At 36.7% G+C, this 70,346-nt stretch overlaps 6 protein-coding genes and 1 pseudogene across 12 annotated transcripts; 3 read left to right on the top strand and 4 right to left on the bottom strand.

Moving 5' to 3' along the window:
- Positions 1-20,196: 20,196 nt before the first annotated feature.
- On the top strand, positions 20,197-27,695 carry LOC113289671 (MORC family CW-type zinc finger protein 3-like). 3 transcript variants are annotated; one of them, XM_026538998.1, is made up of 17 exons: positions 20,197-20,333; positions 20,831-20,903; positions 22,247-22,294; positions 22,516-22,597; positions 22,752-22,902; positions 23,183-23,318; positions 23,544-23,919; positions 24,053-24,236; positions 24,330-24,431; positions 24,550-24,879; positions 24,993-25,076; positions 25,174-25,332; positions 25,764-25,844; positions 25,975-26,109; positions 26,233-26,348; positions 26,638-26,825; positions 27,112-27,695. In XM_026538998.1, exons 3-17 carry the CDS (start codon positions 22,255-22,257, stop codon positions 27,210-27,212), a joined length of 2,265 nt encoding a protein of 754 aa, XP_026394783.1. In that variant the 5' UTR covers positions 20,197-20,333; positions 20,831-20,903; positions 22,247-22,254; the 3' UTR covers positions 27,213-27,695. The 3 variants fall into 3 exon arrangements, with proteins under 3 accessions (XP_026394783.1, XP_026394782.1, XP_026394784.1); XM_026538997.1 differs by having other exon boundaries at positions 22,743-22,902; XM_026538999.1 differs by lacking the exons at positions 26,233-26,348; positions 27,112-27,695 and adding an exon at positions 26,404-26,453 and having other exon boundaries at positions 22,743-22,902; positions 26,638-26,777.
- Positions 27,696-31,245: 3,550 nt separating this feature from the next.
- On the top strand, positions 31,246-35,362 carry LOC113289670 (AT-hook motif nuclear-localized protein 10-like). The gene is made up of 6 exons (XM_026538996.1): positions 31,246-31,413; positions 31,869-32,486; positions 33,370-33,422; positions 33,692-33,823; positions 34,320-34,481; positions 34,782-35,362. Exons 2-6 carry the CDS (start codon positions 31,937-31,939, stop codon positions 35,088-35,090), a joined length of 1,206 nt encoding a protein of 401 aa, XP_026394781.1. The 5' UTR covers positions 31,246-31,413; positions 31,869-31,936; the 3' UTR covers positions 35,091-35,362.
- Positions 35,363-35,609: 247 nt separating this feature from the next.
- Positions 35,610-38,297, top strand: LOC113289669 (protein THYLAKOID ASSEMBLY 8-like, chloroplastic). Of its 4 annotated transcripts, XM_026538995.1 has the most exons (5): positions 35,610-36,487; positions 36,616-36,695; positions 36,791-36,833; positions 36,930-36,984; positions 38,165-38,297. In XM_026538995.1, the coding sequence occupies exon 1, from the start codon at positions 35,635-35,637 to the stop codon at positions 36,436-36,438; it is 804 nt and encodes a 267-aa protein (XP_026394780.1). In that variant the 5' UTR covers positions 35,610-35,634; the 3' UTR covers positions 36,439-36,487; positions 36,616-36,695; positions 36,791-36,833; positions 36,930-36,984; positions 38,165-38,297. The 4 variants fall into 4 exon arrangements, with proteins under 4 accessions (XP_026394780.1, XP_026394778.1, XP_026394779.1 ...); XM_026538993.1 differs by lacking the exon at positions 36,791-36,833 and having other exon boundaries at positions 36,891-36,984; XM_026538994.1 differs by lacking the exons at positions 36,616-36,695; positions 36,791-36,833.
- On the bottom strand, positions 36,962-39,302 carry LOC113289668 (expansin-A16-like). Its single transcript, XM_026538990.1, has 3 exons — positions 38,657-39,302; positions 38,220-38,538; positions 36,962-37,811 (listed from the first exon to the last, which is right to left on the bottom strand). Exons 1-3 carry the CDS (start codon positions 39,162-39,164, stop codon positions 37,508-37,510), a joined length of 1,131 nt encoding a protein of 376 aa, XP_026394775.1. The 5' UTR covers positions 39,165-39,302; the 3' UTR covers positions 36,962-37,507.
- A 532-nt stretch (positions 39,303-39,834) lies between these two features.
- LOC113289664 (short-chain dehydrogenase/reductase family 42E member 1-like) lies at positions 39,835-42,170 on the bottom strand. The gene is made up of 4 exons (XM_026538987.1): positions 41,682-42,170; positions 40,881-41,546; positions 40,474-40,673; positions 39,835-40,379 (listed from the first exon to the last, which is right to left on the bottom strand). Exons 1-4 carry the CDS (start codon positions 41,878-41,880, stop codon positions 39,930-39,932), a joined length of 1,515 nt encoding a protein of 504 aa, XP_026394772.1. The 5' UTR covers positions 41,881-42,170; the 3' UTR covers positions 39,835-39,929.
- Positions 42,171-42,318: 148 nt separating this feature from the next.
- On the bottom strand, positions 42,319-57,833 carry LOC113289665 (short-chain dehydrogenase/reductase family 42E member 1-like). 2 transcript variants are annotated; one of them, XM_026538989.1, is made up of 6 exons: positions 45,199-45,289; positions 44,850-45,083; positions 44,091-44,433; positions 43,609-43,877; positions 43,168-43,364; positions 42,319-43,039 (listed from the first exon to the last, which is right to left on the bottom strand). In XM_026538989.1, the coding sequence occupies exons 2-6, from the start codon at positions 45,037-45,039 to the stop codon at positions 42,620-42,622; spliced, it is 1,419 nt and encodes a 472-aa protein (XP_026394774.1). In that variant the 5' UTR covers positions 45,040-45,083; positions 45,199-45,289; the 3' UTR covers positions 42,319-42,619. The 2 variants fall into 2 exon arrangements, with proteins under 2 accessions (XP_026394774.1, XP_026394773.1); XM_026538988.1 differs by lacking the exon at positions 45,199-45,289 and adding an exon at positions 57,773-57,833 and having other exon boundaries at positions 42,333-43,039; positions 44,850-45,198.
- LOC113289667 lies at positions 55,289-57,867 on the bottom strand (annotated as a pseudogene).
- Positions 57,868-70,346: the final 12,479 nt, after the last annotated feature.

Genomic DNA, 70,346 nt, shown 5'->3' with positions numbered 1-70,346 from the left:
AAACAACACGAATGAAGTTTTTCTGGCTCTTAGGATAGTTTGCAAGAAATGAAAAATCAACTCCAACGTTGTTTGGACAACAAGAAAATTCCAAAACCGAAAATATTCAATAAGTACATAATTTTGCTCCTATTTCCAACTAAAATACAATCTGTAATTATGAAATCTCTCATTAGAAAATATTTAATATTAGTTTATCACTTGACTTATATAACTTTCCAAGAGATATGTTTTGATTTGCTGGAAAATCAAAAGCATACAATCAAAAAAATTTAATTCAAAGATTCTCAATATTTCGGATTTGGATCACCTTGAGTATCAAGGAATATCTTTGGACAATAAAAGATAAGAATTCATGTACAAATTATGTCGACATCCAAAACTTTCTTATTTAGCAAATCCTAATCCAAACTCAAACAAAATATTAAAGTAATATGTGAATATGAAGGATCGGTTTTTCTCTTGGGACTGGTTCTACCATGACTTCTAACATAGGCTAGTATCGGTTATACCAAGTCTTAAAATATAGGTAGGGATCGGTTATACCATGACTCCCAACAAAATCTAGGGTCGGTTCTACCAAGTATCCCAATCTAGGTAAGGATCGGTTATACCAAGACTCTTAACGTAAGTCAAGATTGGTTCTACTGCACATCCCAAACTAGGTAAAGATCGGTTCTACCATAATTCTCAACATAAGTCAAGATTGGATTTACTAAAGATATTACCTAGGTTCGAATTGGTCATCATATTGATCTTCAATGTAAACCGGACCAAAATGCCTATTGATTTCCTTTCGATTACGAAACAAATTTCGTATATATACTTCCTATAAACATATGTGAAAATACCGGGGGTACCAAAATACACCACCAACTTTTTCGCAGGCAATTTATATGGACAAACTCAACACAACTCCGAGTGTAGAAACTCAATCAAGAAAAGTGTTTAGAGTTATATCTCTCTCTCTCTCTCTTGTTGTTAGAATGTTTACAGAACTGAATCCATGAACATAACTACAAAAAGAGTTCTTGGACGGTACCAAAGACCAATATCCAAGGATCAATCAAGTCTTATCCAACAAACAAGGTTGGACCTAGATACTGTGGTTGATCAACGTACAACCTATGATATTTCAATTATAAATATACACAATATAATGCGGAAAAATAAATAACACAGAAACTAGAAATTTTGTTAACGAGGAAACCATAATTGCAGAAAAACCCCGGGACCTAGTCCAGATTGAACACAAAATTGTATTAAGCCGCTACAAATACTAGTATACTACCAATTAACTTCGGTCTGGAATCTAGTTAAGCTCGAACTCAGTCTCCCATTGATTCAGGTACAATCGCGCTCCTTACGTCTTTTGAATCCCAGCAGGACTCCACACAATCGATTCCCTTAGACGGTGTCACACCAACTAAGAGTTGCTTCAACTCAATAGAATACTTTGAACCACAACTGCCTCCCACGGATTAAGCCTGTAATTGATTTCCATATTTATGATCTAAACGGATGATCAGATCAAACGAAAGATCCATGTGATGGAAATCGATAACAACTTGACAAAATTCTGGTTATCCTCAAAATTCAGACTTATGCAACCCGAAGTGCAGCCTAGATTATTATTCACCTCACAAGTATAAAACTTGCGGAATCAACAAAGTCTGAGACGAAGAGAACTTTGATGATTACTATCTATCTTGTTCAAGTGATAAATCAACAATCGAACAAGATGAGGATACTCAATTTATCAAGATAAAAGATAACTGGACCTGGCTTCACGAATCCCAATGAAGTCTTTGTAGTCGCTAAATCCTAAAAGAGTTTATGGAGAGGAAGACTCTAGATACAACTAGGCACACCAAAAAGTAGTGTTCAGGATTAAAAGATCCCAGTTTCTAAGAGTTCCCCTTATATAGACTTCAAAGCCTAGGTTGCTTTAGGTTTAAGCTAAGATAGCTTTGGAACCAAGCAAACAGTATCCACCTTTAGATGAAAGCTTTGAATCTTAATCATATATACAAGATATACACTCTGGTTAGGTAAATCGTAACCAAACCGAGTATAAAGACTATGTGCAACATGGTTAGCCGAAACTAGCCGATTTGAACTTTAAAAGCTTAACACTCATTTTCATGTTCACTAAGACATTAATCTTGAGTCACAATCATATGATCAAATGAATCTAGTGTTAGTTAGAGAATTCATGAAATGCAAATTATTTCATAGAAACAATTTAAATTGCAATTGAATCATAATCGACATAGTTGGTAAATGTACAAGGTACAATTACTTGATTCGTTCGTGACTCGGCCGAGTCACAGTACGCGAACCGGTTTGCAAAATTATATGCAATGCTAGAGTTCCGGAGTTGACAAAACTTTTGCAGCTCAGGTATCCGTTCGCAAACTTATGTGCAACTCAAAGTTATGGAGTTGACAGAACTTTTTCAATTCACTTACCGGTTTGCAAACTTAAGACTTTTTAACCGGTTCCGGGGTTCACAAAACTTTTTCAGTTCATGTACCGGTTAGGGTACTAAACTGGTTCTAAAACATATAACTATTTTGGCTCGCATACTGGTTTGATTATTTTAACCCGGTTCCCTTACCACAGTTCCAAAATGGATTGCATACGAATATGCATACCGATTTATATCACGAAACAAACAGACTCTCCCATGATGTACATACAAATATTATATCACACAAATCTGAAAGTCGATATATAGCTAATCTGCTACACGTACGAATACATGTAATACGGTTTCAGACATATAACAGTTTTCTCAGTTTGTAAGACTGATAACACTGTCTTGTATTCCGAATATAGTAGTTATATATTTCTCTAAATCGATTTGAGACATTCCTGAATAACATCAATGACACATATCACTTTTCCAGGCTATTTTCAAATGATAAACTTGAATCATGATTTGGTTCCGAACAGTAAATTGTTCTCCACCAAAATTTGATCAAGTATGAACAAATGTTCATTAATCTTAGTCATTATATTTTGAGAAATTCATAAACTAAATCATTAGTTCTCGACTCGAAATTCTTGTCTATGCAAGCTAGTATAATTAGTTATGCGACAATCGTCTCAAGGATATAAAAGTGAATATAACTTGAGAAATAGGTGGTTCAGTCTTCACTTACCTTTTGTTGATGAAGTTCTCCAAAAGCTTCGGTTGATCTTCGCCTTCAAACAGTAGAAAGAAAATGATGACTGGTTCGTTTCTCAACTACCTTTATCCTAGATCGGGACTTAACTAATTTTAGACTAGAAATCAAGATATAATTATGACAACTAAATTTGAAAACAAGCTTGATATGGAAACACTTGTGAGTTCGACCGCGCAATGCTCTAACAATATGTAATCAAACATAGTTTCCTATGATGAAATCACACTTATATCTGATACACGATCAAGTAATAAGTCACATAGATTATGCCAATGTCACTGTTACTAAGTTCAAAAGATAAACGCTATACTTCGTAATCAAATATTCTTTCTTACACTTTGATCATCATAAAATGACCAAGTATAATGCTAGAGTACTAAATATAACCCCGCATGCTAATTATGATTTCAATCTTAAACGACTTGAAAACAACGACAAGAATGAAAACAAGTCAAGTTAATATCAGTATACCTCAAGTGGAAGGATGATGTCTTCTTCTTCAAACACCCTGTAAAACTTCACATTGAAAAAAATATATTGAACAAGTGGACCTTATCACTATACAACAAATTCAATACTCATCCAAAGTTTTTTTTTCCTTGCCTTGAGAACCCTTGACCATCATCTCACAACCCATGTTTTCCCTTTTAAAATCGAGCTCGAGATCATATACAATAAAATTATATCAACGGATCTATTCAACTTTCAATACAAACCATATCCCATATATTAGATCTAACACGGTCGACTGACTGTTTTTTTTTATTTTCTGGGTTTACTTTATCGGGGAAGATGAGGATGTTTTGGGTACTTTACAACAAAAAAAACCATGTGTATGATGTTGCCAAGTCAGCTAACTGAGAATGGACGAAACATTAGACGAAAGGAGATTTTGCTAATTTTATATTTGTAGAGGAGGTAATGCAAATTACCAATCTTTACAGAAGAGAAAATACAAAATATCCAAGACTAGAAGCATGAATATAATATTGTTGTTTATGAGATTTGCTTTCTTCTTATGTGAATTAAATTCATAAGAATCATTTTTCATGAGAGAAGGTATGAATTTTCTTAGCTCAAAATAATCCCAGCTCACCCATATTTGAGTGAGAAGCTCAAGATTTGGTTTGACGTTGGTTAATGTCAAGTGCCTGGTATGGGCCCAGGACAACTTTTATTCTTAATTCGGTGCGATAAAAAATCAACATACAGTAAAGCACTAACTTGTTAACCTAGTATATATATATATATATATATATATATATTGTTATGAAATTGAAACCAGAAAAGCATTCGGCTAATTTAGTTAAAGAATGGACGAGTATTTGTTAAAATTCAAAAAATTCTTGAAAAAATTTGGCTGGTGTAGATGGTGATTTCCTTCCAAATAAAAATTAAGCAAAAAAAGTCTCCTTTCGAGTTCAGCTGGTCCAACCAAATTTTCATTCACCCTATTAGAGCCCAACTAAATGCTACACTGATTATATTATCACTCTCATATATGGACGTCCACGATTGACTCTAGGAGTATAACCCTCACGGGTGTTACTAATCAGTCTCAACCTCATAAGAACGACCAGAATCTCAACTTCGTGAGCGAAACTTGACTCTAAACCTCACGAGTGTGACTCGGGTCTGAGCGTCATGGACATGATTCGAATCTAAGCTTCATGAATGAGACTCGACTCTAATCCCCATAAGAACGACTCAAGAACTATATACTATGATATATAAAGTAAAAACTAGGGTTTCAAGCCTCAACCATGCATAAGACTCTACGAGCCTCGCAAATATGAGCTTCATGATTAGCTACTAGGTTTTCAATTACTCATCAATAGTCACGTGGATCATCTCCAAACACAAGCATCATATCCTCAATCTTATAAGTATTTTCAACATCATGAACCTGAGTTACACGTAACAAAACTATATACAAGTCCCTCAGAGCTCTGTAGGCTCATTAAAGGGGCTCACAAAGGAGAATACGGCCTTCATAAGCCATGCATGGCCAAATACAGAAGTTTGATTCTCAACCTCATCTCCTCTTGTATCTCACACACGATCTTCATGTTGTAGCATGCTATCTTGTTATCCTCACATGCTTCAAGCTAGTTATAATGCACAAATTAGAAAGTGTTTCTCCACCTCAGTTAGCGTTGGATATGAAAAGTATTGTTACGAGTGCGAATTTGTGCACACTCCTTAACGAGTGTATATTTCACATTTTAATCTCTCTTCTTGATTTAATTTAGGGAGTTATGTAACGAGAGTCGCAATTCTAAACATGGAGGGTAGTGGGGTCATCAGTTAAATAATCAACAAATCAGGAGAATATGTGAAATATACACTCGTTAGAGGAATGTGAACAGATTTGGACTCCTATTGTTACCCTGCCAACACATCATACATGAAAGTTGACTAAGTCACACAAGTATAACGATATCTTTGGCGATTTGGTCCGGCGTATACTACTACATTTATGAGTGTCTAGCTGTACTCACATAAAAAAAGTCGGTTGTGGAGGTTACAAGAATCAAGGGATAACGATGCATCACTCCGTTATTCCTGGAGGATAGACTCAAATCAAACATTTATCCTTAGTCATTCATGTGACCACGAATGAGGTGCTTATTCTATCCCTCATGATCCTTACCCTACCGACTTGATATCAAGGGTTTCGCAGTATTATATAGGTCATTAATCGACCATTATAAACACAATAATATTAGATATACCTTCACTCTCGGATATTTTTTCTTGCAACTAAGATCTCTTGTCTCTCTCTTTCCCCTTCCCTCTCTAAAGCCAACAGTGCTTCCCATTGTGACTAAAACAGTCTTCGGATGATAATTGTCTTATTTTAGGCGAAGATTATTCGTCAACAACCTTTCGTAACTCATACTAAAACCTAAACCTCACTTTAGATTACCTTACCCGTTTTTAGGTACATATACAATCAGATAATTCTCCAAATTAGAGCCCTTCCCATGTCTTTTTGTTGGTGACTTAACGACTCTCATGCTGATGGTATTTTCCCCTGACTAAGCTTGTCCATATTGCTAGATATCTTGCAAAATCCCTTTTAACATGGTGAATCTAATATTTTATAGTGTTTTGCTGCTTATTTTTTCGTAATTTCAACGAGATAACAACTACGACTACGAGTTATCTCGTTTTCACAACATTTAAATTTTGTTACGACAAGATCCGCATGTTTTAACACTAAATCTAATATATGATGTTTCTTTTCAGTTAGGAGTTGTTCTAAGATTTCTACTGTTTTAGTTTGGACTGAGTATGCCTCAAAGAGAGAGTTTCAACTCGGTTTCGGGTCTCAGACGGAGAATATATCACGAACTGGTTTTGTAACGGATATCTCGTGAACCAAATCCGTCCCAGTGGCTGTCCCATATGTCGACGCCAAATATATAATTGTTATAGTCTAGAAAACATACCCAAATATAACACAATATGCATTAATTAGAGAGAATAATATCAAAATATAAACTAAACCTATGTCAGGGTTCGACCCTTAACTGGAAGGGTCTTATTAGGGATCATGGAAATAAACCTTCCATTATCCAGTGATCTTCGAATAGTACACTACTAAGTTATGAAAATTCTAGACTATTCTAAATAGTAAACTTAAAATTTTCACTCTTATATTTCCCATTTGAACCTTTCTACACCTGTGTATATCGTCGTAACCACACATTTCATCGAATTTTGCGGATAAATAATAGTTAAAAATCAACCTTCATAGAATAACCTTTAAAATTGAAAGTACTATTTATGCTGACAAATAATATTTAAAAATCAGCCTTGATAAAATAACCTTTAAAATCGAATTGTGACCCAAATTATCGCCCAAACAGCCGTAATATTTGTGTATTAATCAATTGTTATCGTGTAGGATTCAGCATTTATTTTTTTGATAAGAAAAATAATTTCATTGAGCTGAAAAGAATTATATCCTAGTGGAGAGAAAGTTTGGGTAAGAACCCAACCACTCACCATTTATCCTAGAAGATCTAAAATGTTTGGCTGCAATATCAGCCATACTTTTGAAACTTCTGTTGAGAAATTCGAATATAAAGAAGCTAAAAGAACTTATGACATATTTGTTTCTTATTATATAATTTAAACAATCTAAGACTAGTTTTGCGTCACTGATGAAGCATACTTTATCTTTTCCTTTTGCCCATAAGATAGCCTCAAGTACTGCTAAACTTTCAGCTTCTTTTGCATTTGTAATTCTCTTTTCCTTTTCCCTGCAGAGTCATTCATGATCAGGTCAATTCCTGAGAAATTAGTATTAGAATCATAAAATGCATCAGAGAACACATAGTACAGTCCTGAGGAAGGTTACTAGTGACAGTATTAAGATCTAAGCTCACTAATGGAATAGAAGGTAACTGGTTGATTATCCTCTTTGCACAAATACTGTTCCGTATCTAGTACCAGTTTCATGGCAATCCTAAATGTGGAGTTATAATTAAGAGATTTATCATGAAAAATAAAAGAACATCTATCCCTCCATATGCACCAGGCTATTGTGAATACATAAGCATATTTATCTTTTAGAGAGACATCGTTTAACCACTTAGACACCCACTATGTCATACTAATATCCATTGATGAATCCTGAAAATTTTGACATATGTAAGGAGTGAGTTCCCAGACTTCTTGGGAGGAAGGACGGTGAAGAATAATATGTTTTGCATACTTTAAAATATTTAGGTTACACATGCCACAGTGTTTACCCTGATCATAACAGGATTTTAAAAAAGTAGTTTTTGAAGGTAGAATACCCTCATTGCATTTCCATATAAAAAGGTGCACTTTTATGAAGGATTTGAAACTTCCATAAAGATCTGTATGTTCAATTTACCATACTAGGGTTCTGCATATGAATGTATTAACCTAAAATAACTTTATCAGCCGGCTTCACTGAAAACTGGACATTCTTGGTGAAAGGCCATATACGCCTATCTTTGCTAATGAGAGGTATCCTAGTTCTAAGAATAGAGTGAGCGCTACAAGGACTAAAAAAATCATTAACTAGATCATGTTTCTAGCTCTTAATGTCATGATCAATAAAATAAGATACTTTGTAATCTGGATTAAGTTCGGACACATGTAGAGGGATAACAAGATTTGAAATCCAGTTATACCTAAAAGCACGAACATATTTACCATCTCTAACACCCCATTGAGATTGTTTCGAAATAAACTCGAGTCCATAACAAATAATCTTCTAGACCCAAGTTAGGATTCTTATAGATACTTGTAGTCAAAATATGTATATATGTTACTATCTCATACTAGTCTCAACCCCAACCACAAGAATTTCATGGATTCTTATGGAATTTTTGTTTTATTGTTTATTTAAATCATAACATGCTATGTTTTTCCACCACCACCACCACCACCACCACCAACACCAACCACCAGTACTGTCCACCAACAATGACACCACCATACCAACAACAACCACCACCATCATCCACCAGCACCTACCACCACCCACCAGCACCGCCATCACCACCATGTTTAAAATATTTGCATCAAGAATTTTGGCAAGCAACTCATTTATAAAGTGAACCGATTTCCATGCAGTTTTACTTAGTAAAGAATGATTAACATTTTTAAGGTTTTTAAAACCTCGACCTCCTTGAAGTTTACAAGAACTAAATTCGTTCCAATTTGTAGGGTAGAAACCACAAGGTCTAGTTTTACCCTACCAGAAGTCCTTTTGAGAACTTTCCATTTTTTGGAGAATATTATCTGGAATTTTAAAAGTATTCATGTGATAAATGGGTGAAGATTTTAACACATGTTGAACTAATACAGATCTTCCTGCTTGGTTCATATGTTTAGCTTGCCATTTAACAACTCTATTCTCAATATGTTTCATTCAAGTGGTTAAAAGAATCAGAATGAGACTTAGTAATGAAAAGAGGAATACCTGAATGTTTCTCATGGATACCAATCTTGTTGACCTTGAGTGATCTAACGAGAGAAACAACCAATTTAGGATGCACATTCTTACTAAAACAACAACTCGACTTTTGCATATTTATTACTTGACCAGAACAAATACTAAAGTCATGAATAAGATTCATGAGAGTATTCGCTTCTTTGTGAGAAGCTTTAACAAAAATAAGACAGTCATCTGCAAATAACATACGACTTATACTAGGGGCTTCTCTAGTTACTTTAATACCATGTATAGGTTGAGTGTTTTCAGCATGCGTTAAGTATCTTGAAAAAGCTTTTATATGTAATATGAAAAGATAAGGAGACAATGGGTCTCCTTGTCTTAATCCCCTGGTAGGTTTATATGACTTATATGGAGAACCATTTAGTAATATAAAGATGCTAGTGGTACTCACACATGAAAAGATTCACTCACACCAATGGTCAGAGAAACCAAAGGATTTAAGAATGTCTAAAAGGAATGACCATTCCACCCTGTCAAAGTCCTTAAACATGTCAAGTTTAAGGCCCATCACTCCCCCACATGTTTTTTTCCTCTTCATGCTATGCAATATCTCATGAGAAATAATAATATTGTCATATATATTCCTCCGGGGAACATGAGCTGACTGTAATTACTTATTATCTCACTCAAGAGCGCCTTCATTCTAGCCTTCATTCTATTTACAATGATCTTAAAGATAATTTTGTAACTAAAATTCTTGGCTAGTTTGGGGCCTAGGTCATTCATTTTGGGTCTATGGATTTCTTCGTCCACCCAATAGAGAAGGATAAGGGGTATATGAAGTTTATTAAAATATAAAATTAACCTTATACATTCTTAATAATTCCAACTATCTAAACAAATACTAAAATCTAAATCATTTCTATTACAATCTTTAATCAAAAAACTAAAACCCAATTCATCAAAATCAAAAACTAAAAACTAATCACAAGCAACAATTCGATTCTCAGTTTTTTGGTTTTTGAAAAATATTTTGGGGACAAACAAAGTCGAGTGATTGAGTTAAATCCCTTAAATCTGTTCATTTTAAGAGGGATTCATCAACGATTTAACTACAAATCTCTGAAATTTCTCATTAAAATTTTTCTGAAACCGAACCAGCATCTGTTGATATAAGCATTAACATAAACCGATTGTTGATGATGTTCCCCATAATCGTTAGATATGGTACATCTACATAAATCGATTTTGGATTGATGTGATGAACATCAACCAGAATCATTTTATGGTAATGCACATTGTTGATACATGAAAATAATTGCCCCTTAGCAGGGCTAGGGAGCCCCTAAAGGGGAGGCAAACCCAACATGAAACATGGGGAACTTGGGGACTAAGGCCCAAGTCCACTAGAAGGTATCCATAAGATAAAAATGATAAGGAGGGAATTAATGGAGCATGAGAAGGTTGTATTAGAGAAGGAGTGTCATTAGTGGTAATTAAGGAGGTTTAGGACATGTGGCATGATGTCATAAAAGGGAGGGCTTTTGGGAAAGTCTATAAAAGGAGGTACATAGTACAAGGTAAGGGGGACTCTCTCTCTCTCTCCTCCTAGGAATTGGGTGTGTTGTGGCTAGGACGGGTAGAACCAAAATCATATTCACCCCTCAACACTTGGCGACCACAGTGGGAGGCTCGTCTATAGCCCAACCGTCCAATTCCCATAACATCCCTCACTTAATTTTCTTACAAAGTCTTTTTTTTTTCCAGTCAGTACGCCCCACTCACGCGCTCATACTTTTCGTGTACACCTTCCCCCGCGTTTTGTCTTGCCACCTAAACTCAACCCCTTCGGTCTCTTCTCATCAACCGATTCATTGACCATGTTTGAATTTTTGCACAAATCTTGAAATTTTTATATTTAGAGCATGAAATTACGAATTGAACGCAAAAAGAATGAGGTCATTCCGACGTCGGATGAATAAGTTATGAGCAAAACAGTCGAAGAAATTAAATGCCCAGATTTACAATCGATTTACGTGGGCATTTACGTAAACTGTAACTAACGAAAAAAAATCACAGAAAAACTCTTGAATTTTACAATTGGTTTACAAGTGTATGAACGTAAACCGATTCTGGGTTGAGTTTTTTCAAATATATATATATATATATATATATATATATATATATATATATATATTCATGTTTTGATGATGAATTAAGATTAATTGATTTCTTAGTTAACATGTGTTGATGGTGGTTTTTAGTTCAGAGATAAAACCATTAAACCCTATATTTGTGTGTCTTCATTCTGCAAGGAAGAAAAGCCACTGAGAAGTTGATGAGTGTCTGTACCTCTCTGCTTGGTGCATGTTGCAATAATCCCAAATATTCTATAAATTTTTATTATAACAAAATTAAGCTCATAGTTGCATTATTCACTAATGCAGAGCCTGTTGTGTCTATCTCATGTTGTGTTCCCAGCTGAACTCTTAGTAATGACATGACATGACGTTTAATGTTCATTCTTAGCTGAGTAGCACTAATCTCCGGAAGCGCCTGAACTAAGGAAAGCATGAAAGTACCTGATCAAAAGCGCTCTGTCAATAAGATCAGACTAGAATTGTGCCCGTGCTACGCATCGGGATTTTTTTATCTTTTAATTTGGGGAGTCAAGGAGCTTCGCCCCACCCCGTGGCGGTGTAATTTCGATTTGGTGCTCGTGGGGTTTTTGCTCTTCCCAGTGGCGATGTATTTTTGATTTGGATAAAAGATAAGTAATATGTGCGAATTTTATTAAATTTATCTTTTTTATTTTCGCATACATTTATTTTATTTTTTTATTTTGGGATAAAATATGTGTGAAATATGTAAGTTTTTTTCTTATATGTATTAATTTGGGAAAAAAGGGTCATAATATGGTAGGTAATTCGACTTCCAAATCAAATTTGGATTTCCATGAAATTCCAAACACGTTCATTTAAGAAGATTGTAAAAAGATATATACGTTACCAAGTGTCAATACCAAAACGTTCGTTTCACAAAATTCAAAAAAGATCTATTTCGACTAATAGGAAGCGAGGGTTTCCTCGCCGTTTAACGTGGGAGCTATTTTTGTCTAGGCATTTAAGTCTTTATATATGCATTGCTCATAAGAGTAAAAAAATAATAATTTTGTGTTAATATACAAAATTCGTCTAAATTGATTAATTTTGCGTCAATTTGCAAAATTTCAATTTTTAACCTAATTTTGTGTGAATTCACAAAAAATAGGGTTTTGCTCAAAACTGGAACCTGCACGATATATCGATCCCCATTGGTCGAGACTAAACCTAGGAAAGCTAGGAAATCGGCCCATCATGGAGCTAGTAAGAGTAAAATCCTACTAAAAGTTAGAAAATAGGAAGAAAAAAAGGAAACCGTGAGTAATTTAGACAGTAGCAAAAGGGGCGTGGCCGTGCCACTTGTCCGGTCGGTCTTTCCCTAGTTGGCGCCTTCTATCACCGAACGGCCTTGCTCCATATTGTTGTCCGTCAGACCCTCTTTTCCATCGGCCAATCAAATTGCTTTAAAGCTGCAGGCTCCGCTTTTAATTAAAGATGGAAGTAGGTTGGTTTATGTGTTTAATTTCTTAAAAAAACATATCTTGGTCGCCCAAATCGGTCGCAAATTGATCACGACCACACGACTTGTCCTGCTCCATTAGCTAACGCTAGCTCTTGCAAACTCGACAAACAAGGTGCTATTATGACAACTGGCCGCCCACCTATTACCTCGACCAATCATATCGCTTCTTGCCTACATGCTTTTACTCCAAATTTTTAGCCAAAGTAGGCTAGTCGAGCTCTTTATTATATATAAGAAAATTAATCTAGACTGTCAAAGTCAATCGCGGAACGATCACGACTACACGATTTGGCTGGTCTATTTAAGAGCTTGGTCCTCTCCTAATATGACTGAGCAAGCTCCATGACTGTTAGAGCACTGCTCGGTCGAAATCGCATGCGTTTCTATCTCAAGCATGTTTGTCAATGTTAGTGATCAAAACTATAAGTCTTGATTTCTAGCCTATTTATACATGTCTCGGACTAGGACATAGATAGTGTAGTTGAGCTTAGATTTCACAGAGTTCATCATTTGAAGACGAAGAACTACTAAGGGGAGCTTGTGGAACTACTAAGGGGAGCTTGTGTAACTTCTTCGACAAAAGGTATGTGGAGACTTGAAATCATCTATCACTTGGAAAGTCTATTTCTACTATCTCATATACTGAGACATAAGTCATGTTACGATATAGTTTTCTCTATACACATTTGAGATTTCGAGCCGAGTATATCTCGCTTATATATTTCTCAAAATATGTGTTGCCATCTTTCGCTTCGACCAATTTCATGTTTTATCATAAGAAAATTTACGAGTAACATCTTACATGGTTTGTGTGATACAATCATTTGATGTAGGCTTGGAATGTTTCGATAATGATTATTCCAATATCTTGAAAATTGCTTTGATGCTAATAGTGTGTGAAAACGACTATTGTCATTATAGAAGAATGTTTCAATGATTGAAATAAAGAGTTGAGAATGTAACCATGTTTGGATATAAGCATATATAGTGTGTTCGCACATTAGTGTATAAATCCATAAACCGGGAGACAAGTGTATGCATATGTGTGTATACGAAATTGGTGAAGGAGACAAGATAAGTATGCGTACCCGTACGCATACTGACGGAAATTTTCAAACCGAAAATATCTGCTGAGTTTGGGAATTACAAACTCCTAAACTAGTCACCTTAAGTATGCGTACCCGTACGCATACTGGCGGAAGTTTTCAAATCGAAAATTTCTGTTGAGTTTGGAAACTTAACAATCTCAAATCCGGTTTCTTAAGTACGCATACTTAAGCTGGTTACTTTGTCAAGTCGGTCAGTTCATGAACTCAAACATTTAAATCATAAGGAATGCAATCTTTGCAAACCGTGGCTATAATGTTCTTGATTGATTCAAGTGAATCAACACGATTTGATTTTAATTGTGTTTTCTATAACAATTGAACAACTCTTTAACTAGTTTCATTTGAGTCATTTGAACTAGTTATGGTTGAGATGAATAAGGTTTATATGAGAGTAATCGTATGGCTAACCTCGGTTAACTATTTGTGAACCAACATGGTGTACACGTTTAGGTACGGTTACATAAACCTAAATGAGGATACATTTCATTTGTGTGTAACAAGCTAAGTTCGATCTAACGGTTGAAAGATGTTAGCTTGGTTGAATCAGTTTTTTCATATAACGATGATTATTGAATGTTTTGTTACCAAGGTAACTTGGATTGCAAACCCCGATTTGAAAACTACATAAAGGAGAACTCTAACAACTGGGAAACCTCATCCCCACACCTCCTGTATGTTACTAGTTGCATAACTAAAGTCGATTCTCCTTTAAACTTAGGTTTCTTCTCGAGACCCTATAGGTTAACGACTTGAAGACTTCATTGGGATTGTGAAGCCAGAACCAACTATTATCTTTGTAGTTGCGCGATCTGATCTTGTTGTTTCTATCGTGTTGAGTACAATTGAAATAATTGGCTCGAGATTTTATATCTCCAATAGGCAAGATATAAAAGTAATCACAAACACCTTCATCTCATCGTTTGTGATTCTACAATAACTTGTTTTGCTAGTCGATTAAGTTTATTGTGAGGTGATTGATAATTCTAGGCTGTTCTTCGGAGAATATAAGTCCGGGTTATCAATTGGTTCCTGGTCACCTTGATTTATCAAAATACGAAACAAAAACTCTTGGGTATTTCTGTGGGAGACATATTTATTCAATCCTATAGACTTTTCTGTGTGAGACAGATTTGTCTATCAAGTTTTCGACTTTGGGTCGTAGAAACTCTTGGTTGTGGGTGAGATCAACTAAAGGAATCAAATGCGTAGTATCCTGCTGGGATCAGAGATGTAAGGAGCACAATTGTACCTTGAATCAGTGTGAGATTGATTAGGGTTCAACTACAGTCCAGTCCGAAGTTAATTGGTAGTAGGCTAGTGTCTGTAGCGGCTTAATACAGTGTGGTGTTCAGTCTGGACTAGGTCCCGGAGTTTTTCTACATTTGCGGTTTCCTCGTTAACAAAATTCTGGTGTCTGTGTTATTTTTTTCCGCATTATATTTTGTTATATAATTGAAATATCACAGGTTTTTCTTTAAAATCAATCAATTAGAATATCCAACCTTGGGTTGCTGATTTACATTGATTGACACTTGAATATTGGTATTTGGTACCGTTCAAGCACTTCCTCTTATATTCAATCGGGCTCGCAGATTTCTATTTGTTGATTGCGGACTGAATTAAGAGTTAGATATTTTAAACTCTTTGATACACGTTATTCTAGATTGAGTCTAACTGACTAGTTGATTATCTAGAAAGTGTATTGGAGTAAGTCCTCTCAGATTGCCAAACGAATTTTTGGGTGTGGTTGTTAGACCCCCGCATTTTCAATGACATTCACCTATGGAATTTCTACTATTTCATCCAATCAGGTCGCTCCTAGCCTACCTGCTTCGCTCTGAATCCTTGCCCGAAGCAGGTTAGTCACGCGGCTTAAGAGGGTCGTAAATAGGTCAACGACAGTCCATAGCAGTCGAAAATCGATCTTAGCCGTCCGACTTAGCTGGCCAAATTGACTGGCTTAGATCCAATTTTGGGCGACCAATGAGATGTCGTGATGATTACTGGTCACCCCACTCATATGAGGACCGATCACCCAGTCACCTACCTACTCAAACAGCTCCTGGAAGCTGTTCAAAGACAGACACTCACATCTTTTTTAAAATTGTGAAGTCCACGACTAACTAAAACAGGCTTTATAAAACGATGCTTCGTATGCATCGAATATTTTGAGATGCTTGCTTAAAAGAGATGCTTTATGTGCATCGATTACAAACGATATTTCATGAATATCGATTTCATAAATAATTTAATTATCTATTTAACCTAAAATCATCATATGCTATTTATGAGTACTAATTCACGGCAAGTCTCATTCATACGACTTGACTTGCCACTTATAGCTACCCGCTTCTTAGCTTATGTGTGATTGGTCGAAATATCTATTCACATGTAGGCTTTACACATAAGACCCACGATACATGTTTTTTACTAGAATGATCATATATTTCTTCTTTCACTTTTTTAACCATTTTGCTCGTATCATGATGGTGGGTCCACTCAACGAGACTTGCTGCACTCTTTAACAGAGTGATTCGAATTGTTCCATATCATATGGACTTTACTATATAGGTAGGTCTACAAGCATGTTTTAGTCTTATAAATCGCGACTAAGAGCTACTTTCTACCAGAAAATACTCGAGACATCAAACATGTCAGGAAACTGGGGTATGTTCATCAGGGTATTGGTCTGGCGGTTTACAACGTGCGGCATGCAACATGCCCATTATGAGAAAGTGTCAGGAAAGGCGGACAATTGACAACAATAGAGAAGTAGTGGATGTAAAACAAACCAGTCTTCCCTTCATAATACAAAATGGCTCTCACCATTTTTACACGATCTCCACTTTTCCACCACTCAACCACTTCCAGTTCCTGCAAGATCAGGGTGTTTATTATGACTTACTATAAAATGGATTTTTTTTATCTGTTGAATAAGGATAATTAACACAAGTATCTATAAAATACAGAGAATTGGCAGCTTACCATCTTTTGCAACAAGTTCAATTTTCTTAGATAAGTCATAAACAACCACACCTTACATAATATGTCTCTGTGATCTCAACAACTTCTCTGCTTCCCTCCCTAAGATCAACCTTTCTCCTTTACTTTGTGACCGAAGCAAGACTGGAACGGCCATTTCTTGATTTAGGCCAGAATTGTACAGATTGATCTCTCAAATCTACAATATTCCCGTGCAGTACATTTGTTTAGAGTCTAAACTTGTTTCTCATCGACACACCCAATTTATCATTTTCAGCAGAATCAGTTTTTACCCTACTACAACATGATTAAACATTAATTAATCATCTGAATTAACACTAATTAATCAGGGGTAATTTAGCCATTTAGTTTACTTCGAAATATATTTTTTTGTCTTATAGTCGTAGGGATAGTTTTATGATTACATAAAGACATTACAATGATCATAGGGATGGTTTTGTGATTACAATTACATAAGGAGATAGGTCTAAAGTCATGTGGAGTGGATGGGTTATTAATCCAGGGATAGGAAAATTAGATATTACTACTCCCACCCCTAGGTTTAGATATTACTACAGTAAAAACTCCATATATTGATACTCCATATATTAATAAATTCTATATATTAATAAAAAATCATAGTCCCAACTTGGGCCAGTTATAAATAGTAATAACATCCACATTTTAATATTAATAGATTTTTCTAGTCCCTCCATGAGGAATTTATCTCCATATATTAATATAATCATCATTATTGGAAACTTATAGATCTTGTTACATCGAAATTTGAGATAGAATAAAATACTTATCTATAGTTTTTTCAGAAAATGATGTAACTTTTTGATGCGTAAAACCTTATATTACTATGACCACCTTATTGTTGAAGCAAAAAATTTCCAACTTGTCGAGCATGTTTAAAGCTTCTTGAAATAATACTTTTGGTATTTTCGTATTATCATCATCAGGATTATCTCCCTTTACTTTTTGTCTAATTCCATCGATGATTTCTTATTTGGTTAAAGCATATACGACTTGTTGCTCATTTGGATGATTAAGGAAATTATTCGTATCCATTATCATTTAATACTTTGAATTAGCAAAAAAATAATTTATTTTGGTATACCTCCCTATATTAATAATTTTGTGAAGTCCCAAAGCTATTAATATACGGAGTTTTTACTGTACTCCCATCTTTTTTTCGTAAAAAGAAACTCTATTTACTACTCTTACTTGTGTGAGGTATCAATTAAAGAGAATGTAAATCGAGTCTTGAAAATTTATAATGATCATCTACTCTTACTTATTTTGCAAGACTGCTAATGGGGTGCCAATTTGTTTGGGGTGTACTAACCCAAACGCAATGGCTATTTTGTCATATACGTATTTTAACAGAACCCCAAGCAATAGGGTTCCCCTTATTAGCAATCTTGCTTATTTTGTTACAAAGTTCCCGATAAAGATCATCTAAAATGAGCCATGGGAGCATTATTTATGATCTCCCAACTACATTCACCCATTGATAACCAAAATCCCCTGTACTGTATAAAACAAGGGAGAAATATCGATTGGTCCTTTTTTAGGCGGTCCTATGTCTATTTAGTCCTTTCAGAAATCACCTTTTCTATTTGGTCCATAATTATTTAAAAATATTAAATGGACCAAAGTACCCTTATGTGTTAATTCTTACTTATTTTTGTAGCAGTTCATTCTGTCCGATGAACTCCGAAGTTCATTCCTTCAAATGAACACCTAATGAAAACCTAAAAATTTTTGTTTACTTGTTTTTTGTAGCAGTTCCTTATGTCTGACGAACTCCGGAGTTTATTCTTTCAAATGAACACCTAATTAAATCAAACTAAATCACATATGAAAACAGAGTTCATTCTGTAAAATGAACACAATACAACACTTCATTATTATGACAAAAAAACAGAGTTCATTCTTTCAAATGAACACCTGATAAAACCTATATGGAATCAGAGTTCATTATTCAAATGAACACCTGATAGAACCTATAAGAAAACAGAGTTCATTCGACAAAATGAACACCTATCAAAAACTAACTAGAATTGAGTACATTCTTTAGATGAACACCTAACAGTTCAAGATCTAAAAAACAGAGTTCATTCTTTAAGCGAACCCACAAAAAAGATCCACAAAAATCAGAGTTCATTATTTAAATGAACCAATCTTCGTCATCTTCATCATTCTTCAACAGAAAGAGATCAAATCTTCCACACGAGTTCATCTTCAACAACAACATCAGATTTCTAGGGTTTTGACGAGTTCATCTTCAACAACAACAGATTTATTGGGTTCATCTTCAACAGCAACAACACGAGTTCATCGTGGTCTTCATCAGCAGCAGCGGTTCAGATCTGTAATCAAAACAGTAGCAGCGGTTCATTTCTTCTTCGTCGTCTTCATCGCAACAGCAACAACAGGATGAACTCTGTCATCAACAACAACAACAGTTCATTAAGCAGTAACAGTTCATCGCAGCGGTTCATGTAATCAAGGTGATTTCTTCTTCGACGTTTTCAGATCTATAATCAAGCAGCAGCAGCATGATGAACTTCAACAACAGAGATAAAGAATAAAACCTAATTAAATCTTCCACAGGAGCAGATGAATCTTCAACAGCAGCAACAGATTTTGTCATAATCTCTTCAACAACCTCAACAGATTTCGTCATAATCTCTTTGTAAATCTTCGAATTTATCTTCATAACCTCTGTAAATTAATCTTCAACATCATTGTAAATCAATCTCTGCAAACCCTAGAAAAATTGCAGCGGCGGAGAAGAAAGGGAGAATCGGGAGGAGAGAGAAAGTAGATCTGAAAAATGATTTCCTCTCTCTTAAAAGGTGATTGTATATACCATATGGTCTCAAAAGTGTATTTTTGCCACTCCCTGAAAAAAAATTACATCATCCATGATGTTATCCTAGGACCAAACCATTATTCTTAGGACAAACTATAATTTATATTTTTAAAAAGGACCAAAAACTGGACCTATTGGTATTTCAACAATGTGATAACACGCATGTACATAAAATCAAATTTATACACATACGACAATCGCTAAAATAACAAAAACAAACCGATCCTAAATATTCCCAAGAGAATACAATCATCACGTTTATAGAGACACTAAAAAGGCCACCTGCATAGTTTAAACCCACTAACCGTTGTTCTATCACTCCTAAAAACGGCGCTAATCACAGGATTAACGTGTACTTATACACTACCGATTCATCAAATCGATAAATAAAAAATTACTAGGAAGTTGGAAGTAAGTATAAATGATACGGTAAAAACGTAGCATCAGTATCTAAATGGTCCACCCATAATTTGTTTTTCAGTTTCTTTCTTCTCCGTTTCTTTCTCTTCTTCCGCCGATTCTCTCCTTCTTGAGAAATCAAGAAACTCAAGAGACTCCGACTCTTCTTATTCGTCTTCACCGCCGTTGGTTTTCTGGTAAGAAATCATCACAACTACTAGTAGTAATAGTATCTTCGGAACAATGATTATGCTGATTCTTTTGTATTTTCTTTTTGATTTTACATTTTTCCTGGTTTTAATGGATTCTGTTTTAGGGTTTTGATGAAAACCTTAACAAGAACGCTTTCTTGATCAGGGTTCTACATTCATGTTTCTATGTTTTGTTTTAGTCTGTATCTGTGTAGTCTTCATTGCAATTTTCCGTTTTGTAGAAAAATTTACTTAAATAGAGTATGTTGGATTTGCCTTGTATAGTTATTTTTCTCGGGAAAAGCATCTTTGGAAGTAAAGCTTTTTCTCTTTAGAGAGTTTTTGGTTGTTTAAGTTAGGGTTTGGGTTTAATACCGAAACCCTTTCTTCTTCTTGTAATACTGAGAATCATACATTGGTGAGGGAGGTTTTATGAAGCTGGTGAAGGGTTTTGAGCTCTAGTTCATACTGTACTAAAAGCCCCATTGTTTGTTTTATTGCAGCATTTTTGTGTCACGGGAAGGAAAGAAAATTTCGTCTCGGGGATCTAGCAAAATTAGTTCATACAATCAGTTGGTAAGCTAGCTATCTACATCGCTGAATATAATCCGGATCTTATTTTAGATTTGTTTTGGTATTTACGTCAGCTAGAAGTTGAATGATTAAGAACTGGTGCTGAAATTAAATTATTATGTCGCCTGTCTGTCGTATTTACATTGATTATGAATTTTATTTGATAAACCAATGATGATTTATGCTGGATTGCGTCAATTTGGTTAAATTACAAAAGTTAGTATATTGTAATCTTCTATATGAGTGACGTTTATTGATTTACTAGTACTTGTTTGTCTTTATAAATGTTATGAATTGTTAATGGTAAGGAGCTGGAATTTTTTATGCGTTAAAAAGAGGGAGATAGGTTAGTAATCAACTTTAAGTGAAACCATAAGACTGGTTCTTTTGAAGGCACATGTAAGAGGAGAACATATTTTTAGACTTTTCCTCGTTCTACAAACACAGCCCACAATCCTCTTTTGTAAATATTGTTTTGTCCGACCTGTTAACTGAGAAGTATTTACAAATCATTCAGTTTATTTATATATTACATAGTCTTATTTATTATCAGTAGACTGACAGGGGTTCGAATCCCTCCTCGCCCACAACTGGCCCAAAAGGGAAGGACCTTTCCTTTACCTCTGAGGGTAGAAAAAGACTTTTTGGGATAGTGTCTTAACCCGATAATCAACTCTTTTGCTATCAGCTGGATATGAAAGGAAACAAATAAATGGCAAAGATATGAGATTGTTGTTGTTTTGGTTGTTCTCCCACAGAATAAATAGTGTAGTTATTTATTGGGACTGGTTTTAATTAGTTTTATTTTAGCAAGGGTGTGTAGCGTGTTACCTTCCTTGTCTGACATGTGACATCATTTGTGATGTTACTAGTTGTTTTGTTGCGCGATGATAATATAGTTGTGCAGCCTGTGCGTGGTTTATGGGGCTTTTTGATGTCTAGATTCGAGGAAGGGTGTGTTACCTTCTTTGACCAATGTGACATCATTTCTTGATGTTACCACTTGTTCTATGAAGCAATGATTTTAGATTCGATGGTTAACTTGTGAATTTTCTTCCCGGCGAGGCATTTTCCTGGCGAATGTGACATCAACTGCTATCTTACTCGCTTGATTATGTAATGAGTAGTGTACTTGTGCAATTTTTGTGGATGAGATGTTTGATAGCTAGAGGACATGACACGCACAATCCAGCTTATAGGAATGATCCTTTCGGCGTTTATAGCTTCATCTTCTTGTTGGGTTTATTGTCTCTTTATATCAAATTTTATTTATTTATAAGCTTGTTTATTGACATTGTTGTTTGTGTCCTCATTTCTTCTTTTTCGTGGAATCGTATCATTGACAGGTTTGTGCATGATGGGAAGCAAACCGATAGATGGGTTTGGTTTGGAAGGTAATCAATCTTTTCTTCTCAATGTCTGATGCATTTCTTTGGTTATTATTATTGTTTTGGGTAATATGTTATTATTGACACCTTTTATTAGATAAATTAGCTGTACTATTATTAATGATAAGTTATTACTATTCTTGAAATTATTATAAATTTGTTTCGCTATCTCTTTGTAAGTGTTTTAAGGAACAAGTGTGGTAACTTAACTTGTGTGGTTTTTGTAGATGGTTTTGCATTTTATGTCATGCTTTCCAAAGACCGGAAACCTATTTGCCGTACACAGTGCATTAAGGCACCTCATCAATTGTACGTGACATTATCTCTGAATCAAATTATCTTTTGTATATGACTTTCTATGCTATTTTGCATACTTCGTTTTGAGTAATTAAGTTGCTTTATCTAAAAATCGCTTGTTTCGTTACATGTGGAGTCTCCTTAATCTTTCATTTAGTTATTGCAGACCTGCTAATTGGAATATACATGATATGCCATACGCTTCAAAATGTCCCCTGGAAGGTCTACCCCACTTTGCTTTACGACCAGCTTTTGAGGATGAACGTCAACAAGATGAATGGGGAAAGTTTACAACATTCCTGTATAAAAATGAAAAGGTGAAGAATTGTAACTTTCTATGCACCTTTGCTCTCGCTGCCTGTGTTATTATGTACTTTATCAGTTGCCTCCCTTTTGCTGTCTTTTTCCCTAGTTGTATGTCTTTATCAGTGTCTAGATATGGTTTTCTTAGTGTTTACATATGGGTTTCTTAATTTTTCAACATAGATGGTTAGTAGTTAGTACAATGTCATGGTAAATTTAGGTGGTGAAGTATGACATCTTTGCAGCAATAGGTTGTATCTCTTTTTAGAATGCTGATTTCAGCCTCTTTTGAAGGCTGCTGTCGTGCAACTTGATACGTGTGTGTTATACATCATCAATCCTAGTCTGAAGGCAGGCTCGAAAGCTGGTGACGTCATGGTTTTGTTTAAAATGAATGGTGTGCTAAATGATCACAAGAACACCAAAAATGGTACGTTATTTTATTTATTTTGGTCGCTCGTGGAGTCTCTTTTTATTGGTGATGTAACTTTGAGTCCAAGGAAATGTGGTGACCAACTACACAAATTACTGTTAGATACCGTTGTTCCTTTTTACTATCATTTTTTCCATTTGCGCTATTCTTTCCTGCAACAAGCATGTAGGCAATGTGCTGCCCGATGTTCATTTTTTTTTTACCTTTCATGTATTGTTGCAGATGAGTCCATGGTGGTGTCAAAAAAGTTGCCCAGTGCAGCAAACTCTGTGAAGACCGGAACTTATGAACATTTACAACTGCTGGCAATGGCTTCTGGTTCTTGTGCTGAGGATCGAATTTTGACTCCAAGACATGAGGAAGTTGGTGAAAGCCTTGATGCTCATTTTAGTGGAAGAGATACCAATTATCATGACTCTTTAAAAGTATCCTCTTGCAAATCTGAACTCCTTTCATTGAAGGATGACTGCTGTGGGTCGAAAAATTATGCACGTGTAGATCCATCTTACCTTGCAACTTTGGGACACAGTCATGATGGATGGATATTTGGTGCAATAGCTGAGCTTATTGACAATTCCAGAGATGCTAAAGCGACCAAGTATGTTATCTGTCATTGAATTACTGGACTATTACTTGATCAATTGTTCTCTCGTTTATGTTATCCTTCTTCTATTTAGTAGGTTTTATTAGTCGAAATATAGTTTGATGATCAGTTCTGATGCATCCATTAGGCTTGAGATTTCTGTGGAGACTCGTTATCTGAAGAAAGACGATCTACAAATTCCCATGCTGTCAGTTGTAGATGATGGCCATGGCATGTCTCACCAGGAGATAATGGTGATGGTTTCTCTTGGGCATAAGCAGACTGATGCAGATGACCCTAATCAAATTGGGAGGTTTGGTATAGGGTTCAAGGTAAGGTTGACTTAAAGGAAGTTGTCTGCTTTTCCTCAGGGTATCTAGAACTATTTGTATCTCACATGCTGATTCTGAAAACTGATGTTGCAGACGGGAGCAATGAAACTTGGCCGTGATGCAATTGTTCTTACGCAAACTACTACATCTAGATCCATAGCTTTCTTGTCCCAGTCCTTCAACGAATGCAAAGATGTATGCTACTACCATTTATTTTAATTTTTTTGAAGCATATCTTCTATTTTGTATATGTACATATATGCCCGTGTGGAAATTAAAATCAATTTTCTGCTTTCATTATCTTTACTCGTAGAGTGTAGAAATTCCAGTTGTAAGCTACCGCAGGCATGGAGGATTTATGGAAGTGGATACAAGTATTCAGTCGTTAGCTGTAGCTGATTATCATTTAAAAGCCATAAAGGATTTTTCACCATTTAATGAGTACTTAATAGGTGAAAAATCAGGGTTATTTGGTGAAAATGGCACAGGAACACAGATTTACATATGGAATTTCGACAAATGGGGCTCAGATTTTTGCTTGGAATGGCAGAAGAGGAATGGGGACAAAGATTCCCCCAATGAAAATGACATATTAATCCGTTCTAGAAGGGTGAGGTCACGTTCAGGCCAGATTAGCCAAAAGGTAGCGTATTTTGAACTCATGAAACTTACCCATTTTCTTTGTTGTAGAAGTTGAAATCATTATTTTGCTGGTGATTATTTATTTGTGTTGTTATGTTTCTTAATGAATTTCAGGTACCATTGGATTACTCGCTTCGATCATACCTCGAAGTTATTTTTTTGGAACCACGGATGAAAATATATGTGCAAGGTTCACTGGTAAGTGCTTTTATTATGGTTGTTTTTTGTGCTCGAATGATACTACCGATATCTGTGTGTAATTTCTTAATGATCTTCATTGTGATTGGCTCATAAGGTTAAAAGTCGTCCGTTGGCGAAATCTTTGAATAAGACCAAAATTTTCAAAGGCGAGATTAAGGGAAAACCTGTACAGCTTACTCTTGGTCGGAATCAGCTAGAATGGGAGCAAATGAACTGTGGTATATTTTTGTATTGGCACGGAAGGTTAATTGAGGTGAGTTGTTCTTTGTTACGGTATCTCCCTTCTCTACGCAAAATTATGCAGAACCTAGTATGTCCGCATTTCCAGATCATTGATTGTCATATTTCGTTTATCTTCTAGTTGTCATTTAGTTCAGTGTTTAAGTGGAATAAATGAGAATGTCCTATTTATTTATCTATGATATGGTTTGGTTCATAACTTCTCGAGTTTGGAAGTGTACAAGCTGTGATACCAGTGTAGTTTTCTATCAAAAAACTTACATGCATAAGTTTTAGTTTGGTTGTTGGATATTCAGTTGGAACTGTAACTCAAATGTTGAGCCTAAGACCTTGCCTCAGGAAGGCCAACTAATGCGTCAAAATTATAGTGTTCCTTCTCATGGACGTAATGTATGCTCCTTTTTCTTAATCTTTAATCTGTTTTTATTTTTATTCCTTGTTTAGGCCTACAAGAGAGTTGGCGGCATGGTTCATAGTGTGGATATTGGGCGTGGCATAGTTGGAGTTATAGATGTCACTGAAATGGTAATAGTGTCCATCTGCGCAAGGAAAGATAGCAGGGTCAATGCTGTCATTTTGCTTTTAGGAATTTATTTTTGTTGTCTTTATTTCCCTAGAAGGATTGCATTAATTTAAGTTACATTTTCTTTTCCAGAGCAATAGGAATAAAGATTTTATAATGAACACCAAACAAGCATTCCGGGACTGCGAAGAATATGCGACTTTGGAGCAGTGGTTGGGTGAAAAATCCGATGAATACTGGGATGAGCACTTCGATACGCTTCAAGTGGTAATCATTTCAATATGATCCTTCTACTATTATAACTGATTCTTCTAGTATTATAACGTTAGACAATCTTATCGTAGTAGTTCTGTTACACACTTTTTTCTCTAACAACTTCTGTATAATCAGAAACAAAATGTCAGCGATAAATACAAGCCCGACCTTGAGTGGGTGCAGTGTGATAAGTGTAGAAAATGGAGGGCACTGGATAGTGGATTTGACACTGGCACCCTGCCTCAAACATGGTATCGCTCTTATTATGATCCTTCAATAGTTCACTTTGATATTTTTCCTTTTCAGATATCTGATAGTATACCCTCTTCCTTCAAACATACCCCTGAAGGATAAAAGTAAGTTTTAGGGTTTAGTTTTGGTTCATCTATAACATTATGTTAAGTCAATTCAGTTGATGTTTGCACGCGTCTAGAAAGCAAGTACTAATATACTTACTAAAACTTATCTTTTACCCTTCAGTGTTAGGAGCTACTATCTCTTTACTAAATACTAATGACTAGCTAATGCCTTCATATTTAGGGTTTGTGGCATGCCTCCTTACAACGGAAGCTGCCAGAATCGCGAAGAGGAAATGGATCCTGGGGTGGTCACTGTGGGTAAAAAACGGACAAGGTGTGATCCCAAACAGATTACTGCAAGTGGAACTCCAAAGAAAGTTGAAACTGGAATTATTATCACCAAACGTCAAAAATGTAGTCCCAATAAGAGTAAGCAATCGAAATTGTTCAATTTATTCTTTTTGTTGTACTATTTATAACCATTTGCAGCTGTTGATTTTTCTCAAAGCCATTTGAGCTATCATTTTGATAACCATCTGCATCTGTTGGTTTTCTTAAAGCTATTTGAGTTATCATGTTAGTTATGATGATGATGTTCGGAAAGGTTGAAAACTTTCAACTGGCTGGATCATCAAATTCAGCTCATTTCCTTGCCTGATGCGCGTTTTACATCATGTTAAAATTACTAATATTGGTTTATTTGTTTTTTAACTAGAAAATTCTGGTAATACTTCTGGAGAGACCAAGTCGGGGAAACCGAACTGGCAAAGGCACAAAAATGGTCGTGCTAAAGCCACAAGGTACGAAGAAAGGTAACTGAGGAGTGTATTTCACTTCTGTTTATTGTTTGCACTAAAAGCTGTTGATAATACTAACAAGAAGTGGAGTCAAGATTTTGAGGATATCCTCTTATCTTAGGATGATTTGAAAAAGGCCAAACAAATGGGGTATTGCAAGGATCTATATAGTGTGTGGTTAAAGATAGAAGAAGAGCCTGCGAGAACCTTATGTTTAATTTTGTATAGGTGCTAGAATGGTAGGTGAAAATCCCACACATTGACAAGGAAGATGTTTTTTTTTTTTTGTTTTTGATTTCGCTTTTGCTATGGGTGCGATCTTTTTGAGAAACTCTCTGCACTTTTCCGTTGCTATTGCGTTAAGCATGACATGATTAAATAGAAGTCGTGGATCTTTCATCTTGTATTCAGATTTTTGGTTGTATATATAAATGAATACAAGTGATTCACGGGTCTGAATACAGTTTCAACTTGTGCATTTATACAGGCCAGGATTATAGAGAAGTGCATTTGTTATTTTTGATTATGCTGATAAATCTTTATATTAGTCCACCTGCATAATTATATTTCTATATTATTTCTAGGTAGGGAAGAATGCTTAATAATATATTATTTTGTGTATTAACGTTGCTAATACGGCAGTTTGCTTTTATTATGCCAGTAACCTAAAATGTAAATTCTCTCATTTCAATGTTTAGTTCTTTAGGATCGTATTAAATTTGTTCTTGAAATGCTACTGGAGTTTTACCAAATAAGTATTTATTTTATTTTTTTGAAATTTGAAAGTTCAGTTGGATAGAACTTTCTGTTACTTGCACTGTTGACTGATACTGCTGTAGTTGACTAATATTGCTGTAGGTAGTATTAAGTATAAAAAGACCCTACTCAGTCAGTGTACCAGACAGCACACTGTGTGAGATACATAAATAAAATATAGTTGATTAAGATTTTGAAATTTTATCTTGTTGCAGTCTGAAATCAAGAAGAGGAAATTTCTTTTTCTTTTTCTTTTTCTTTACGTTCTTCATGATTCATTTCATTATTAAAACAGTATAAGGTTTGCATTTGTCTTTTCTTCTTTTCCATTTTAAATGTTAGTAAAAAGATTCTCTGGATACACCAAATCCTTGAGAAAATGCTTCGAACTTTGGCGGTAATACAAAGAAAATGAATAACAAAACCTTGGATCTAAAATGTTACCTGAAGTGTGACGAACAGTAAAATGTGAATGAAGCTTGTATTTTATTTTTGAATCTAAAATATCAACGACAACGTATGTTTGGTAAGCATAGTTTTCCACTAAGGTGATAAATACATTACATGCCATTTTTTGTGATGTTGTTCTCTCTTAAAACGAGTGCCTCTAGATTCCACTAAAACCTGACTTATTGAAAGAAAAGAAAAAAAAGGATAAAAAATAATTGTTCGTAAATCCAGTCATATAGTAATTTGGACGTCATATTTTTTCTTTTGAGTAAACAATAAAAGGTTCGAAGCTCATATTTTTTGGGATGTATTACTCTTGCAGAGTTTCATATGCCTATTAAAAAAATGAGCACATTTCAAAATGCATAAAATCACCATCTGCTATTTTGAAAACCAGTTGTTGGAAATCAATGAACTTTAAACAGTTGAAATCAAAGCTGCTATCTGGCTGAACTGTATTGATTCAATCCATCCTACAAGCTCATCCAACATATCAGATGCAGTTGTTGGCTCTTTTCAAAGATACTTTGGATAAGTTGATGAAATTCAAAGAGATTTTTTGGTGGAATAAAGATGGGTCAAAAGGAAAAGGTGGATATATAAAGGCATGGATCGACATGTGTAAGCCAAAATTGCAGGAAGGTTTGGGAATAAAGAATCTTCGTAATTTCAATATAACTCTCTTAGCGAAGCTAGCTACAGAGTAATGACAGAAAAAGATCAATTGTGGGTGAAATTGTTTGAAGCGAAACATTATCACAACTCAAATCCTTTAGAACCTTTGAGAAATTATGAACTCACTTGGATATGGACAAGCATTCTAAAAGATTTAAATATTATAAAAAGAAATTTTACCTGGCAAGTGAAAAATGGAGCTAATACGAAGATTTGAGAGGACAATTGGATTCCTAATAAACAAATCAAGGGATAAAGAAGAACCTTTGCCGTAAAAAGTTCAAAAACTAATAAATAACGAAGGTCTCTGGGACACTGGGAAACTAGAAGAATTTTTCGCTCCATAAATAAAAGAAAAAATATTAGCTATTATTCCTAATAAAGAGGAGGAAGACAAAATCAGGTGGAAACATCATCATTTCGAAGATTTTACGACAAAAAACATCTATAACTACCTCATCGAAGTTACAGGCAATCCCTCGGATTAGACTGTTTATTTGGAAACTAGTTCAAAAAGCCTTACCAACCACTAGCAGCCCACAAGATATCTCCTGAGTGTCCAATATGTAATCACCAAACGCAAGAAACGGAAAATCATCTTTTTAGGACTTGCCCTTTTGCTAGATCAATTTGGTTTGGTTGCTTTTTGGACGCAGTCAACTCGCAAATCAACGCACACACAATTAGTAAGTGGGCTGAAATATGGATATCAGACCCAAAATTTTCGAAATTTTGTGAACCGATTGCAACTATCCTCTGGTTCATTTGGAAATATATATGTAAAGTAGTGTTTAGGAAAACCATTCCAAATCCAACATCTTTGATTCAACAAATCAAAAAATTCATACGGTCTGCAGAAAACGAAGTCTCCTAAACCTTCATGGAACAACATCAAGGCGGATTGGATAATATTCATTGATGCGTCGTATAATAAAGAAAACTTATCCATGGGATATACTTTCATTTTGTATTCGGTTGACCAAGAAGCTTTCATGCATATTTCAGCTGGTTCGGATTGGGCCTCTTCGGCTTTGCACGCAGAAGCGCAAAAACACTTTTAAAGGCGTCAAAATGGCTAGAAGACAACATAAGCCTGTAAACTCATGGCGGATTCTACCAACTAAAAATAAACATGTGCTTCATGGGTAGCTGAGAATACTATAGAAGAAACTATTTCAATTATAGGAAATCTATCACAAGCTAAGGTAAAATTTATAAGCAGAGACCACAACGCAGCACCAGACTCAGTGTCAAAAGAAGCAAGGATCAGAAGACTTCGACACATGTCAATGCACTTACATCAGCGAGTGCAAAAAGAGAACATTATTTCTAATATTTCTGATAAAAATGAAATTGTAGATCTTTTGTATCACATTGCTTAATTAGTATATCAACCTTTTTCATCAAAAAAAAGAAAATTATGATTTGGTAGATAGTGAAAACATTTCCGAATGTACTCATTTTGTATGTATATAGAGTTCTGAAAAAAGGAATATATCTCCGAAATATTAATTTCAAATCCTTTATTTATGTTTTACTCAAACAAAAAAAAACGTCCAAATGGTGAGATAGCGTCAAGATAAACGTGTTAGTGGATAGCAAAAATTCACAAATAGATAATCAAAGATTTGTCATTAGGTATCGGATATGCTTAAATTCTAAGTGATACTAATATTTTAGGTTGTCACACTGAACCCGAAAATGAGAACTATATCCTTGCACATAAGTTGGTATTAATCATTTTAGATCTTGAGTACAAAAGCAAAGTAAATTTGTTTTAGTCAAAACTGTCCGCAATTAATTTTGTGCATACTCTTGGAAAAAGAGTGTTAATTGACAACTTTTTAATTTAAAATCTATATATTGAGATTAAAATATCATACGAACACTCGTTTCGGAACATGCACGACATTGATCCGGCTAATTCAATAAATAAATGCACCATACTACAATTTTATTCGGATAGAATTTGAATATTTTTTCTCTATATTCAAATATTTTTCTTATAATAATTGAACCATGGTTGAGGTAAAGTAATAAATGCGAATTATTTAGAGCAATTAATTAATTATTAATCCGACCTACTTTACCTGTTTCTAATATAATCTTTTAATTTAATAAAGCCCTAATCCAAAAAAGAAAGACATAAAAAAAGAAAAGAAAAATAAAGAAAATAAAAAAATAAAGACTGAATTACTTTGAAGAAATTTTCTCTCACATTTTTCTCTTCTCACTTTCTTCTCAGAAGAAATCCCAAAGAAAATTCTTCACTCAAACCTCACTTCTTTCTTCAGGGATTTATCAGTATTTTCCTGTATTTTTAACCCCCTTTTTTACAGGTAAGATATTATTTTCTCAATTTCATTTCTTTTCTCTAATTTCCCTTATTTTTTTTGCTAATTTTAAATGTGGTAAAAAGTTTTCGAAAATGAAATTAATTATCTGAAATACCATGAACAAGTCGAAATTCTGCTGAAATTTCTTTAATTTCGAGGTTATTTACTTTAGAAAAACTAGGGTTTGGGTTTTGCTTCATGAAATTTCTGATATTTATCTTATCTTTCACTGAATTCAGCACAAACAAGTGTCAGATTCATTTTTGGGTTTTTTTTGAAACCAATTATATGGCTGTTTTGAGTTTCTTATTCACTGTATCAGTAAAGTTCAGTCGTTTATGGAGGTAGGGGTTAAAATTAAGGGTTTTGCTAGTTCAGTGGACTAAAAAGTTAGTACCTTTATAGAGATGAAATAAATCTAGGGTTTTGATTCATAAAGAATTTTGTTGTTTGTACAGGAAAAAGTTGTTGTTGTACTCTATGTGTATATAGATGTCTGGAATCTCTGGATCTGAGTCAGGAAATTATGTCAGCTGGTAGAGATTCATTTGGAGGAGTTCAGAAGAATCATCAGATTCATAATTCGCAACCATCTGGTGGTGGTGGTGGAACAACATCCATGAGATTAGCTTTTAGCTCAGATGGTACAGCAGTTTACGCACCGAGCATATCGAATTCTCCGACATACCAACCAAATGGAGGTGGAGGTGGCGGTAGCGGTGGTGGTGGTGGTGATAATTCAGCTAGTAATATTTTAAAGTCAGGCCTAAATATGAACGTCAGCGGGGGCGAACCTATGAAGCGAAAACGAGGTAGACCAAGAAAGTATGGTCCAGATGGAAGCATAGCTGGGCAATTGACTATAACAGCACCGCCACCACCCGCTCCTACAGGACCAACACCAACTCTTGTTCCAGTTCAACTTCAACCTCCAGTTTCAGTTCAAGCTCCACCTCCACCTCCACCTGGAGTGTCTAATTCTTCGACCCCGACATCGCCACCATCTCCTTCGTCAATGAAGAAATCTAGAGGCCGGCCACCGGGTTCCGGGAAGAAGCATCAGATGGATGCCTTGGGTAATTCTCTTGCTCCTTGTATTATATGGTTTGCTTCTTTCTGTTGGTTTTGCAGTTACTCTGAATTCTGTTTGTTTGTCATGTCCCAGGTCCTTTTTCTTGTATTGTTTACGAGAATTAGGAATCTTTAGTACAAAAGTGTCTCTTATTTTAATGCTTCCGAGGGTATGGGAACTGCTTATTTTCTGTTAGGCTTGTGGTGTGTCTGAAAACTAGATAGGAGCTCTGATGAGTTTTTTTTAATTGCGAATTGCAATGGGTAGTGGTAATACAAGGGGCAAATGAAGATGTGTTTCTTTGTATGCCAATCAGAAGAAGTAAAATGAAGAATGTTATTGTTTTTCCTGGAAGTTGGGATCTTTGGATTTGACCCAGGAAAGAGCAATTGAAAATGACTCATATACCCTTGTTAGTTATTATTGTTACTCACTCTGACTTGTGGATATTGAATTCTAGTGGAGTGTACCAGACAAAAGGTGTTGCTCTCCACCTTACTTTTCTGGGTGAAATGTTTTAAGTATGTTATCTATACTATGCAAGAGAAACTATACGAGAAGTGACAGTTTATATTAAGCTGATCTCCTATTTTTTCCTTCTCTCCTTTTTGTTCAAAAATTTATTTGTGTGGTATTTCTGAGTTCATTTTATGTATATAGTACCACAGATATATTTATGGATCGAAAGATAAATGTAAAAAACAAAATTTCAATTTTTTAGATGTTTTTATGCATGGATAAAGATGCACCAGTTGCTTCTTATATCCTTTCAACTTCCTTATTTTTGTCGTGCGCTGGCTTTGGCTTCGGCCTTTCTGTTTGTTTTTTTTTTAGTAAATTTATCACGTGTTTGTCTAAATTATTCATATCGCGGGACTTGCTTGCAGGATCTGGAGGAATTGGATTTACCCCTCATGTTATCGCAGTTAAAGCTGGAGAGGTGTGTAAGCTTTCTCAGTTTTTGTTACCTTTCTTCATAAAAATGATTATTTCTTGCGTTTGCTACGCACATAATGGTCATCCTCTTGCAACGCCAACACGTCTTTAATAGCCAATCATTTTGTTATTTCTGCATTTTAAAAATAACTTCCGTTTTTGGTACTGTTCTAAAAACATGTATCTTTTGGTTTTTGCCTTTTGGTTTTTATTTGTGGTAAAGTTGCAATTTCTTAACTTAGTAACTTATCAAGTTTGGGCACTAAATTGCAGGATGTGTCATCGAGGATTATGTCATTTGCTCAGAACAGTTCTAGAGCTATTTGCATTCTATCAGCAAATGGTGCTATTTCTAATGTTACATTGCGGCAGGCGGCAACATCTGGTGGTACTGTTACTTACGAGGTATTCAAAGTTGTAAGATATTTTTTTCTTAAATCTGCTTCATTGATATGAAAACATAATATTGAGAGTGTTTCTCAAAATTCATGTGTTTCAAATCTTCAATTCTCAAAAGGAAATATTAGCTATATTGTATTTTTTTTTTTGATTGAGAATAGAAGCAGCTGTCATTTGGGGCTACGGACTATCATTTAGCTAGTAGTTTCATATTGTTCTCACCAAATACTCTTTTCACTGCGTAGTATTTCCTGGGGTGCGTTCATATGTCCTTAATTATTGAGTCCAGTTTGTGGAAATGAATGCATACATATAGAAATAGAGAAGAAGATTGCAGTTTCTTTTATGGTAATGAGGGTGTTGTCGGTGGCAACCTTTGAAGCTGTATGAAATGTTCAAAAGGATTCTAATAATGCACTCTTGACATCTTAATCAATCAGCTTCTCCTCTACATGTTTATGATTTGTTACTGATGGGTAATTCCCTTGTATCTCTCGTTCAGGGACGATTTGAAATCCTTTCACTATCTGGATCATTTCTGCTATCAGAGAGTGGAGGTCAGCGCAGCCGAACAGGAGGACTGAGTGTATCATTGGCAGGGCCTGATGGTCGCGTTTTAGGTGGTAGCGTGGCTGGTCTTCTAACTGCTGCATCCCCTGTTCAGGTTTGTCTTTTTCCCTCACTTTGTGTTCTGTCTCGCTACTCTGTTCTTAGTTTCTCCAACATTTCTATAGAGGGTTATTGTATAACTGAGATCAGAGCAGTTGACTAGTGAAATAAAGTCGTTCAAGCGAAGGATAGCTGTAACACATCCAATTGTCAAACCACTGGGATGCAATTTTCCCTACAGATGTATTTTAGCGAAATGCTGTTTCCTTCTCTATTATCTACTACTGTAGTAGCACTGCTACTGCGTAGATGTGTTATTCCTAAACACTTGACCTGCTTCCCTATGTTTTTTCAGGTGGTGGTGGGTAGTTTTGTCGTGGATGGGCGTAAAGCAGCAAAGTCCAACCAATTTGAATCTAATTATGCACCGGCGAAGTCGAACCCAGGTGGTGGTGGGAATGGAATGATGAGTGGTGGTGGTGGTACAGTTGGCAGCCCAACCTCAAAAGGGACTACAATGAGTGAATCTTCTGGCGGTGGCCCTGGTAGCCCTCTCAATCATAGCACTGGAGCATGCACCAATAACAACAACAACAACAACAACAACAATCACCATCACCATAATCACAACCTGCAAAGCATGGCAAATATGCCCTGGAAATAATAGTCTAATGTTTTATGATGCTTCACCTAAAAAAACACTAATTTTCAGTACCAACAGTAGTTTAAATCTTAATTAGTGTTTAGTGAGTGTTGTTGTAATTTATAGCTTAGTTTTAGGCTAGTTCATGATTGATCAGAGGAAAAAGTGATTGTGTAACTTAAATTTTAGGAATTGAAGCATCTGTAATAGACCACTTTCTGGGTTTCAAGGGTTGTAGTAGTAAGCTATATTAGTTTGTTTAAATAAGATTAGTTATTGCTGTTGGATGTGCATTGTGCTGAGCATGTTTGATGGAACACCGTATCAGTCGCCGGTATGCTCCGATACACGGCTGAGACCAGTGATGCGTCCTCCTGTTGAATGCAGACTTACTGACTTCACCCAGTTGCCACAGTTCCTGTGTAGCATCTCATGGTTCTCATCCACACAAAGTGCTGGTCAAAGAAAATCTCACCTGACATATAAAGGGAATGGGGAATAATGTGCAGCAGACATTTTATTACTCCACCGAATCGTTATTTCCCGTTCTGAAGGGAAAATTACGATGAGCTCATCCATTACCCGCGTTTTTTCCCACTCTCCCATCTCCATCTGCAACTCTTTGTCCAAAATCGATGATTTCCATACTCGTCTACGAGTAAGACCAGTGTGGTTTCAATTTCCATTACAAAAACCACTTTCCTTATTACAGTTTCCTAAAATGAGGAGTACAGTTATCGTAATGAGAGACAGGGGAAAGAATCGTAAACCATTACAAAGAGGAAGAGTAAGTATTGAAGCAATACAGACAGTTCAAGCACTTAAACGAGCTAAGAAAGATGAGAATTCGTTAAAACAAGTTTTTGAAACGATGTTTAGAAGGTTGGTTAAACTAGATATGATTGCTGTTCTTCGAGACTTACAAAGACAGAATGAACCCGTTTTAGCACTCCATGTGTTTGAAGAAATGCGTAAGGAGTATTGGTATAAACCACAAGTGTTGATGTATGCTGAGATGATTACATTCTTAGCAGACAATGAATGTTTCGATAAAGCTGAACTTGTTTTTATGTATATGAAGATGGAAAATGGATTAGAAGGTGGTGTCCAGGGGTTTAATGCTCTTTTAACAACGTTTATGGATTTTGGTAATGTTGCGTTGTGTATGGAGTGTTATGAGTTGATGAGGAAGGTGGGTTGTGAACCAGATAGGTTGACATTTAAGATATTGATTAATGGGTTGGAATCCAAGGGGGAATATGGTCTTTCAGTTATTTTAAGACAGGAAGCAGAGGGGTTTTATGGTGAGGATCTGGAGTTTTTAGAAGAGGTGGAAGAGATACAATCAAGCATCTGGCCTCGTTGGTGAAACTCGCGCATAAAGAAGGAGAGGTCCTTTCTCGGCTTATTACTTAAAGGTCTGTTGCTTTCTGTGGACATAACAACGAAATGCTGTTTTTGATTGCTGTAGTGCATTATATTGTTATATATAGGTATGAATGTTAAACTAGTCTGGTTTGTGTCTTCTCATTTGCTGATTGTGCAGCTTCTATTAGCGTATGGCATTGTAGAACTTGAATTTTGTATAAAAACTTGGTCTTAAGAAGAGATTCTAAGGAACAAGAGGTGAAAAGTTTTTTTTATCTTTAGATTTATTTTTGTAGATGGGGACTCCCTCTGTTAGCTGCTTTATTTGATGCATCATCTGTTTGCTTATGCAGAATGTGCTAGTTCTACAAATTAATGACTTCCAAATTTACCCAAGTAGAATACCGGTCTCTTTTTCTTTCTTTTTGAAGCTGTTCAAGTTTGATATTGTAGATATGGTGAAAGTCTAACCTTCTCAAGCTTGCGACTCAGGGGAGGCAAGAAAATTGCGTTGAAGAAGAATGTAGCAAAATTCGTATATATAGAGGTAAGATGCTTCTTTTTTCTTGACAATTACATTTCCCACCAAGTTAATAATATTTCAATTGCTTCCCTAGAGACTATTTATGTCTTGTTACCTACAAAGCCCAGGTAACTAAGCATTAAAATTAAAATCCTCCATTTCCAATGCAGCTGGGATTCAAACCCTGGGACCTCTTTGTACAACCTAGTGCATTTGCTCCCTAAAAGACTACTGGAAGCTAGAATCATTTTTATCTCCATGTCGTTTACATTCTTCCTAGAGTTGCTTTCGTTCACTTTCCTTGTTCAGTGCAGGTAGTGAAAGAGTGCCAGTCCCTCTCTTGAGTGGCTTAATAATAATCCGAGAACATAGATAATACAGTGTTTATAACCCATATACATGAACTTGTAATTGTGATCGGGAACCAACCTTTCAAAGTACTCTCCTTGATTCATACATATAGCATGAGTTCCTTATCTTTTCCTGACAAACTAGAAATTGGCAGATCAAAAATCTAAGTCGGTATCCTATCTAAACATTATATCTTCTAGAACTGTTTCCCTTCATATGTCTGACCAAAGCGCCAAGTTGGTGGAGCAACATTATAGGATGTGACTGTTTTCCCGCTACTGCTTGTTACTTCGAAAGACAGAGGCTGCCCTAGAAGGATAACATTGCACTGCCAGTTTTGCCCCCAGTTTCTCCCCATGGGTATCCACCCTGTCTTTGATCCTTTCACTTTCACGGCTACAATTTCCCCATCCAACCCTACATTGGTGATCAAGACTTGATGGAAGTAAGAACTTCCACCCAGTGTAAATCGCACTCCCCCATCTCTTTCACAGTTCACCCTGCAGATCCACAAATTGTTGCTCAAGTAGATTAAAACAAGACCTAAGTGGTTAATTTCAGTTTAAAAGTCTATGTTTCTTGATAGATGTTCCTTTCATGGACCACCTCCAGGATATTTGAGAAACTATCAACCAAGATTTCAAGTATTCGTAACTAATAAAACTCAAAAACTATCAATCCTTCGATTTGTTTTTCAACATCTGAACATGAAGTAGCAGCCTAGGTCCAAGCTATGTTGATGTTCTAATCTGTAGCATCTATAACTATTTCTCTATCAATTTTAGCTGAATTAAATCATTTGAGCGCAATATTAGAAGCTCGTTTTTAATTTGTTTTTCTTTAAAATTAGCAGGTGTTTCAGTTAACCTTATATAAGCAGCATAATGAAGAACAAACTATATTGTTACCTTCTAAACTGAACTGGCACCACATCAGCTCTTTTATCAGCCATTCCAGCAAAAGCCGTTTCAGACATTTCAAAGTGCTCTCTTGGGAAATTGCACCAACCACCATATTCATCTGGAAGTCCATAGTTGGGTGCGCAGAAATCTGTGATGGTGACCGTAACTGATGGACTCCCAAGCAAGCACCAATGGATGTGATCAACACATCTAATCTCAAAGCAACCCCCACAGGTACGCCCTCTGCTGAATAACATACCGCTCAGTCCAGCACTGTACTTCCCATATGTTTTCATGTGAAGGTTTCCATAACCACAAGCACCTTCTGCACCATTGAGCAAAACCAGATTAGTTTTGTTATCCACTTTTAGATTTTTAAAAAAACTTTGATTGTTTTGTTTGAGCTTTTAAAAGATACAGTCTGTAATAAAACAAAAGTATACTTGTAGTGATAGACCCTTCTGAGTCTTTGATGTATGTAGCACTGGCGGACCTCCATTCATATTCTTTAGCTGCTATTATGCCTATTCTTAGCAATACTAAGTAACAAAGTGCAACCTGAATAAACCCCATTGTTTGAAATAGAGAAATGAAAGATAGAAGATGATAGACAGATAGATAGTAATGGAGTCTTTCTTTTGTTCTCTTCTTTTTTATGGGGATCTTAAATTTCTTAATGGAGGAAAAAGTGTATCTCTTTTTGAACTCTCTAGAGAAAAATGGAGTTCTTTTTTTCCTGATCGATAAAATGAAGTTCTTTTTTTCCTGATCGATAAAATGAAGTTTAAAGTTGAGATATAAGCAAGAGACAGATACTCTTTTCACACTAAGCCAAAAAACAGGTTTATCAGATATCAAGAAGAAAGAAAGACCATTATCCTTGAAGAATGGGATTGTTAGGTGAAGACTGAAGAGTAGCAAGTTACATCTATCTATGTTGTTGGACTGCATAGAACAATGGGAAAGAGTCAAAAGTGTTTGGCTCTTGCTGCTTGTTTGAATGTTAAGAGAAAGAGGGAGAATATCATCATCATACCAGAATCCATAGAAAATGATATCTTTGGTGGTGGGAGGGGAACTGGGGAAGGGATAGGGTAAAGTTTAGGGTTTCCCATTTCAATATAGTATTGCTTTTTTTGAAGTGTTTTAGTTTCTGGCTCTACTTTTGATGACCAGGACAAAGATGAAGCTTTAGTGAGTAAAAGAAGGAGTCAAGGACAAAAGAGAACCAGGATGATGGGGCCAAGGACTAAGACTAAGGAAGAATGATGGGGACATTCCTAACTTAAAAAAATGGTGGGAAAACTGGCATGCGGTTTCCAACAGAATCATATATCTATGCTAGCCCTTTAGGGGGTGACTCCCTCATTCGAAAGGGGTCAGTTTAATTAGCCTGCCTGGTTAGCTTTTCTTGGTCCCAGTATGCCCAGAACCTTCTAAGCCATCATATTATCTTCTCCTTTTTGGGGTTCTTTAGGATTTAAAAACAACAAGTGCACCATGCTTTGTTATTAGTTACGTAGCGAAAGGTAAGGCTATAAACGCGTAAATCATTGTCAAGCTTGCCACCATTTCCCTACTTACCAGTCAAGTTAAAAACTGAACTGCCATTAGGAAAGCCAAAGAGCAAAAGCAAGAAAAATGTGCTGATATCTACAAAACTTAAGTAATGTACAGTAACTAAAAAAACACACAATTTGATAATATATCACTCATTTACTTGGTGATCTTCTTGTTTCTGGCTCTCCTCAGTAAGAAGCGCAACGAAAATGTAGCGAGAATCAAAGTTTGCCAAAACCATCCATTAGCATTTGAAGGATCCACCTTTTTTGCTAAATACCAAGCGTACATAGCCTCGCCAACATGCACCAGTGTAACTATGACGAATCCGATTTGTGCATTTCGCAATGATCTGTAAAAGAAGAGGCTGATGGTTTTGAAGGGCTTTACAGGACCAACACTTGGTAAGAAAGCAGCAGCAAACAACCAAGGGATGCCAATCAGACAGAAAATCCATGGATATATTGTGGGTCCATCCAGCTCCTTGTTTTTTCTTTCTTGCCAGTACGAGATGGTCTTAGACATGCCTTCTTGTGGGGTTGCCTGCGGAACATATCCGAGTTCCTCCTTGGCTTTTTGGATCGAAAAATAGTGGGCGACACCAACCTGACATCATGATTTTATTTTTAAAATGCTGAAATGATTAAAGTAGAGCGCACTGTGCTAATGTAGATTAAGAAAAAATAATTAACAAACTAACCTTATACGCGTCGGCGGGGAGGATAAGCGGGTGCGGGAGCCAGGAGTGGTCCAGCCATGGATATAAGAGTGTTCTGTAAAGAGCCCAAAATATTCTTCCAAACAGTAATGCATAGGAAAGATCTAATGTGTACTTAGGCAAGTCATGATCCAGACTTCTCAGCAATGGACGAGTAAATTCAAAAGTGTAGACAGGACATCCTGAAAACGGATTAGTTTTCTTTTATAGCAAATCATAAAAATAAACATAAAACAAGAGTTAAGACAGCCTCATGATTAATGAATGTTCTCAAGTTCATTGTAGCACTAGTTTATGTCGCGGCTAATACTTAATTTTTGATAATCATGCTGTGAAACAACTCGTAAAAGTTAAATGCGTCGAAGCTAAGGAAGGTTGCAACACATTACCATCAGATATAAAGTACGTCTTCCCAGCAGCAACTGGGTCATTGTAATCATGATCTTCTCTCCCACCACCACCACCACCACCCAAGTTTTTTACCAGTCCCATGCTTCCTAAAATTAAGGCATGCACAAGGTTATCCAAATAAACCCAATCTGTCATGGCTTCATGACTGTTTGGTGCTTTATCAATTTTGCATCTCAACAAACCCAACTTGGATAGAGATACTATCCTAGGAAGCAGGCCGCAGCCTTGTTCGCCTGGCCCATAGGTAATTCCTGGACGTATTGCACATGTATAGAGGCGGGTACTCCCGTTCTGAGATAGGAGACCATTGCTCTTGAGAACCAACTGCTCAGCAGCAGATTTACTCCGTCCATAGGGATCATAATGGTAGTCATCCATGCGTAAATAAGTCGACTTTTCTTCATTCCCATTCACCATCTCCTTTCCTCCAAAGACTACATTGTTAGTGCTCATATAAACGAGTCTCTTGATGCCATACTCTAGGCAAGCATTGACTACATGGCAGGTTCCATTTATATTCACCTCTTCAACTCGCTCAACTTGGAGCATTTCTTTTCCAGGTGCGCCATAAGATGCCAGATGAAAAACACAATCTGCCCCATCTCGTAAAGCTCTCTCAACATCTGTTTTCCGTCTTACATCTCCTGTTGAATAAAATGCACAACAAAAAATTAGCTACGAATCATTACAAACGCAAAAAACGTATTTTCAAGATAACTGAAGGTGACTTCGGCTCTGTCAATGTGATTATAACTGAACTTTCTCAGTGATGGTATTACCTTGGATGAACTTAACTCCAATCCTCTTAAGGTCAACATAACAGTCACTTTCCGATGAGCCAGTACTCCTTGGTGAAGCAAGAAAATCAAAGATTCGAACATCAGTAGCTCCTCTTCTTATAAGCTCTGAGCAGAGTGCAGAACCCACAAATCCCAACCCCCCAATCACAACAAATATATTTCCCTTAGTCTCCACCATCTCCTCCTCCTCTAATCTGTTGTTTATCTAATCTGTTGTTTATCTTCTGTTCACAGTTTTCACTCTTCTCCTGTTCTTCTTTTTCAGTTCTTCAAAAGATCAGTAAGCTACACTACTCCTGTGCTAAGACACATGTAACTCAGAACAGGTAGAGTTTGATCGGTTTGTCTCTCCAGATTTTGTTTTTGTGGAAAAATGGAGATAAGGGTGCACGAAACAAAGACAACTAATGCAGTCTACCGCCTAGCACCTGTCACATTTAAAAAAAAAACACAACTTTCAGGCCTGCAAGGCTGCAACCCCCAGCTTCACTGATATTGTTGGAACCGTTTGGAGGTACCCGAGGATGATGGGTCCCTTTGTTCTGCTGCAACAGAGCTAACCTGTTTCACCAATTTCTAAACCTACAAAAAGAAAATTGAACTCTAGTCAATCATATTTGACTTGCAAAGAAATTCAACATCTCTCTGCATTTTGCTCTTTATCTTCATCGCTTATTCTTATTACAATATCAACGTTGACCACTAGCAAAAACAAGAAAGAGGATCAGGCATTTCAAATGCCACTCATTCTGCTATTGATAAATGATAAGTAAGTTTCTGACATAAACCCGACTATTATTTCACCAGCTATTTGCTCCAACTGTTCTTAGTGGAGCTACACCAGAGTAAACTACACACAAGTAGAAAACATAGAATTTTCTATCGGTTTAATGAACATGAGACGGGAGATCAGACTCTCACTCCTTTCTTGCTCTCTTCAACAGGAAACGCAGAGAGAAGAACCCGAGAACAAATGTCTGCCAAAACCATCCTTTAGCATTTGCAGGATCCACTTTTTTTGCCAGAAACCAAGCATATATAGCCTCACCCACATGTGCAGCTACTGAAGCGACGAAAAGTATCTGTAAAGGGGACATCGATCGGGGAGAAAGTGGCTTTACGGGTCCTAAGATTGGTAAATAGGCGAGAACAAATACAGCAAACATTCCAATCACACAGAAACACCATGCATGTATGGTGGGCCCATCCAAAGATCTCCTCTTCCGCTCCTGCCAGTACGAGATGGTCGCAGACATGCCCTCTTGGGGACTCACCATGGGGACATATCCTAGCTCATTCTTTGCTTTTAGGGGAGAAAAGTAATGAGTAACTCCAACCTGTGGGGCAGAAGCATAGAAAATGTTGACATGGAATATTTGTGCAGCCTCCCGAACTAACATGAAAGAGAACTCATGACATATCTTTAATCAAACACATGGAAGAGGTAAGAAATGAATGAACCTACCTTATGTGCTTCGGAGGGGAGAACAAATGGTTGAGGCAGCCATGACCGATTCAACCATGGATATAAAATTGTATAAATTACCCAGAAAATTCGTCCCAAGAGGAGTGCATGGGAGATGTCCAATGTAGCCTTTGGCACGTCATAGTCCAGACTTCTGAGCAGTGGGCGGATAAACTCAAATGTATTGACAGGTGATCCTGAAAATGACCAGGTAACCACATAACCATGTGAGTCAAGAAGATGTTCAACAACCTAATATATATACACGATTTGCTGTCAAGATCGTACATATAAGATTAAATCCATGCACCGGGGAGGACAAACTGTAATAGAGTATTTTTTGAATCTGAACAAAATTTATAAATAACAACTCCATATATAGTGATAGTAGTACTAGTAGTTAACTTGGAAAATCAATTTCTTAGAGACAAATTGTATTACCATCACAGATGAAGTAAGGCTGTCCAGCTGCAACAGGAGTTCCTTCTCTCCCGGGAATATTATCCAAGAGTCCCATGCTTGCCAATATTAGAGCAAGCACGAGATTATCCACATATACCCAATCTGACTTCACGGTTGGACCACCAACTTGGAATGCCAGCAGACCAAGCTTTGCAAGTGAGACTATCCTAGGAAAATGCCTTTCTTCACCCGGTCCATAGATTGCAGCAGGACGAATCACGCAAGTATAGAGACGAGTTCCATTCTTCCTATAGAAAGTCAAAGTTATAACCACATAACCTAAGTCTAGTAATGGTGGTAAGGTAAATGCATTAACCCAATCTATCTAATCCTGCCTTAAAAATCTTTGATCATCCTATAATTGAGAAATTGCAGTTCAACAGGGGATAAGGAAAGGGTAGAACTCGTTCTGATGCAGGTTCTTCTACAGTAACTACAAACTTAGAGACACATTTACTTACTTGGAGGTACGGCCATTGCTCTTGAGAACCAACTGTTCAGCAACAGATTTACTACGGCCGTATGGATCAACATGATCGTCCATGGGAAAATAAGGCAAGGCTTCATTGCCATTTACAATCTCCTGCCCTCCGAACACAACATTGTAAGTACTCGCATAAACTAGCCTCTTCACTCCAAACTCGAAACAAGCATCCAAAACATGGCATGTTCCATTTATATTAACTTCGTCAACACGTCCAGCCTGAATCATTTCCTTGCCAGACATCCCATAAGAAGCAAGGTGGAAAACACAGTCCACCCGACGCAAAGCCTTTGCAACATCTTTGTTTTTGCTGACATCCCCTGTGTATCGGGTATGGATTACATATCACATATTAGAATGAAAAAACGAAAATAAAAACCAATTACGAATCAAGGATAGATCAATTCCACAATTCCATCCATGCCCATGAGTGAGTTGACTTCATAATGGAAGATTTAGAGTTAAATCTAGTAAAGGTTACACCTTTATCATTTTGTATCTATCAGTTGCCTCAAAGAGTCATCACTTAAACACTAAATTGTTTGTTACTCTGCTGTTTTTGGAAAAAGGCGTTACCTTTAATGGATTTGACTTACAATTGAGTCCAACCCATTTTTGGGTATGGATGAAATTACAGAATTGGATTGATTAAACAGGTAATTAAAGTAAAGTTTAGGTCAAATTCAATCACTCAGATAGTAAAATATAAAGTCTTTATGATATAAAAAGCTAATACCTTGAATGGACTTAACACCAATCTCATTAAGATGAGCAGACCAAGGAGATGAAGAACGAAGATCTAAAGTTCGAACTTCCCTTGCACCTCTACGTATGAGTTCAGAACAAAGAGCTGAACCAACAAAACCAAGTCCACCAGTGACCAGAAATATACTTCCCTCAATACCCTCATTCTCGCTCAAATGCATCTTTCTTTCAGCAAGTAACCCTAAAGCTAAAGCCTGGATTACCACTGGATGGTTGGTAGCACAACGAGATCAGATTTCTTTTGATTAAATCGTTATATACGAAGAAGTAGGTAGGAATTTAAATTTCCAATCTTTATCTGATCTGTAGTAATTGTATACCTTTATTCTTTATGGTGGTAGACCGCTAGCCACTCCCGCCGCATTGCCATTATAAGCTGTCACATTTATTATATTTCCGTCAGAAAAGTAAATACCATTGCTCGGACAAATACAGGGAACTACGCCAAAATGCTTGCTAAGAAGCCCAATACAATTTCTAGGGACATTCTACGGAGGAGTTCTTTTCAAAGACTGCTAACGGGGGTATCAATTTGCTTGGGGGTGTACCAACCCCAAGGCAAATGTTGTTTTGTCTTATTTGTATTTTGGTACACCCCAAACAAACCGGTCCCCCTATTAGCAACCTTGGTTTTTTTAGGGTCATAAAAATAATAGAGGCTATCCAATTGCCTCGCATAATGTATGTACTCCTAAAGATGTGGGTGGACTAGCCTTCAGATATTTAGAAAAGCTTAACTTAGCACTTCTAACTAAGTTAGCTTGGAGAATATGCAATGATTCAAGCCATCACATGGTTCAAGTGTTGAGCAATAAATGCTTCAAAACTGGAGACATCATACGTCAAAAGATCGAGGCAAAAGACTGTTCTTATACTTGGAATGGTATTAATAAAGCTTTGACAATTGTGCAACAACATTACTTCATGGAATTCAACAACGGGGAGAACACAAAAATATGGCTGGAAAAATGGGTACCAGGTTTGAATCATCCGCCTCTTCCTAAGAATGATTCTTTCAGATTTTATGGAGAAGTAGTAGAACTAATGCTCCCATATACAAATCAATGGAATACTATTCTCCTGGATCATTTATTCGATGTTGATACATCTAGAAGAATTTAATCTCTCTTCATTGACAAAACTAAAAAGGATGTCATGGTATGGATGCCTGCATAAGATGGGAAGTTCTCAGTCAAAAGTTCCTACAAACTGTTAACAACGTCTAGCAGGGACGTTCAAGTTAATGGTGTTGCAGTAAGCAATAATGTGTAGAAATCACTATGGAGATGCAATATAGCTCACAAGATAAAACTGTTTGCATGGAAGTGCATTAGAGAAATCAACTCTACTAAGAACAAACTAGCCAGATACAATGGAGACCTGGATACTCATTGCGACATCTGTGGTCACTATGAAGAAACTATAGAACGTACTTGATTGCAGGCATGCAAGGAAAGTATGGAAAGGGATTAATATTAATATTGACTCTGTCAGACAGAACTGTAACTCCGTGTCATAATGGGTCATAAGTTGGTTCACAGAGAACACATCTATTGAAGAGAAGATGTTATATTCTCTCATGATTGGAGCATGGATAATTTGGAAAGACAGATGTGATGTTGTCTTTCAGGGAATAACTCTAAACCGTCTTACCTTTGTGCACAAGATTCATAATTATCTAACACCACATTTGCATGACACTGCTTCTAGTTTAGATAATCAACATGTTATTAAACAATCTCATTGGAAAACATCTACAAATGGAATTATGAAAATAAATGTAGATGTGGCATTTGATCTTTTTTCTAACCAACTTGGAACTGGTCTTGTCATGCGAGATAATACGTGTACCTGTTATGGAGTCAAAGGAAGTTACGCAGATGGAACACTAAGTCCACAGGCTGGAGAATGTATGGCAGTGCATGAAGCTTTATCATGGGAAAAGGATAAGCAGTTGGACCAAATATACATTGAAGATTCTTTATTAGTGCAATGGGAGAATAAGACTATAACAAAAGAGATAAAATACTTAATCTCAAGTTTTCATCATTGGGTTTTTACTTTTGTTAGTAGAGATGACAACCAAGTAGCTGATGTTATAGCTAAGTCAGTAAGAGAGACAGCTTCAAGTGTTGAAGCATATGAATCTTGTAGTTCTGAGCTTTGGGTCTTTTAGCTAAAGACATTCAAAACATTCTAAGCTAAATGCAATAAATTTCTCTTTATCAAAAAATAAAAATAAAAATGTCCAACTTCGAAAAAACAACATAATTTAACATATTTAGAATGCTCTAGGCTACTTTTCTGATTCTAAACTGCCCTTCCCAGTTTGTCGCGAACTTTACCGCGCTAGCATTTCTTTGTACATGAGGAGCGATTTTCAGAACCAAGTCATCGACCTTAAAAATCTTCTCCTTAACGCTTTGATTATAATAATTGGCCATTTGCTTCTTGTATGCATCGGAAATCGTTCCGCGCGGAACCTTCTTTCTTTTATTGTGTTTAGGTGCGTGAAACAACTTACTTCGTTCGGCGTGGTATGGATATCCATTGCCACTCTTGCTGATGGAATCACTACTTTTGCAGGTAGTATAGCGTCTTCTCCCTAGACTAGGGAATAAGGCTATGCTTCTGTTGAGCTACACTTCGAGATCCTGTACGCCCATAGCGCTAGGGGTAGATGCTCGTGCCATCCTCTATGATGATCATACACTGTCCTACTTAGGATTCAGATGAGGGTTTTATTAGTGGCCTCCACCTGCCCGTTAAGGGGTTGATGTATGTAATCTCGTATTATATTGTTGCAACAGATCTATCACATCTTTGTTCACGAATGACTTGGCATTGTGCCTAATTATCATTGGCGCGTCGAACCTACAAATGATATGTTCTTTGATGAATGCGGCTATAGTCTCCCCTACGTAGTCTTTTAGCGGCATAGCCTCGACCCATTTGGATGAATATTCTGTTGTGGTAATTATGTATTTGTGGCGCTTTAAAGAATTTGGATTTATTGGGCCTATAAGGTCTAGTCCCCAGCTGTGGAACGGCCAATGCGTTACAATGTTGTTCAACTGCGTGTGTGGCGCTTTGATCAATGATCTGTGCATTTGGTAGCTTAAGCATTTCTTAACATGCTCGGAAGTGTCGTCCATGGTCGGCCAGCAGAACCTCCTTCGTAAATTTGCATAAATAATTTTTCGCATTCCGTGGTGTTTAGCATTGTGAGATTGGCATGATTTCCATCGCCTCTTGATCAGATAGGTATCATAGGATCGCATTGCTATAACTCCTTCGGTAAAGCACATTCTCGTTTACAAAGAAATGGTTTGCTTTCTTTTGTATTTAAGCACTGATTTTCTTTATTTAGGTAGCTTGCTGTGCTGGAGGTAATTGATGTACGGTTGTGTCCAATCGACTCCTTCAGCTGAGCACACTTATGCAGGTTGTAGTGGAGCCTAACAGTCAGTGCAATTATCCTGGATTGTCACTGCTTGTGCTGACATACTTGGCAAGTATACTCCTAGCCGCTAGAGCTTTCTGTAGAGGTACACGGCGCTGGTTTGTCCACAGGTTTCTTCATGCAATTTTCGTAATATCTCTTTTTCCCTCTTGTTCATACATCTAGCGAGTGATCCTCCCGCAGCTCGAAGGTATAATTATCCACTACAACAAAACATGTTTTTTTCAATGAAAAATATCGTCACAAATATTTGATTTTATGCCACAAATATATTTTTGTGACGTTTTTTTACTGTCGGTCAATGCGTTATAAAAAGAGGTGTTGCAAATACTCCGACCGACGCTAAAAGCGTCACTTATGTCGTGGGTTTTTTTCAGTATTTTTTTTGTATCACAAATATGTTTTTTGCGTCACAAATAGCTTGTGCGTCACGAATACTGTTTTTTTCAATTATACCAAAAAACCCTTTATGTGACGCTTGTTTATGTAACAAACAGTTTTTATTTTTAACGGTTTAAGATGTCACAACTAGTCCTTATTTTCAACATATTAGTGCGTTAAAAAAATTTGTCCATACGCAACAGGTAAACTTGTCGTTAATATATGTTATTTATAACGGTTGAAAATGTCACAAACAACCCTTATTTTCAACATATCATTGTATTATAAAATTGGTGCTTACGCAACATATAAAAACCTGTCGTTGATATATGTTATTTTCAACACAAAATAATATCGTGAATAATGACTATTTACTACGCATTACTACGTCATAAAGAATTATATTTGCAACACGTAATTTTTGTAGATACAATCATAGTATGTGCGACGTTTATAATCGCCGCATATATACTCATTTGCAACATATATACTCATGATCACGATTGCTATTATTAAACAACAAATTCTTCTGTCATGTAAGAGTCTCTTTTGCAAATTCAATGTAAGAGTCTCTTTTGTCATGTAAGAGTCTCTTAGTGTTGTTCGAGGGGGAAGAAGAATTATCCACGACATATTACAAATTTATATCAGGCGTTTCATATTTTGATCAAAAATTGTAATTCATCAATGTCGAGCATTAAATTTTTAAAAAGAAGCAAATTACTAATTAAGAAACTTAAAATTCTAAACAACTGAAAAAAAAAAAATGATCCCATAAGTTATGAAAGAGAAACATAAAGCTAAAGAAAAGAAACGGTGATTCACATCTCAACTGGTGGTCCCTTAACAATCGTCTCAAGAAGCACCTTGACGATTTCCATGCATTTCAAGCAACATTCTTTCTTATATCTATCGTGTCATTTACCAGCCCCTGTATTGTGCGATTTTGTTTATCAACTCTTTCTTCAAGTTCCTTATTTTTCTTCTCTGCTTCTCTGCTTCAAGTTCCTATGATTCAACAAAACCAATATGAGATCATAAAATTTCCTGAGATATGATTTTTCAATTGACTTCCATTTGGAGCAAGTCAGACCATGGTGCCAACATTCTGACGATGATCCCTATTTCAGTTTGGAACTAATTGACCCAAACCCCATTTGGAATCTTTTGACCTGGCTTGATCATTATTGTAGGCTTTTCTTTGGTTTTCCTTATGTGATATTTATTAAGCTCTGCATTAAGAGCATCTCATCTTCGTTCTTTATGAATCTTTGGCAGATCCATTTTCAAGAGATATGAGAGTTAAAATAAAAAAAGATGATACTAGGTTTTTCCAATAATGAACATAATAATTCCAATTTTTTTTTTGTAGGTATGTGATTAACTCAATTACCAGTGCGTGACAACGTAACTGAGAGGCTGAGTGTGATAAGTGAGGGGGTCTAACTCCACCTGGTGCCATTATCCCTTGATTAAATTTGGTAGTACCCCTGATAATGAGACACAAAAGTAGATGATCAACAAACCGAAAGGAAAATAGACCAAAAGCATCAAGGTTAACAAGAAAGAACAGTAGACACTCAAAAACCAAATTAATAAAAGAACAAAAAATAACAAAAAAGAAAACCAGAGACAAAAAATCAAAAATTGAAGAAATAAGTTTAAAGAGAAACTTTGATAAATCATTAAAAGATGTTTTTTCTCAAGTTTTCAGCACAAAAAAGAAGTAATCAATAATCTCTCCCAAATACCAATTCTGAGTCACTGATCACAAACCCAAAACATGTGTCTGTTTTAGTAGGAGAGATTAGGGATACTGATAGTTAGGATGAGAGATTAGGGTACAAATTTGTACTTATAACAATTAAGATAAAGAAAAATAATTTAAGATCAAAATCAAAGGTTAATACAGTTGCCTCTTTCAAGTTCAGATTTCGGGTTTTGTACTTCAGTTTTTTTTTGTTATACAGAAACAGAGGTTTGTTTTCAGAATAGAAGGGAAACGTGATCAGTTATCCGAAGATTATGGCCACAATCCAGAACAAATGAAAATTTTGGCGGACTTTTTGAATATCATGAAAATTTTGGCGGAAAGTTTTTTTTTCTTTTAGTGGACTAGTAAAAGATTTTTTCCACATTTAAAAAGATTCCACGATTAAAAAGATTTTATGCCCAATATTTAAGTAAAAATAAAATCATTAACGACAATCTATATATATTTCCAATATATTCCCGATATATACAATCTAAATATAGTATAGCTAAATTCCCGGTATGCACAATCTAAATATAGCTAAATATTAAGTAGGGGTGTAAATAATACCCGAAAATACTCGGCCTGCCTGTATCCGCCCGAGCCCGCCTGTAACCGAAGTAGCCCAAAACCTGTTATGTCCCGTCATGGACCACCCGGCCTGGCCTGGATTAATTTATTGGGCGGTCTCGGGCTTTGCGATTAATTATGATGCCCGGCCTGATACCCGGCCTGAAAGCCTTCTATGTGCCATTAATCATTTAATATCCTCTTAAAAAGACTTAAAAGTTACAATTTTATAATTGTCAATTTTGTGTCAAGAAAAATAAAATATATAATTGTTTTTACTTATAGTTAACTTTTTCAAAACATTAATGGCAATATATTTTCTTATTAGAAAGTTTATTGTACTCTAATTAATTATTTATTATAGGCTAAAATTAAAAATTTGTCAGTGTAATTTAAATATAAAATAATACTATCACTTACGATATGCGATGTTGGAAAGGAAAGGATATTGTATTTAATACCGTTCATTTGAAAATTTAAACTAAAAAAAAAAAAGTCAAAATAGTGGCCTGTCCGGCCCGATCTGGCCTGCCCGTATAAAAAGCAGGCTTTGGGCGGTCTTTGGGTAGCAAATTATCTACTTGTGCCCGGCCTGAATTTGTTTACGGGCTCACAAATATTAAGCCTGGTCTGCCCGGCCTGTCTTAGTTTTTGGGTCGGGCGGCCCGGCCTGCCCGAATTTACACCCCTAATATTAAGTGCACATCTAACAAAATGCAGTAGGAGGGCACCTCTTTGACTTAAAAAAAATCATCTCATCTAATTAGCACTTTTAGGGGAAAAAAATCATCATAGTAATTTTCAGAATTGGAAAACAAGTACCTGACCTTTTAGACATCTTGGGCCTTGGGTGGGGGAATCCAACAATTAACCGAAATGGCATTAGAGACATAATGAACCGAAATGGCATTAGATACAGTAATTAGATGTGGTCCATAGTTTCCATCCAACTCCATCACATAATCAATCAGTGCCACTACCTATTTTTGCAGATAAAACATCAAAATTTCATATATCTCTGGCAATTATTTCAACTGTTTAAACAAAGGTTTTCGAGAAGATTAACTCCCAAAAAGATGGAAGCAAAACCACGATGTACTGCATGCAGTACATGAGCTGAATGAAAATGAAAACATCAACATCGAAAACTAGATTGTTCGCCAAGAAAAACCAAACAGAGAAATCTTTGGAATAGAACAAAACAAGTACCTGCGCTTTAAATGAGACATCTTGGCCTACTTAAGAGGTATAAGTAAAGGGGATATGAAGCATACTCTTTCTGCAATAATACGAGGATATGTTGCACAACCACGCTTAGATCCATATCAATTACCATGATCACCACTTTGCTCCCCTTTCTATAATCCATCAAACCAATTTTGATTAAATCCCATTCTGTGTAAACAATAAAATCTTGAATTCACAGAAAAACCTATATAATAAAATATGCTCTAAATAAGATTTACCAACGGACGGGGTAATTTTTTTAATGGTTATTGTTGGAAATTTGAACCTGACCTTTTATTACTACCTTTAAAATCAAGATATGAAGAGAGATAATAATCATAATTTCCAGAGCCACCATGATGCAATACGACACCCGGCCATCTCCAACAACAACATCTCTAAGCAGTGGAAATGCCTACTTATAAACCAATCAACTAATCCCACCAAATTGATTTTGTCTTCCATTACTTCTTAGAGGGTTTGAACATTACGTTTCACATAATCCCCAATTGCAGCACCCCTGACTCAATATGATCTAAACTCAAATCTCACATATCACATTACGACATATAGTAAGGCGCCTATAATAATGCCAAAGTATCAAAAGTCAATCAATACAGACACAAATAAAAGCAAAATACAAGTACGAAACAACTTCAATTGAATCAGAAAAGAAAATAAAAATAAAAAATTAACATAAAATCGCGTAGCACTTACTTGTCGAAGGGTAAAGAATCAGTTAATGGCAGCAAGACGAGCTAAATCGTCTTCTTCAGGAACTGTGGTTGCGTTGGTAATTTTATTAGGGCATTGTTGTCAATGATGAAACATCTTTGGCCAGAGCAGCAGAAAGAACTCTTGCTAATTGATTTTATTGGTGATGTAGTTGATGATTACTTTCATGGTTTCTGATTCATTATTCTTTGGTGATGTAGCTAAATGTTTTCATCTCTCTCTATTTCTCTCTCAGACTTCCTTTTTTTCCCCACTTCTTCTTTGTAGCTGATTGATTATGTTTTAGACTTCTCTGTACTTGTTAGGAGATACGTAACACGAGTACATGAGAGTGGTGAAGCCGACACGTTACACACGTACACTGGTTGGGACATAGGTGCCGTTATAAACAATGTAAGTCTAACACGTGGTGCTTCCACCGGCATACACGTCACAATTATGTCTATTTTTTTTGTTTTCCTTATGTCTCTGTTTTTTTTTTTATTCAATTACTCTATGTCTTTGTTATTGTTCGGAAAAAACACACTCGTTGGTACGATCATACGGAAGGGACCTGCTCCACCGACACTATATGTTATTGACTTATTGTTTAAATACGAGTGGAAAGTGCAGATGCAACGAATTGAGGTGATTGCATCAAGTTGAGTGATTTTATTTTAATCAAGCTCGGATACTTCATTCGTAACAAGTTAAAAGCAATTTGGAAATATTGGACGAAATTTTGATCGAATTTATTCAAGTTCCAGAAAATGGAAGGCAATACACGTTCTAACCCCATATAACCATAGCAAAAGGGTCTCCCACAAATATAAACATCACAAAATTGGTTAAAAAGACCAAAATCAACAATTTCTGGGTGAAAAAGACATTTAGATTTTGATACTGTTTAAATGGACAAAAATGTAAAAATAGCAAGGATGTAAACATTTTCATCCTACCCATTTTCAAATATTCTTTTTAGTTTTAATTTTGCATCAGGATGCATCCAGTTTCATCCTTGCTATTTTTTAAGTTTAAGTCAGAATGAATCCAGTTTCATCCTTGCTATTTTTTGGTGTCCATTTCACCCATACTAATTTTTACTCGTCCATTTGAACCATGTTTTAAAAATATTTGGACAAATGACCCATTTTCCGTATAAACATCCATATCAAATTGAAAAAGACTGAACAATGAGATGGGTCGACTTATGTTTTCTTTTTCCAAGAAAACAATATTATATATTACATTAAGAAAAAAACGAGGCAAATCTAGTTTAAAAAAAAGACCAAGTAAAATTAGTAAAAGTTACCGATGTAATGTAGTATAATGGAAAAGTTATTATCTGGTGATACCAGTGACCTGAACTCGAAATTCGTAAAAGCACCACATTCTCCATATAAAAGAATCTCTAAATTATCAATATTCTAATTATAACACCAAATTATCAATGTAATTAATCAAGAAAATAATTTTCGGTACACTTTTAAGACAAGAGCTGAAATCCTTACAGATCTCTCATTTGAAATGTTCCAAATCAATGTGTAGTGAAGGAAATGTCCTAGACAAATTGTTTGACGAGCATCGGAATGCGACAGAGCTGAAATTATAATTTCTTGAATCTTATCAGAGATTATTCAAGTTTTACCGAATTTTCATCAAAAAATTACAAATTGCTTTCAATTTATTACAGTTGCAGTATCAAATTTTGATTACCAATTTACTACGTAACTACATTGATTTTTCCAATATAGGTTCTTCGTTTGTCCCCAACCTTCAGAGCGATAATCTAGTATGGTGACTAAAATTCATTTTATGTACTAACATCTCGAAATCAATCTTGTTTCTCTATTTCATCATGATTTCTCAATTTCCTTTGAAAATTTCTAAACAACTTCCAATTTATTCCTGTCGAATTATCAAGTTTTGCTTATTATCACTAATTTGAAGTATTCACAAAAACTTAAAAGGTTTGGATTTCCAATTTCTTCAATTTTACTGAACCTCTTCTATTTTTCTCAAGTTACATGATGCATATTAGCCTGATTGTGTCCTCAAGGTTTGAATTTTTCTCAATTTCTTCAAGGTTTGAATTATCAAGTGCTCCTGAGTTTGACCTAATTGCTAGGGGCATATGCATATTAGCCTGATTGTGTCCTCTTACATGAATGTTCCATCACGATGTATTGCCGCTTTGTTTATTTATTTGCGTTTTTTCATCTGCAGTTACAACCTTCTTATGGTAATCAGAGAAACCGCATGGTTTTCTTAGACTTTCATCTTCCTTTTGGTAATAAATTTATTGGTTTCAATCCTCATTCGTTTTCTTTATGATTAATAAAAAACGTTTCGTTTTATGGCCATTAATTGTCTTAGCATTGAAGGTACGAGGAGGTTCATCCTATATAAAGGCCACCTGAGATTGGTAAATAGGCGAGAACAAATACAGCAAACATTCCAATCACACAGAAACACCATGCATGTATGGTGGGCCCATCCAAAGATCTCCTCTTCCGCTCCTGCCAGTACGAGATGGTCGCAGACATGCCCTCTTGGGGACTCACCATGGGGACATATCCTAGCTCATTCTTTGCTTTTAGGGGAGAAAAGTAATGAGTAACTCCAACCTGTGGGGCAGAAGCATAGAAAATGTTGACATGGAATATTTGTGCAGCCTCCCGAACTAACATGAAAGAGAACTCATGACATATCTTTAATCAAACACATGGAAGAGGTAAGAAATGAATGAACCTACCTTATGTGCTTCGGAGGGGAGAACAAATGGTTGAGGCAGCCATGACCGATTCAACCATGGATATAAAATTGTATAAATTACCCAGAAAATTCGTCCCAAGAGGAGTGCATGGGAGATGTCCAATGTAGCCTTTGGCACGTCATAGTCCAGACTTCTGAGCAGTGGGCGGATAAACTCAAATGTATTGACAGGTGATCCTGAAAATGACCAGGTAACCACATAACCATGTGAGTCAAGAAGATGTTCAACAACCTAATATATACACGATTTGCTGTCAAGATCGTACATATAAGATTAAATCCATGCACCGGGGAGGACAAACTGTAATAGAGTATTTTTTGAATCTGAACAAAATTTATAAATAACAACTCCATATATAGTGATAGTAGTACTAGTAGTTAACTTGGAAAATCAATTTCTTAGAGACAAATTGTATTACCATCACAGATGAAGTAAGGCTGTCCAGCTGCAACAGGAGTTCCTTCTCTCCCGGGAATATTATCCAAGAGTCCCATGCTTGCCAATATTAGAGCAAGCACGAGATTATCCACATATACCCAATCTGACTTCACGGTTGGACCACCAACTTGGAATGCCAGCAGACCAAGCTTTGCAAGTGAGACTATCCTAGGAAAATGCCTTTCTTCACCCGGTCCATAGATTGCAGCAGGACGAATCACGCAAGTATAGAGACGAGTTCCATTCTTCCTATAGAAAGTCAAAGTTATAACCACATAACCTAAGTCTAGTAATGGTGGTAAGGTAAATGCATTAACCCAATCTATCTAATCCTGCCTTAAAAATCTTTGATCATCCTATAATTGAGAAATTGCAGTTCAACAGGGGATAAGGAAAGGGTAGAACTCGTTCTGATGCAGGTTCTTCTACAGTAACTACAAACTTAGAGACACATTTACTTACTTGGAGGTGCGGCCATTGCTCTTGAGAACCAACTGTTCAGCAACAGATTTACTACGGCCGTATGGATCAACATGATCGTCCATGGGAAAATAAGGCAAGGCTTCATTGCCATTTACAATCTCCTGCCCTCCGAACACAACATTGTAAGTACTCGCATAAACTACTAGCCTCTTCACTCCAAACTCGAAACAAGCATCCAAAACATGGCATGTTCCATTTATTTAACTTCGTCAACACGTCCAGCCTGAATCATTTCCTTGCCAGACATCCCATAAGAAGCAAGGTGGAAAACACAGTCCACCCGACGCAAAGCCTTTGCAACATCTTTGTTTTTGCTGACATCCCCTGTGTATCGGGTATGGATTACATATCACATATTAGAATGAAAAAACGAAAATAAAAACCAATTACGAATCAAGGATAGATCAATTCCACAATTCCATCCATGCCCATGAGTGAGTTGACTTCATAATGGAAGATTTAGAGTTAAATCTAGTAAAGGTTACACCTTTATCATTTTGTATCTATCAGTTGCCTCAAAGAGTCATCACTTAAACACTAAATTGTTTGTTACTCTGCTGTTTTTGGAAAAAGGCGTTACCTTTAATGGATTTGACTTACAATTGAGTCCAACCCATTTTTGGGTATGGATGAAATTACAGAATTGGATTGATTAAACAGGTAATTAAAGTAAAGTTTAGGTCAAATTCAATCACTCAGATAGTAAAATATAAAGTCTTTATGATATAAAAAGCTAATACCTTGAATGGACTTAACACCAATCTCATTAAGATGAGCAGACCAAGGAGATGAAGAACGAAGATCTAAAGTTCGAACTTCCCTTGCACCTCTACGTATGAGTTCAGAACAAAGAGCTGAACCAACAAAACCAAGTCCACCAGTGACCAGAAATATACTTCCCTCAATACCCTCATTCTCGCTCAAATGCATCTTTCTTTCAGCAAGTAACCCTAAAGCTAAAGCCTGGATTACCACTGGATGGTTGGTAGCACAACGAGATCAGATTTCTTTTGATTAAATCGTTATATACGAAGAAGTAGGTAGGAATTTAAATTTCCAATCTTTATCTGATCTGTAGTAATTGTATACCTTTATTCTTTATGGTGTACTTTCAGTATACTGGATGATGAGCATGATGGTGGTAGACCGCTAGCCACTCCCGCCGCATTGCCATTATAAGCTGTCACATTTATTATATTTCCGTCAGAAAAGTAAATACCATTGCTCGGACAAATACAGGGAACTACGCCAAAATGCTTGCTAAGAAGCCCAATACAATTTCTAGGGACATTCTACGGAGGAGTTCTTTTCAAAGACTGCTAACGGGGTATCAATTTGCTTGGGGGTGTACCAACCCCAAGGCAAATGTTGTTTTGTCTTATTTGTATTTTGGTACATCCCAAGCAAACCGGTCCCCCTATTAGCAACCTTGGTTTTTTTAGGGTCATAAAAATAATAGAGGCTATCCAATTGCCTCGCATAATGTATGTACTCCTAAAGATGTGGGTGGACTAGCCTTCAGATATTTAGAAAAGCTTAACTTAGCACTTCTAACTAAATTAGCTTGGAGAATATGCAATGATTCAAGCCATCACATGGTTCAAGTGTTGAGCAATAAATGCTTCAAAACTGGAGACATCATACGTCAAAAGATCGAGGTAAAAGACTGTTCTTATACTTGGAATGGTATTAATAAAGCTTTGACAATTGTGCAACAACATTACTTCATGGAATTCAACAACGGGGAGAACATAAAAATATGGCTGGAAAAATGGGTACCAGGTTTGAATCATCCGCCTCTTCCTAAGAATGATTCTTTCAGATTTTATGGAGAAGTAGTAGAACTATTGCTCCCATATACAAATCAATGGAATACTATTCTCCTGGATCATTTATTTGATGTTGATACATCTAGAAGAATTTAATATCTCTTCATTGACAAAACTAAAAAGGATGTCATGGTATGGATGCCTGCATAAGATGGGAAGTTCTCAGTCAAAAGTTCCTACAAACTGTTAACAACGTCTAGCAGGGACGTTCAAGTTAATGGTGTTGCAGTAAGCAATAATGTGTAGAAATCACTATGGAGATGCAATATAGCTCACAAGATAAAACTGTTTGCATGGAAGTGCATTAGAGAAATCAACTCTACTAAGAACAAACTAGCCAGATACAATGGAGACCTGGATACTCATTGCGACATCTGCGGTCACTATGAAGAAACTATAGAACGTACTTGATTGCAGGCATGCAAGGAAAGTATGGAAAGGGATTAATATTAATATTGACTCTGTCAGACAGAACTGTAACTCTGTGTCATAATGGATCATAAGTTGGTTCACAGAGAACACATCTATTGAAGAGAAGATGTTATATTCTCTCATGATTGGAGCATGGATAATTTGGAAAGACAGATGTGATGTTGTCTTTCAGGGAATAACTCTAAACCGTCTTACCTTTGTGCACAAGATTCATAATTATCTAACACCACATTTGCATGACACTGCATCTAGTTTAGATAATCAACATGTTATTAAACAATCTCATTGGAAAACATCTACAAATGGAATTATGAAAATAAATGTAGATGTGTCATTTGATCTTTTTTCTAACCAACTTGGAACTGGTCTTGTCATGCGAGATAATACATGTACCTGTTATGGAGTCAAAGGAAGTTACGCAGATGGAACACTAAGTCCACAGGCTGGAGAATGTATGGCAGTGCATGAAGCTTTATCATGGGAAAAGGATAAGCAGTTGGACCAAATATACATTGAAGATTCTTTATTAGTGCAATGGGAGAATAAGACTATAACAAAGAGATAAAATACTTAATCTCAAGTTTTCATCATTGGGTTTTTACTTTTGTTAGTAGAGATGAAGCAACCATGTGAACTGTTATAGCTAAGTCAGTAAGAGAGACAGCTTCAAGTGTTGAAGCATATGAATCTTGTAGTTCTGAGCTTTGTAGTCTTTTAGCTAAAGACATTCAAAACATTCTAAGCTAAATGCAATAAATTTCTCTTTATCAAAAAATAAAAATAAAAATGTCCAACTTCGAAAAAACAACATAATTTAACATATTAGACTCTTAGGCTACTTTTCTGATTCTAAACTGCCCTTCCCAGTTTGTCGCGAACTTTACCGCGCTAGCATTTCTTTGTACATGAGGAGCGATTTTCAGAACCAAGTCATCGACCTTAAAAATCTTCTCCTTAACGCTTTGATTATAATAATTGGCCATTTGCTTCTTGTATGCATCGGAAATCGTTCCGCGCGGAACCTTCTTTCTTTTATTGTGTTTAGGTGCGTGAAACAACTTACTTCGTTCGGCGTGGTATGGATATCCATTGCCACTCTTGCTGATGGAATCACTACTTTTGCAGGTAGTATAGCGTCTTTCCCTAGACTAGGGAATAAGGCTATGCTTCTGTTGAGCTACACTTCGAGATCCTGTACGCCCAGCCTAGGTAGGGTAGATGCTCGTGCCATCCTCTATGATGATCATACACTGTCCTACTTAGGATTCAGATGAGGGTTTTATTAGTGGCCTCCACCTGCCCGTTAAGGGGTTGATGTATGTAATCTCGTATTAATTGTTGCAACATATCTATCACATCTTTGTTCATGAATGACTTGGCATTGTGCCTAATTATCATTGGCGCGTCGAACCTACAAATGATATGTTCTTTGATGAATGCGGCTATAGTCCCCTACGTAGTCTTTTAGCGGCATAGCCTCGACCCATTTGGATGAATATTCTGTTGTGGTAATTATGTATTTGTGGCGCTTTAAAGAATTTGGATTTATTGGGCCTATAAGGTCTAGTCCCCAGCTGTGGAACGGCCAATGCGTTACAATGTTGTTCAACTGCGTGTGTGGCGCTTTGATCAATGATCTGTGCATTTGGTAGCTTAAGCATTTCTTAACATGCTCGGAAGTGTCGTCCATGGTCGGCCAGCAGAACCTCCTTCGTAAATTTGCATAAATAATTTTTCGCATTCCGTGGTGTTTAGCATTGTGAGATTGGCATGATTTCCATCGCCTCTTGATCAGATAGGTATCATAGGATCGCATTGCTATAACTCCTTCGGTAAAGCACATTCTCGTTTACAAAGAAATGGTTTGCTTTCTTTTGTATTTGAGCACTGATTTTCTTTATTTAGGTAGCTTGCTGTGCTGGAGGTAATTGATGTACGGTTGTGTCCAATCGACTCCTTCAGCTGAGCACACTTATGCAGGTTGTAGTGGAGCCTAACAGTCAGTGCAATTATCCTGGATTGTCACTGCTTGTGCTGACATACTTGGCAAGTATACTCCTAGCCGCTAGAGATTTCTGTAGAGGTACACGGCGCTGGTTTGTCCACAGGTTTCTTCATGCAATTTTCGTAATATCTCTTCTTCCCTCTTGTTCATACATCTAGCGAGTGATCCTCCCGCAGCTCGAAGGTATAATTATAAAGCTCTTTGTATTACTATGAATTTCTTTAGAACCTTGATAGGAATGACGCGACCTTCGTCAATATTTGTCAAATCTTTAATGTACACTCTTCACCAATCATCTGCCTCATTAAACGTTGAATCCTCCTTCCAAGTACTAGGTAGTTCCCTCCTTTTACTATCATCGTGCCTTCATCCTCGCCATTTAGCTGCATCTTACTTTCCAGGGTAGCCGAAGCGTCCGCATGGAGATTTCCACTTCTGCCCGTGTGATCTAAAATTGATTATGTTTAGTGGATCAAATTTTGTTCCTCCGCCCGCTAAGGTGCTAGATGCTCTTCCTTGACGTGAAAGTCCCCATTGACCTGATTCGTTACTAGTTTGGAGTCCCCTTTCACCTCCATGCTTCCGAGGTTGAGCTCATTTGCCATTCTCAACCCTAGAATCAGCGCCTCGTATTCAGCAACATTGTTGCTGCAGGGGAAGTCTAGCTTGAATGAGTATGATAGCAAGTCACCTTGTGGGGCTTCAAATACTATTCCTGCTCCGCCTCCGGTTCCATAGGACAACCCATCAAAGAACATGGTCTAAGGCTTTTCCGTTTTCGCGACCGCTACTTCTCCGGGTATATGTTCGTGTATCTCGTCGTCTCTTCTCCTGGGAACATTGTTGTTGGCTATTGCTTGGCCCCGTACTCCTTTGGTTCGTTAATACTTGAGTTCGAATCCAGATAGCTGCAACAGCTATCGAGCATTCCTTCCTGTTAGGACTGGCTTGGAAGCTAAATACGCTATCAAGTTGGCCGCGGCTACAACGATTGTATCGTGAGCCAGCAGGTACTGTCACAACTTTTGTGCAGCGTAGATGAGGGCTAGGCATGCTTGTTCTATGCGCAGATATATCAGATCTACTTCTCTCAAGACTAGGCTAACATAACAAATGGGGGATAATTTGTCGTTTCCCATGTCCTGCACCAATAAGGATCCTATTGCCAAGCTGGTGGATACCGTGTATAGGTATAGAGGAAATCCCTTTATCGGTATCCTAAGAACCTACGGACTGACCAAGCACTGTTTGACCTTCTGGAATGCTGAGAATTTTGCTTCTCCCCATGCGAATGTGACGTCTTTTCTTAGCAAAGGTAAGAACGCGGATAACAGTTGAGCAAGTCCAGGTATAAAGCGCCTTATGTAGGATATCCTCCCGATGAACACTTGTAGTTCTATGGTATTTGTTGGTGGCGTCATGGTTGTGATGGCTTCGACTTTGTCTGGGTCCACTTGAATCCCTTTGTCGGTTACCACGAAACCCAAAAACTTTCCAGACGCTACTCCTAAGGCGCATTTGAGAGAATTCATTTTGATATTGAACTTGCGGCATCATTCGAAAACTGTTCTCAGGTGTGCTATGTGATCCTCTGGAACTTTAAATTTCACTATTATGTCATCCACGTACACTTCTACTGTTTGGTGAAACAAATCATGAAAGATTGATGTCATAGCGCGTTGGTAAGTGACACCCATGTTTTTTAGACAAAACGGCATCACGATATAGTAAAAGTTTCCGTATGGGGTTTGAAAAGCGGTTTTCATCGCGTCTAGTGCTGCCATTCTTATCTGAGTATACTCGCTGAAGCAATCCATGAAGGAGAACCTTTTGTTACCCCCTGTTATGTCCACTGTCATGTCGATTTTGGGTAGTGGGAATTCATCTTTAGGGCATGTCCGATTGAGGTTCCAATAGTCTAGCAACATCTGATTTTTACGTTTTTCTTTGTTACAGGCACGATATTGGCTAACTAAGTCGGGTGTTTTATAGGTTTGATTAATTTAGCTTCCAATAAACGTTCCACATCCTCTTTAATTGTGAGATCTGTCGCCCTCGGGAACTCGCGAATCCTTACTGGCCTGAACTCGGGTGAAACACTAAGGTTGTGGACGACGAGAATACTGTCGATCTCGGGTATTTCATCGTAGTTGAATGCAAAACGTCTTTATATTCTTGGAGTAGCTCGATCAACGCTTCATTTTCTTCTTTGCTCAAATTCTGACTCATTTTGATGGGGCGCTTGTCTTCCTGAGTTCCGCATACTGATTTCCTTCATCCCGTCTATGGTGAGATATTTGGGAGACCGTTCTTCCGATGAAGGCCGCACCCCTCCCTCATGTTGGTCTCGGAAATCGTTATCGTCTAGTATCCCATAGGGTAATTCAGCCAGCCCTTGGTCGATGTTCTCTGAGAGGGTTATCGTCTCTTCGTCGATTGATGACATGACGCAGTTATGCTAGTCCACGGGGGGACCCTTGGATGATTGCTATAAGCGGTATACGTGTCCTCCATCTGGTTTCGGGAAACGTCCGAATCTAGGTTGCTCTTATTGCTTCCTCTTCTTTTCCGTTGGGAGTACCATCCTGGAATGCTGAATACAGACTTAGCCACTTTCATCTCTTCTTCTTCCTATTTTGGCAGCGAGATAGGTTTTACCTCCGATATCTCGTATGATTCCCTTGTGGCGTTGTATAAGATTGTGTCCGCCATACATGCCTCTTCCAGGTCGAAGGGTTTGCTCGTCGTGGGGATCCAATATTGCATGCCTCATATATTGGTTTTAACACACTGATGGTACGTTGAAGCTACAAATTTGTGATTAAGTATCCATCCTTTCTCTAAGAGTACGTGAAATTTGGTGTCGTCTTCCAAGACGTAGAACGACGTGAGCGCTCGGATAGGTTCGACCCTCATTACCAAGTTAACGATCCCAATAGTTGTCTGCGTGTGTCCTTCGAATCCTTTCACGACTATTGTCCACATCCGAATGGATGATCGTTGTACCCCTAGAATTTCAAGGGTGTGCGGAAATTAGGTTTAGAGATGCGCCACCGTCAACAAAGGCTATCTTCAACTGTTGCCGATCGATAGTTACCGCAAGATTAAGAGGTCTAAGGTGCTCTCCGGGGTAGCAGATATCCTCTTCTGTGAATACAATTGCTCCCTTTGGCATAGGGTCATAAGGTTTTCCTGCTGCGATGGCTGTTATCGTCTTCGACGCCTCCTTAACCTAGTTTTCACTGAATCCTAGTGAGTCTAAGAACTATTGGGCCAATATCATTTGTGAAAATTGGCTGGCTACGCCATCATTGTTTTCGAACGTTGTGATTTCTGCCTCCGGCTCATATGCTTCCTCAGTTTGTTTCCATCGTCTTAATATATCTCCGCTTGGGTCGTGCGAGAACATTATGACGTGGTGTTGGATCATTCCATTATTCCCTTGGTCATTCAACTCAATTTCTCATGTCGCATGATTTCTCTGAAACATCCATCGGAGGTTGTAACACTCGACTGTCGGGTGTTGTATCCTTCGATGATAATGACAGTACCTGTCAACGCTTTGATCAACCGTGTTGGGGTCCACCTTTTTTGGAGATAATTGGACTTCCTTATTTGTTAGCCATTGTTCTAACAACCCTATGATTTTATCCCAGCTACATGGTAGAGGCGGTGGTATGACGAATTCTCGCTTTGGTTCTCTAGCGCCTTCCCAGTTATAGGGATGGGTTGCCTGCGCATTCCACCCTTCTTGAATGTTGTTTGCACGAGTATTGCATGGGGTCACTGATAAGGTATTGAATGAATGGCGCCAAGCATAGTCCGCATTGGGCTCATCCACACAATCCTCGATCCTTGCTGCCGTTTCTTCTAACTCAACGAAAGTTTGGAATAAAAAGTTGACTAGGCTTCTCTTGAAAGCGGGCGTCACTCCTCATATACAAATGTCTACTAATGCTTCTTCTTTGATGTCCTCATGACAGTCCAAGGCATAATGACGAAACCCGGTGATGTACCTTCCTATTTCTTTTCCTATCCACTGATTGCACCTGCTCATGTCTATTGATGTGATTTTTCTCTTAGTTGAGTAGAATTTTCTGAGAAAGAGAGTGGATATGGACGACCATGAGTTTACGCTTCATGGATTCAGGTTGTCGTACCAGGTGAATTTTGTGTCCGTCAGCGACTTTGGAAATTCCCTTAAACACAGCTTCCCATCAGTTGCTCGATCGTTCATGGTCGACAGGAATCGACTAAGGTGTTCACGCGCATTCCCTTATCCGTTGTATACTTTGAACTTTGGTGAAGTATAATCCTTGGGGTATTGATATTCTGCGACTTCAAGGGAATACGTGACGTTCATGAAGTCGTAGCTGTCGTTTTCACTACTCGGTAGTTTGTTTCCAGATATTTTGTTATCGCCTATTGTGATATGACTATGGGCGCTTCCCTTCCATCTTATGTATCCTTTGTCGTTTCTTTAGTACTTTGCTCAGCTTTAGTCGCCCTCAATAACTTCCTTAATTCTCATTCTCTCCTAATGTGATCCTTTAGCTCTTTTTGCATGTCATGTAGAGACGGTCGTGAGGATAGTGTATCCCCGGCTGCTTGTTGTTTGTCCTTTTCTTGTAGCACCTATGTTCTTCTTCCTTGTGTAATCAGAATTATTACTAATCCTACTCTCTTGCCTTCGAGGTTAAGCGGCTGATCAAATGGTTGATTCTCTAGCGCGCCTGTGCTAGTGCTTTCTTGGTGTGTCATGATGGACCAGAGACGAGTCTTTGGGTGTGGTCGCCAAATGTTGAGGAATGAATATGAGATTGGTCCTACATGTCCTAGTCAAAACAATGATAGCATCTTTTCCTATAATAGTATGAGAGAAAGTTTACTTCCCATTGTATTATGTCCTTCCTTTTATAGGCTTTTTCCAAAACCCTTCTTCTCATGACATCATGCCACATGTCATAAGAACCTTCTTATTTACCATTATTTCCATTATCCCAATATGGCCTTCCATTACTCATTAATTCCTTTCATATCCTACGTATTCCATGGATATACCTTATAAAACTGGGCCTCAGTCCTTAAGTCCCAAAGTTATCTACGAGGCTCCCTCTTCTTTAGGGACTCCATGGCCTTACTAAGGGGTAATTATTTTCATGTATCAACAACTATCGACCATAAAATTTAGATAGAGTAATGACGACTATCATAATTGGCACAGTAGAAAGTACCTTGTGACAAAAAAAAAGACCGGTTGCTTGGTTCCTTGCTTGTTGGACCAATGAACTTGTATCAACTAGATTAAAAAGACATGTGAGAGTATAGTAAGAAAGATATACCAAAACGGTATAATATGGCTCTACATGTGCTCCATCATGTCAATTATAAAACTAAAACTTGGTTGCTTCTTTATATATTCAAATTTGTTGGGTAATATACTAACTGAAAAAGTTTGACATAAGCTCTTACTTTATCACAGGACACGAGTAATAGACATTAGATATGACAGTATTATAGTAGACCAAAACCTTATAACCAAAAAATCTAAACAAAGAAAGATATAAATCCTCAAATCAAGTACCAAAAACATAATAAAAAATTCAACGAAAATGTTAGTTGAGTTTTCCATCATATCCAATATTGTGTAAGACTGTCCATGTAATGAATTGATTAATATATTAATTGATTTAGAACCGAAAATGAATTAGATCAAAACATTAAAACCTAACTCATTCAAACGAAGGAAAAAACAGTTAATCAAATTAATAAATCATAAGATAAAAACTAACTGAAGTTGTTATTGAGATGATAACTACCTGATATTTATTGATTGAATATCTAGATCTTGGAAAATCTTCAAATCTAACATAAATCTAAGATATGGTTTCTGAAAACCCTTGGGGGTAACAAAATACACCACCAACTTCTTTGTTTGGACCTATGGGATAAAAACCTAATATGATTGGAAGTAAACCAACTTAATGATCCTTCGACAAAATGTATTTTTGGTTTATTATACAATTAAAATGATACGTGAACCTGATTGTGTACAAGAACTCTTGGACGATCTCAAAAATCAATAACCAAGATAACCTAGAACCGTAACATTACGTGAACCGAATTCCAATAAGAGCAAGTCTTGTAATCTATAATTCAAGATACCAATTCCAACAACAAGTCTTGTAGGTTCAATATCATGCGAAAAATGAAACTAAAGCAAGACACAGAGAAATTTTGTTAACGAGGAAAACTGCACCTGCAGAAAAATCATGGGACCTAGTCCAGTTTGAACGTCGAGCTGTATTAAGACGCTACAGACACTAGCCAACTATCAATACTACAGACTGGAATGTAGTTGAGGCCGAACCCACCATCACATAGACCCAGTTACATCCGCGCTCCTTATGTTTCTTGAAACCTCGTAAGATTCTACACACTTGATTCCCTTAGCTGACATCCTTTACAGCCCAGGAGTTGCTTCAACCTAAGTGAAGACTTTTTGGGTTTTGAATCCATAAATCACCGGTTTTTATTTCCCTTTAGGTATGAACCAAGGTTTTGGAAATCTTTTGTTTGTTTCGAAAAACTACCCGATAAAAGTAGAGATATCAAAATAAACTTGTAGATTAGAGTTTATACTTCACAACTTACAATCAGTATGCGTACAGACAAGGAGTACGTGAACCTGATTTTCGTAAGTGTTTTGGCGATTCCAAAGATCAATTTTCAAGTTAAGAAAACCCTAATAATTCTACAACAAGAACAACTAAAATAAATCTAGAGATATCTTGTTAAAACATCTTAAGAAGTTTATGAGATACCTTCATCGAAGTTTTCTTTCTAGTTCCGATTTCGATCAACCAGTGTCGGTATACGATCGTGAAATGAAATATATCAAAACCTACGGTTTATGATCAACAACTCTTGAATGGCCTTATATCATAAGAGAAGGACCTTAGAATAGACAAGAGTTATGAATAACCTAGATTACAAGTTGCGTAACTATCAAAGATAATTAAACCAACCCGGCTTTGCGATCCCCAAGGCAAAGACTTATTTATCTCACTCATGAGAACATAAGTCGTGAAAAACAACTCGTGAAGCTTACACAAATTTTCTAAGGGATAAAAAGTCTAGCATTCACGAACCCTTTATTTATAGTGAACAAGGTAGCTTGAATGCCAAGCAAGCTTGTGAGTTACTTTTTCAAGACTCTCCTAATTTTGGGAGTCTTTCCTAAGTTACAACTCTTGCATAAATAATTAAATAAATAATTACTATAGCATAAATTATATTTTTGTGAATGAATCACAATTTAACTTAGGAAGGAACTCTAAAACATCACAAACACTTTAATATGACAATCAAAAGTGTTTGGAAGAATATCCATCTTGCCTAGATAAGGAAACATTAAAAACTTGATTGGAAAAAGGCTTCTAGTCACGTATTTGAGCTCACGGACTACAAACAGTTCGTGGAATGTTTCCTACTAACAGACTGCAACAATAACATCAACACTTATAATTGTTGCTTTAATAAATCACTCATAACTTCTTCGTTAGAACTCGGAACTGAGTGATTCTTGGCTCTTTGAATTCGTAAGCTAATTCCTACAGCATGGGAATCTCTCAAGGGATAAAGGTTATTGTCACTGAAGTCATTTCTCAAATAATCTCGAGTCCATACATAATTGTATGTATAACATTATTGGAATTGTTCCATAGAGGAAGCAATTGTTTCGATAGGTTAAAATAGAGGAATTGAACAAGAATCCAAATGAAATCAGTAACCACGTACCTTTGTTTATGAATTCCTCGTTGATGTCTTTGTTTGATCGCCAATCTTGAATCTTCAAGAGTGTTCAGTGGTTTCTGATCCTCAACTACATACTTTTAACCCTAATTTGACAACAAATTTAAGATAACAACACTTGTGAGTTCGACCGAGCAATGCTCTAACAGTTTCAGTGAAGATGAAACTTATTCTAAGATGATGAACATCAAAACCGAATTGTATCAATGACGAAATTGAAATTTCTTCAAATCCTAAACTCTTTGTGAGTTGCAAAGCAAATAGAAGAAAGAGATAAAATGAAATCATAAAATATATGTTGATTGAAGTGTTATTTGAGATGATAATTACCTGATATCTGTTGATTAAAGACCTAGATCTTGAAAATCTTCAAATATAATATAAATTTATGATCTGGTTTCAACGAAGATCAAATCCTAAACCTAATTATAGAATACACTTATCTTAAGATGATGAACATCAAAACCGAATCACGTCAATGATGAAATTGAAAATTTCTTCAAATCCTAAAATATCTGAAAGTTGCAGAGCAGAGAAAAGAAAGAGGAAATGAAATAAAATAATGCGTAAAAGAATTCGTTATATAAATAAAAATACACGAGGGCAGTTTAGCCATTATAAAAATGTTGAAACTGAAAATTTTACTATATGATTCATTTTGTGGGGTTTCTTTGTTTAAGACCCATATAATAAGGGATTTACAATGAATGATTTTTTAGGGACCATGACTTTTTTGAGGGGACCATGGTTTTATTAGGCCACCTTCTCTATAGTTATATGGGGTGTCCTAAAGTGTTAAAATGACTAACCTATCCTTAACCTAATTTAATTTAAAACCAACCTATATATATATATAACCACCACCTCCTCCCACCACCACCGTCCACCACCGCCGATTGCCACCACCTCCGATTATCAACACCACCAACCACCGATTACCACCACCACCTCCTCTCACCACCACCGCCGATTACCACCACCTCCGATTATCACCACCACCAACCACCGATTACCACCACCACCACGATTACCACCACCACCACCTCTGATTATCACCACCACCAACCACCGATTACCACCCACCACCGCTTATTACCACCACCACCACGAACCACTGATTACCACCACCACCACCAACCACCGATTGCCACCACCACCTACGATTACCACCACCACCAACCACCACCACCTCTATATATATAGCTTAATTTAAAACATTAACAAAGATATTCTCACAAACTCATTACTTGTCATTCGTTTTTGATTGAATAAATGAGAAGTAATCATCAAAATGAGTTGAAAATGGAAGTTACAGAGAGGTTCAATGGGGGTTTTTTTTTCAGAGAAAAGTTTGGTTACGTCGCAAAAAACAAGTCTCAGCCGAACTTTTAGTTCGGTTACGTCGCAAAACGTTCGGTTTCGTCGCAAAAACTTCGGTTATCACGAATTAATTTTTTCTTAACCGAACTCAGAGTTCGGTTGATTCGCAAAAAATACTTTTAACCGAACTCCTTGTATTGGAACAACACAAGTCCATAAGTTCGGTTCCTTCGCAAAATAAGGATATCACCGAACTTTAAGT

This window comes from Papaver somniferum, chromosome 6, assembly GCF_003573695.1.
Source record: "Papaver somniferum cultivar HN1 chromosome 6, ASM357369v1, whole genome shotgun sequence".
Taxonomy (NCBI): domain Eukaryota; kingdom Viridiplantae; phylum Streptophyta; class Magnoliopsida; order Ranunculales; family Papaveraceae; genus Papaver; species Papaver somniferum.
This window is presented reverse-complemented; position numbering and strand designations above follow the sequence as displayed.

What these genes read in the sequence shown, in the direction of transcription:
- LOC113289671 (XM_026538997.1), top strand. Translation starts at nt 22,255, where the DNA reads ATGATGGGAAGCAAACCGATAGATGGGTTTGGTTTGGAAG. An exon ending in GGTTTGGTATAGGGTTCAAG is followed by an intron (nt 24,237 to 24,329) that starts GTAAGGTTGACT and finishes CTGATGTTGCAG; the next exon opens with ACGGGAGCAATGAAACTTGG. An exon ending in AAAATGTAGTCCCAATAAGA is followed by an intron (nt 26,826 to 27,111) that starts GTAAGCAATCGA and finishes TTTTTTAACTAG; the next exon opens with AAAATTCTGGTAATACTTCT.
- LOC113289670 (XM_026538996.1), top strand. Translation starts at nt 31,937, where the DNA reads ATGTCAGCTGGTAGAGATTCATTTGGAGGAGTTCAGAAGAATCATCAG. An exon ending in GTGGTACTGTTACTTACGAG is followed by an intron (nt 33,824 to 34,319) that starts GTATTCAAAGTT and finishes TCTCTCGTTCAG; the next exon opens with GGACGATTTGAAATCCTTTC. An exon ending in CTGCTGCATCCCCTGTTCAG is followed by an intron (nt 34,482 to 34,781) that starts GTTTGTCTTTTT and finishes ATGTTTTTTCAG; the next exon opens with GTGGTGGTGGGTAGTTTTGT.
- LOC113289669 (XM_026538994.1), top strand. Translation starts at nt 35,635, where the DNA reads ATGAGCTCATCCATTACCCGCGTTTTTTCCCACTCTCCCATCTCCATC.
- LOC113289668 (XM_026538990.1), bottom strand. Translation starts at nt 39,164, where the DNA reads ATGCAGTCCAACAACATAGATAGATGTAACTTGCTACTCTTCAGTCTT. An exon ending in AGAAGGGTCTATCACTACAA is followed by an intron (nt 38,539 to 38,656) that starts GTATACTTTTGT and finishes TCAATGGTGCAG; the next exon opens with AAGGTGCTTGTGGTTATGGA. An exon ending in GTGCCAGTTCAGTTTAGAAG is followed by an intron (nt 37,812 to 38,219) that starts GTAACAATATAG and finishes GTGGATCTGCAG; the next exon opens with GGTGAACTGTGAAAGAGATG.
- LOC113289664 (XM_026538987.1), bottom strand. Translation starts at nt 41,880, where the DNA reads ATGGTGGAGACTAAGGGAAATATATTTGTTGTGATTGGGGGGTTGGGA. An exon ending in TGGAGTTAAGTTCATCCAAG is followed by an intron (nt 41,547 to 41,681) that starts GTAATACCATCA and finishes TTTATTCAACAG; the next exon opens with GAGATGTAAGACGGAAAACA. An exon ending in GACGTACTTTATATCTGATG is followed by an intron (nt 40,674 to 40,880) that starts GTAATGTGTTGC and finishes ATCCGTTTTCAG; the next exon opens with GATGTCCTGTCTACACTTTT.
- LOC113289665 (XM_026538988.1), bottom strand. Translation starts at nt 45,039, where the DNA reads ATGCATTTGAGCGAGAATGAGGGTATTGAGGGAAGTATATTTCTGGTC. An exon ending in TGGTGTTAAGTCCATTCAAG is followed by an intron (nt 44,434 to 44,849) that starts GTATTAGCTTTT and finishes CCCGATACACAG; the next exon opens with GGGATGTCAGCAAAAACAAA. An exon ending in TCCCCTCCGAAGCACATAAG is followed by an intron (nt 43,040 to 43,167) that starts GTAGGTTCATTC and finishes TCTGCCCCACAG; the next exon opens with GTTGGAGTTACTCATTACTT.